Here is a 70,913-nt window from a genome sequence, read left to right as displayed (position 1 = left end):
ACCCAAAACCTCCCAAAAGCAGAAACCCTGACAAAAATGAAACTGGGTTTGTGTTGCCGTTGATTTTTTTTTTTCGCAGGAATGCGAAATCGCTTCCCACCCCGCTCCTGCCTCGAAATGAAACAAAAAAAAAATCTAAGATTGGGGGGGGGGGGGGGGGGCAAGCAACGCGGATGCACTGTTTGTATTTTTTGATCCACGTCTCGTTAATTATGCGCCTTTCGCATATTTAGTGACTGGGATTTTCAAACACAGGCGCTGTGATGATGCTCTGGCTTCCCAAAAATCTCCCTCCTGGGTGGCAGCGATAGGGACCACTGCCCCGTCCTCCTGGGCACCCCTTGTGCCCGGTCCCCAGCTGGCATCCCCGCCAGCCCTGGCTCAGCACCCTCAGCTCCTCCGCTCACCCTCCCCGGCGCGCTCCTTGCCTGCCTGCCTCTGCCATCCAGCCTCTCGCCCCCCAAAAAAGGCGGCGGAAAAGCCTCATGCCAGGCACGCGCGAGGGATGCGAGTGGCACCGGTGATGCGGGAGAGGGCACAGCATCCTGCCAGCACCGCGCCCCAGCTGCCACAGCCCAGCTGCAGTGACACCAGTGATGCTGCCCAGCATACGACACCTTCTCACCCTGGTGGGCTTCACCCAGGGAGTTTCATTTGGCTTTTTTTTGCTATTTTTAAGGACCTGAGCACACCCTGACCCCCTGATGCCACCATGAGATGCAGGGCACTGATGTCGCCCTTGCAAAAGCAGGGCCCACAGCAATTGTGCCTGGAGCTTGCCACCCACCGAAGGTCCTCTCCTGGCCACAGCGGGATTTCATCGCTCAGCATATGTGGAAAACTCACGTGAATGAAAATTGCCTTTACTGAGGGCTGAAGTCCTCTAAGAGAGGGGAAACTGAGGCACAGAGCGAAGCAGGGACTTTCTTACAGTGGAGGCAGCAAAGCTGGGACTGCAGCCCAGTGCTCCCCAGCAAACCTTCAGGCTCCCCAGCATCCCTGAGTTGGTACCCACTGCCCAGCACCCAGTGCTCCAGCCCCAGGGAGGACGGGGTCTCCCAGTGCCCTTAAGCTGGCACATCCCCATGGCACGGGGACAAGGGTGTCCTCCTGGGGACACAGCCTGTGAGCCTCCATCCTGCTACTGGGCCCTTATCCCTTGGCGTGCTGGGGGCTGTGGGGGACAGGGGGATGGGGATGGAGGGCAAAGGGGACAAAGATGGAGGGCGAGGGGTGCAAGGATGGAGGATGAGGGGGACAGGAATGGAAGATGACAGGGACAGGGCTGGAGAGTGAGGGGGCCAGGGATGGAGGATGACAGGGATAAGAAGGCAGGGCAAATGGGACAGGGATGGAGGATGAGGGAGACAGGGATGGAGGACGATGGGGAAGGGGATGGAAGGCAAGGCGGACAGGGATGGAGGGCAAGGGGAATGGGGATGGAGGTTGCAGGGGACAGGGATGGAAGGCGAGGGGATCAGGGACAGATGACAAGGGGACAGGGTGGAAAGCCCGCCTGCAAACAGTAGCGCAGCCTCCGGTCTCTGCCTGCCAGAACCGGTGCCAAAATCTTCTCCGCCATGCCGGGCACGAGGCTCCCGCAGCAGGGTCTGCGCTGCCTCCTCCCTGGCCGGGGAGCGAATCCAGGACCTCTGCCCGGCTCCAGGCGGAGGCACGGGGCTGGGAAAAAAGTCGGGATGGGACACAGGACGTGGAGATGATGCTGGGCAGCCTGACCCTGTGGCAGTGAGGGGGGGGTCACGCAGGTCCGTGGCCCCCGCGGGTGGCAGCGGGGCACTATGGGATAGCAGCTGGAGGGCTGCCAAGGCTGCATGAGCAGGAGACGCGTCCCAACAGCCTCCGGAGCGCAAACACGCTCCAAAATACCCAACTCAAACCCCCCCAGCCCGGCCGCTGCCATCCAAGTGCGTTACAGAGCTGGCACTCACTTGTCACCTCCTCCAGGCCGGGTGTGGGGCATCTTCTGGTGGAGGGGACCCCAATCCAGCCAGACGCTGCTCCAGGAGTCCCAGACCTTGGTGACATCCGTGATTTCAGGGAGGGGGCTGGATTTCTTCAGCTGCCGGGATGGAGGAACCTGTTGGGACCCAGCACTGGGAAGCCAGACGAGCTCCTCCAGATGCTGTGCCGGGAGACCTCCTGCCCCGGCAAGCTGGGGTCAGGCTGGCACAAACCCCTTATTTTTTTTAGAAACCAATTTGCTCCCCTTGGCCCTGATGGTGCCGGAAAGCAGAGCTGGAGCAGCTGGCATTTTCTGGGTGCCAACACTCCGAGAGCGTGCCCACTGTGCCTGGGGTTGGAGTAACCCACCATCATGCTCAGCCAGCTGCCACAGGCTGCCCCGGGGTCATGGGGCTCTGCCTGTGCCCAGCCAAGCCCAGGGGACTCGGCACCCCCTTGTCCCCTGCCTGGGGGGCCACGGGAATCCCCACCTTCCCGGCTGCAAAAGCCTTGAGTCCTGGGAAGGGGGTGCCCCGAGCAGCACGTAGCCCTCCACCGGCCCCTGTCGCCCATTAATTGAGGCTCTGTCTGTGTTAATTTTTAACCCCAGCTGTCTCCCACATGGCGGGCACTGGCCGCAGCGGCTCACGCTGGCCCCACTTCCCGGGGACGTGCTGCAGCCACTCGGCAGGGACCGGCCACCCCTTCCTGGAAAGGGCTGGGCGGTGGCCATGAGCCCCCGCTGCCCACGGCATTGCTGGCTGGTTCGTGCCCCTCGTGGGAGCCCAATCTGGGTCCCCAGGGGGCTCAGGGAGGGGGACGTGGGTGCAGGGGCAGGCTGCGGCGCTGGCCTTTGCAGCTGGGGGGGCACAGTCCAGGCTGTCCCTCCAGCTCCTCTGCAAACGGCAGCAGCCGCTGCCCGGGAATGTCCTGGCAGGAGGGACCTGGGCCTCAAAACAAACAGACGCCGCGCCGGCGGTTGGGAGAAGGGCAGGAAGCTGTTTTCCCTCTGCCCTCTCCCACTCTTGCACGGGCGAGAGCGGGGGGAGCATGGCATGGCGAGCCGCGGGGGCCGGCGAGCATACCCCTCCAGCCTGCGGCAGGGAGGCAAGGCAAGACACACACACACACAACCAAATCATCCTTTTCTGGGGGTTGAGGAGCTGCTCGCACCAGTGCCAAAGGACACTGCGGCCATCCGGGTGCCCTGGACAAACAGCCTTTGCTGGAAGAAGGGCGAGCGGGCACGATGGCTCTCTGCCGCGGAGCCAGGGGCCATGTGGGCTGCTGGGCGAGCAGGCGTAGCTGCAGGCCCGCCTACGTGCCAGGCGGCAGGAGAGCCACGAGGACACTCGAGCTGCAGTGTTTCCACCTCCGGGGACCCTGGCAGGCGTTGGGGTTTTTTTTTTTTTGAGCTGGGGATTCGCCTGGAATTCAGACGCCCACGTGGTCCAAAATAGCCTCGCTCCAACATCCGGAGCGCCCTGCAAAAGCCATCTGCCTGCGCAGGCAGGGCAGGCAGCCGCGGGGCTGGGGCATGTCGGCACGGCTCGGATCCTTTCCTGGTGGCTCTTGCTGCCTACGTCTGCTGCTGGGGGTTTACGGAAGCGTTGCCCAAATGCTGCCAACGAGAGAGGGACAGGCAAGTGCTGTGATGCACAGACAGGCAGGAGACTCTGGTCCTGGGTCACATTAACACCGGACCTTTCCTAGTGCCTGCAGATTTTTGGCTCACCCCAAGCTGCTGCTCAGCAGCCGGGTCTGGGAAGACACTAGTGGCATGAAAACACCTGTTCTCAGACCAGGGTGGTTGCCCTTCAGGTGGGAGCTAAAATGCAGAGCAAGCCAGACTCAGGGGGAGTCTGCTCTGCTCATGTCCTCCAGCATTTCGTCTCCTGGCCAGCCCCGTGTCACTGTCTGGAATCCAGCATCAGTCCTGTGGTGAGACAGGATCCTTCAGACCCAGCACCCAGGATGACAGGACACCTGCTCGACGTGGTCCCTCCTCTTAAGCCCCCACCACGGGGACTGCAGGGCCGGAGGGGCCTTTCCAAACCGCTTCTTCCTGCAGCAGCCGTCCACTCAAACAAGCAAACATCAATAGGTCAGGGCAGCCGTGATTTTAGAAGATGTGCAAGTTAAGTGATTTCCCCGGGAAATATCAAAAGTTACTTATGGCAAGAGCTAATCTGGACATGCTTGAGTCAGGAGCCGTGGAGAAACAACCGTGAAAATGGTGCTGGCCTCCTCCTTGCCAGTATGGCAGCCAGGACATCACCTTCTGCCAAGCACATCAACCTCCATTCTGCCTGCACCCCAGGTCTTGCCCATATACCTTTCCTGCAGGCAGCCTTAGCAGGCAGGGGGGATCTAGGTTCCTGAGGATGATGGTGAGTCTCTTCTGAGAACATTTGTGTTTTATTGAAGGCCATGGAGAAGCAATGGCCTGGAGCTTGTAACGTAAGACCTGGTTCACGGCAGCATCCCTCTGGACACGTTGGTGTACATGGGCGAGCAGCCAGCATGCCCACGGGCACAGGAGAAGGCGATGATCTCTGGGTTGCCTAAGCAGGGGACCATCCCCATTTTACAGAGAACCCTTTGCACCACGGCAGGGCCCAGTTTGGGGGAGCTGGCCCACCAGGAGCCGTGGGAGCAGAGCCCCTTGCCAGCGAGGACACCAACCTGGGGGGATGCTCTGGAGAAATGAATCTCTCGGGAGCCCCAGAAGCACGGTAACCTCAGAGCAGAGTTTAACCCTAAAGGTTATGAGGCTCCGCATGAAAACACCCATTGTCTGTTGCATCCCTACAGAGGCAGGTTGGGTCACCCTGCTGAGTGCCCAGGCTGGCACCCTGTTTGGCGGTGAGAAAGTCTGAGTGAGGGTGAGACGGTCTGGCAGACAAAGGATGCTCTGTCACCTCCCACGGTCATGAGACCTCTGAGAAAAGACACATAGTGCGTCCCTCCACTGTGAGATCCTGCCAGAATGCATTTCCCCCCATTTTGCATCCCCTCTTCCCAGCAATACTGCTGCAGCTGAGCCTTGACTGAGACACCGTTGACAGGGGAGCCAGGGATGCGAGCCATGCACACCCTTCCTTGCAGAAAGGACTCTCAAATGCCACCTTCGCCGCTTGGGTTGGTCTTCTTTGCCCAGGTCTACCGTCTTAGACCTGAGGAGCAATCATGCCCCGACTCTTACATTTTGGGGCAGTGCCCCAAACCAACTGCACTCCTCTCTGCTCCCATTTACTGCCCGTAAAAGACATCAGCAGCAACATGTGATCAATGCTATTGAAAGAAGCTGACAGATCTGACTCTATGGGTATAGGAAGCTGTCCCCCCTTGATCACCTAAACACCATCCATCATCCAGGCTGATGCCACCTCTGCGCTGATCTGCAGCCTATAGATGTCAAAAGGACCCGTTACATCCAGATGTCTCTTCCTCCAGAAAGGAGGCTTAGGGGCTGAGCAATAACTGATGTCTCTCACATCGCATCCTTAACCACCTGAGAAACCTCCAAGATATCTCTCCTTGCTTCATCTTCAAGGGACCCTTCAACATCAGAGTTCAACTACAAAGGCAGCACCAAATTCTTGGGCAAGCTGAGATGTGCAAGGGTGCCATCAAGGTCTTCTGGGAGACACCTTGTGCAGCCACCTGAAAAGCAGGAGCATTGGGGTGTGCTCACCTCCTGCTCCTGCTGTCGGAGAAGCCACCGCTTCACCAGGAAGCCCTCTGTGACCTGGCTGGGAACATGGGTCCTTACTGGGGACCGGCCAGCAGCTCCTCCCCACTGCCCTCACCTTGCTGCTCTCCTCCACTGAAGACTTCCCTGCGCTCACCCGCTTCCCACACTCAGGGAACACCTCTGCAGCTCCCCAGGGATGTCTGGCATCGAAAGCCCCGGAGGGTGGAGAAGAGCTAGGCCTAAAGCTCCCACTTGTAGTTCCATTTCTTCCAGGGCAAACACAACCCAAGAAATCATGGCAAAGAGCCAGCCTAGAGTTGGATGGGAACAGACCACCATCTACTTACCTAGGAAGACCAACTGGACTTGTCAAGAGGAAAGAAATTCATCTACATCTCACACATATGGTCTCATCCTAATGGATATGTATGAGCATAAGGGAAGAAGAATAACCTTCTGGTTAGGCTAAGGGCTTGGCAGTTGAGATTTTGCGATGCTATTCTCAGCGCTGTCCACACCTTGCTCCAAAGCCTTGGAAAACTCTTTATCCATCCTCAGGCCTCACGTTTCCATCTGGAAACGTGGCCAATACCTATTTTGTACTCAGCACAAAAGAGAGAGGAGGGACATTTGAGATGCGTCTCCATCCTCGGGTGACTCTTGTTTCGAGTTAAAGAGAGCGGGCGGGAGAGACAGGAAGAATGAAGAGCCACGAGGCTCCGCTGGGAAAGCCCCAGTGCTCCTTCAGGCTGCCTGGAAAACTCAAACCTCGGTGGAAAGAGGGAAAATGTCCTTTCCTAGCAGTCTGGGGCAGCACAACTCATCACCTCTGATAGCCCAGAGAGAGCTGGAGCTATCAGAGCATGTTTTCATCCTCATGACCCAGCCCCAGATGCTTCCTGGGCTCGATGTCTTCCAGAAGGGATGCACGGACGTGCACTGCCCGAGCCGGGGGCAACACCCAGGACCACCTGCCAGGCAGCCAGGCAGGAGGCAACAGGCTGGTGGTGGAAACCCATTGTTTGTCAGCAAACATGCACCTCGAAGCATGCTGTTGTCTGCTTGAGGAGGTTGGTGCTCACCACTGGGACCCGCAGCAGCTGGTGGCCTTGCCCGAGGTGTTCCAGGAGATGAGGTGCTCCAGGGGCTCCAGGTGCTCCAGGGGCCCGCGGCATGTGGCCAGGCTGGAGCTGGGAGATGCCACTGGCTTCCCAGAGGTGGACAAGGTGGCTTCCCACCACTTCCCCATTGCTGGGAGACATAGTGTCTAGCCGTGCCCATGCTGGGCAGCATCACCCACCTCCAGCCTAGCATGGGGGTCCCACCCCTGCCCTGGCACTCACAACTCCATGGTCGCCACAGATCTGCGGGTGGACCAAGGATGTCCCTCCTCATTCTGCCTCCTCCAGCCCCCTTGCTCCCCTGATCTGGTGCTGGCTGGGACCCCGTTCCCTGGATGGATGCCAGTACAGGCTCCCTCCTCCATCTCCTCCTCCTCCACCTCCTCCTCCTCCTCCCACAGGGCATTTCTGCAGGAGCCCCAGCCCTGCAAGGAGAACACAGAGCAGCCAGAGCAGCCGTAAATCCTTCCCTGCAGCCCAGGGCTCTGCCAAACTCTCCCTTCCATCCAAATTTATGGAAAAGCAGGTCCCTGCCAGCGAAGCACAGTACAATCGCGAGGTAGAACAGGCGGTGCTCGCCGGCTGCAGAAAGGACTCCTGCAGCCTCCTCCGCTGACAGCCCTTCTCTTTCTCTTCCTCAGGCTGTCACCCTCGGTGGCCTGGGGACACATGCCTGCACAGCCAAAGCACCTGCAGCACAGCTTGCCTCCCCCCATCCCGCCCCCCCCGGGGAACCCCAGCCCCCCAGGAGTGTCCCAAGCCACAGGTATGAGCACAGGGTCCCAAAGCAAGGACCCTCCACAGACGGGTACAGATGAGCCCAAACACTACCTTGTGCCACCCCCTTCGCCCCTGTGCCCCCCAGGGCTGGCAGGGGGGTGAGCCCAGACATAGGTGGGGGAGGATGAAGGGTTTGGGGAGGGAGGTGAGAGCCAGAAGCTGAGCATCACCGGGGATTTTATGATGGTAGCAAAGGTCAGCCATGTGCCAGCACCTTCCTCTGCTGTCATGGCAGAGGTAGAGCTGACAGTAGACCCGAGTATTTGCATTTCCTGATGGCTGTGTGCTGAAATTTGCAGTCTTAATGGTGCATTAATGCTGGCTCCTGCATTTCATTACTTCTGAGAGTGAGAAAAGGCACAGAACGAAAATAAAAATTCCCCTCAACTCGGCCAGGTGAGCCTGGCCACCGAGTGCCTGCTCCTGCCGGCCACCCATGCACACAGTTGCAAGCTGGCCCTGGCTGCAAGCCACAGGTCTGCAGAAATCCCATCGCAAAACGTTACCTCTTTTATTTATTTATCCTTAACCCTAAAATGCCCCTTCCCAGGTACGGTGGAGCCCAGAGCTCACGCGCCCCCCCACCCAGCCACCATCCCAGCTGGGCTCCCCTGGGATCCCCCTGCAAATGCAGAGATGCTTTGGAGAGGTGACTCCTCAGCCACCTTCCCATTTCACATCCTGCACTGAACAGGTCAGGGAATTCAATATGCTTTTTGCTCAAATCAAACTTGGCTGCTGCTGCTTTGCTGCAGCCTGGACACAAATTTCTGGGCCTGAGCTTAAGCATAAAGCACTTGGAAACCTCTCCCGCCTGAAAGCACGGGGAAGAGGGGCAGCCGAGGCTTGCGCAGGAGAGCAGGAGGGAGCAAGCACAAGTGCTGGAGGTGGCTGAAGGGAGGGATCAGGCAGGAGGGAACCTCCTGGATGCTCGGCATGGGCCAGAGCAAAGCTCGCCTGCTGGCCACACTCTCTGCAACATGCTTTTTGGGGTGAGTTTTGGAGTGTCCAGCACGCCAATGGCCAGCACCCTCTGTGTCCCTCAGGATGTTGCCTTCCGCCTGTGTCCAAGCCCGACCCAAGGGCACATCGATGAAGTCGAATAGCCCAGGGCACGCAGAGGAGCACCTGGGCAGCATCACATCTCCTGTGGCCTTCAGATCTGCAAATCTCTGTGTGTCTGCCCCCCTTCAACTTTGAGATCCGCCATCAGCAGGGTGTGGTACTTCTCCATCCTCTCACTTGTTTGAGACTCAAGAAGGTCTCAACCATCAACACCGGGCAAGGGTGGGAAAATCAGGCTGGCTGAATGTGACTCCACAAGCCCCAAAAAACCAACCCTATCCACAGGCTCTCCAGACCCTCCATAACCCTACCTGAAAGTGGCTGGCCAGAGCTGACCCCAGCACCTCCGTCTGAGCAGTCTCACACTGTCCCCCAAGCCATGGAGGACCATTCGTCACCCCCATGGCATCTGGGGTGCATCGATGGGTGGGGTTCCCTCCTGCATCCACCCCCACTGTCGGGTGACTTTCCCAATGCCCAGCCCGAAATTCCCACTTGCTCTCCCAAACCTAGTTTCCATCTGCACGGCCAGCCGGCAGCCCCCTCCTGCCCAGGCAGGCCTGCCCTGCCTTTCCTGGCCATAAAAACAACGGGGCAGTGGAAATATTTCGGAAACACCTTTTACAGTTCTCTAGACAGGGCTGCCATTAACCCCTGAAGGAGCTGGCTGCCATCAGGAAAAACAATTTCATTCCAGCCAAATTATTTCACAGGAAAAGGCTGATTTTGGTGCCATTTTTAACGTGGATGACTTCAGCATCTTTCCCTTGGACTTTGCCATCTTTTCCTGTTCTCACATAGAGCAACGACCCGGTGCTCTGGCATTATCTAGATCAAACATTTTCCTTTGCTCCACATTCAGCAATTTCAGTTACTCAGGACTTCTCTGTCAAACTGCACTGTTTTGCTGGATTGTGGTGCTGCTCTGTTGTGGCTCAGGTTCGGGAGCCCTGCTGAAACCCAGCCCCCGTAACCGCCCTCCGGCTATTTTCAAAGGCACCTACAGAGCATTAGGTCACAGCAACTAAAATAGCAGATTCCGGTCCAAATCGGGGTGATGAGCACATTTTGTCCAGCCCTTGCCCAGGTCCCAAGCGCCCGAGCTCCTTGTCCCCAGCCTCCCGGCCGGGAGCACTGTCACAGCTCAGAGCAGGGATGCCAGCCACCCCACGGGTGCCACTGCCATCCAACCATGGGGTAGTTCATGAAAGCTCTCACTTTCAAGAGCACTTCTGCCCTGCTTCAGACCTGCTTGAAAAGTCCAGCACCTGGTCAGAATGCGACCCTCCCCAGCCAGCCAGGGACCTCCACCGGAGTCCAGGCACAGCGGGACAGGAGGGACGCAAACCTCCACAGTGCGGCAAACAAGAGGGTTTGGGACTCAGACACCCCTGGGGAGGTCCTGGAGTCCTTGTACTCTGCACGAACCACAGAGACAATGTCTGAGAGGGGTGAAACCAGTAAGCTCAGCCCATCGCTGCTCGGGCGCCAGCGGCGCTGACCTCCGGCACGGTCCCAGCCCCCTCGGCTGCTCCTGGAGACGGCAGCACCAGGACGTGACATTCCCTTCGTTTTATCTTCACACATGGGCAGTTCTCAACAAGCGCTTCGCTCTGCCTGCAGCAAAGGCCAAACTCTTGCACCACCTGGCACGTAAGCCAGGACGGGGGCAAAGCCAGGCTGAGCGCGCACATGTCCCTCAAGCAGCCAGGAAAGGGGACACCCCATCCCCAGCACCCAGCTCAAGCCCACCAGCAAGGTCTCCAGCAAGGGACAAATGCTGCCCAGAGGTAGAAACCAGGTTCCTTCAAGCAATGCCCCGGCTGTGGGGTCAGATTTATCTGTCCCAGAGCAGCTGGGTCCTCATCCCTGGGGCAGTGCTTTGGTGCTGCTTTGGCCACTGCATGCTCCTGGGCCAGTCTGGGGATGGGCACGGGGACCATCCCAGCAAGGACCCCATCTACGTGTGGCACCAGCAGGTTGTACAAGCTGCCCCAAGCTCTCCAAGCATGAATGACTTCCTGGAAGGGGACCACCATGTGTCCTAGCTGATGTTCCATGGAGGTCTGGCTGCTGACACTCGCTCCAGTTCACGGATGATCCCAAATACCCATATCCAACATGGTCCTGAGGAGGACATCATCTCTGTCCCCTGTTCCCCCCCTGGCTGGACCATGCACCCATGCTCAAGCTGGTGTCCTAGGAGACTTTCCTCTAACTGCTCCCTCCTTCCTGAGGGCTCAGCATCCTCAACGGGTGCTTCAGAGGCAATCAAAATTGCTATTTTTTGCCTCTGGGAAAATTCAGCAGCAATTCAGACAAGAGCCTGGGATTCAGGCCATCTGCATTTGACATCAGTTACCACTGATGTCACACATGGCTTGACTGAGTCCTTGAATTATCCCGTGCCTCAGTTTCCCCCTTTATAAAACAGAGAGGCCATTCCTTTAGTTGTGCCTCTCTTTATCCTCCCTTTGCAAACCCTCTGGGACAGAGGCGCCTCTCGTCATGGGGACTGGCAGCATCCTGGCTGAAGAACTGAAACCTTCAGGCATCCCGCTGTAGAGGGGCAATCTGTCTGCACGTGAGAAATGCTCCTACCCTCATCTAGAGTGAGGGCTGGGCTTCTTTCATTCAATTACTTGGCAGTGTAATTTACTTTCCCCTTTTAAAAATGCACAGACTGTGGGTTTCCAGCAGCTGAGGGATTGCCTAAATGCCCTGATTTGGGAAAGGGGCTCAGCAAGGAGGCAAAGGATGGAGGGGTGTCCCCCAGGGCTTGGCTCTCCCAGGAAGGAGGAGAAAAGGTGCCAACAGCCAGACTGGGGCTGCAGGGGTCGCATGTCCCTGGAGGGACTGGTGGCCTTCGGAGAGGTGGGGTTATCCCCCAGCATCCCAGTTGCTCCTGGAACCAGGAGAGGGTTTACAAGGCACTGACTCGCTCCAGCCCTTCAAAAAAACAGTATTTCCCCTGGTGCATCTGTGCTTATATAAATGGCAGGGACAGATGATGTAAGGACAGTCTCTGTAGCCCTCACAAATGCTGCTTCCAGTTTCATTTCCCTCCATTTCCTCTCCAGTCTTGGCTGAAAACCATCTCCTCCCACCTTGCCCATGGCCCCTTCCAGTGCCCACAGCTTGTGGAGCCTGGACCCGCAGTCCCTCGGAGAGCCCCTGCAGCAAGGGCAGAGCAAGACTGAGGTCTGAGGGTGCTCACCCTGCTCAGCTTCCCAAGGGACACCAGACAGGCAAGGACCTCCATGTCCAAGAGAGCATCTCCCATCTCCTCCCCTGCACCTGTACAAGGCGAGGGGGAGATGCCAGGGCTCCTCATTACTGTCAGCAACCCCCATCAGGATTCCCAGGGGAGGGTGCCCAAATGAGCAGTGTGGACTTTGCACCCTGTAGCCACGCTCACTGCTAGTTCCAGGCTCAGGACCCCTGGCCCCACTTGTGTTGGACCTCAGGTCAGCTCCCCAAAATTTCCCCCTCCTCTGGAAAGGGCAAAGGTCTCAGCTCCGGCTGAGGCACAGGGAGGTTCAGTGTGTCCTGACTGGATGTGTCTGGGAAGATGGGAAACCATCTGCCCTCCCTGAAGCTAGGAGCAAAATGGGGAACCACCCCCTAAATGTGCTGAAGCCCAGATCTCACCTCCCATTGCTGATGGGCTGGGACCTGGAGCCCCCACAGGGAGGGATCAGCAGGCTTCTATGGCAAGAGGCTGCCCTGCAGCAAAGCCTTCCTCTCCCAGAAGCAGAGCTCCCAGGGCACCCATGGCTTGTCCCCACCATGGGGACATCCTGGCTGAGTGTGGGGGGAGGCAGAGGCAGAGCCCCCTGTCCCCCATGGAACAGGGATGGAGGAACTGGCAGAGTTGCCATGGAGATTTTCTCCCTAGCAGATGCTCTGGGCAGGTGCAAGAAGAGGCTCTGCCCCCCTTGCTGTGCGGCACAATGCCAGCCAGATCCTGCAGAAACAGGAAGCCTCTGCAACCGCCCGCCTGCCAGCCCAACGGCCACCACCACTGCCACCACTGCCACCAGCTTCCCGGCGAGCAGGTGGGGGCAGCCGGGCCCCCTGCCAGCATCAGTGCAGGGAAACTGAGTCACTTCCCAAAGCTACCCCAAGGTCCTGCCTTCACCACCCCTGGCCCCAGCCACGTGTGATGATGGCAAATCGGTGGTGCTCCAACCCACCCTTGGGACCCGCCAGCCCCCCTTGCTGCCTGCTTCAGCTGGCACCCATTGCGTTCTCGCTGGGAAGACCAGTTGCACACAGCACTTACCGAATACATGATATGATCTATAGGGGCCCTGCACGCTGCCGGGGTGCTGGCATGGTCCCGCATGGGCAGTCAGCCTGAGCCAGCCTCTCCAGAAGAGAGACACTCCTGGCCTTGGGGAGCAGCACGGGGCATCCCAGCAGGAGACGGGTGATGCCAGCCCAGGCTTGAGATCCGTTGGTGGGGACAGGTGCCCACAGCTCTGAATGCAGCCTGGGAGCCCCCAGCTTCCCACCTTTCCTGCTGCTCCCAACATTTCTCCCTCTCCCAGTCCCTCCAGCTACTTGCTGCTCCTTAAAACCATCCTCTGAAGTTCTCAGTGCCGTGGCATTAGATACTTAAAAAAAAATCCCCCTTCCTGCCTTTTTCACAAAGGATGCCTCAAAAAACGCATCACCGGTGCTCATAACATACAGTCAAAGAGGAGCTCCTCCAGCAGGACCTTTATTAGGAGCTTATTTCAAATCAGGCTCCAGCCAGCCTTGTTTTTCAACTGTTTGCGTTGCCAGTTGTAAAGCGGTTGAGGCGAGCAGTGGACGGGTTTCGAAAGCGTTACCCACACAATCAAAAGCTGCTCTATTAAGTCAGCGGCGAGCGTTTCCGTGGTAAGCAAAAGTCGCTGGTTTGTGTACCTAGCGCAAAGGCTGTGTTTCAAAACATGCCCGGGTCGCTCTCCCGCTTACGCCGAGAACTGAGGAGGAGATAATGGAGGCAGTGTTTGGACATATTTCGGCGCTATCACGGAAATAACGCAAGCCGGCAATCCTCCTGCAGCTGCACGATGGCCACGGCACCCTCCCAGCACTGCGGGCACTTGGAGGGGACCATCGGCCTGGCCATGCTGTGGGGCCCACTGGGATAAAGCCAGGAGAAGCCCCCAGCTCCATGGGTCCGTCTCCTTCCCGAAATCCCAAAGGCATTAAGGGCAGTGGGGGACTGCTGCGCCCATCCTGGCAGCTCAGGGATGGTAGACCTGTTGATGTTGCAGCCAGTTAACCGTGGGCAGTGGGTGGCACTTGCACCTTTAGGACAGGCTCTCAGGGTGGCAGGGCTGGGCAGGTGCAGAATCAGTCCCTCACAGATGCTAAGGGGACAGACTGCAGTGTCAGTGTCCTGGGGGGCACATGTGCACCTTCCTGGGTGTCTGCTGGCACAGGGAGCAAGTGTGGAGGGCAGCGGTGTGCAGGGTGTGGACCTGGCACAGCGTCACCCTGGGTGGAAGGGTGGGGTGCTGGGGTGGGATTGGGGGGAGGAGTGGGATGGTGCGGAATGGGAGTAGTGGTGTAGGGTGTTGGGTGTTGGTGTAGGGTGATGCTGCGGGATGGTGGTGAGGTGTAGGGCAGCAGTGCGGTGCCTGGCACAGCGGTGTCCACTGTGATGCCCAGTGCGGTGCAGTGCCCAGCACGGTGCAGTGGTTATGCCTGGTGTGATTACACCTGGTGCAGTGCAGCCTGGCACCGTGCCTGCCGTGGTGATGCCCAGTGCAGTGCCCGGTGCCATGGTGCCCAGGGTGGTGCCCAGGGCGGTGGTGCCCAGTGTGGCAGTGCCCAGTGCAGTGCGCAGTGTAGCAGTGCCCAGTGTGGTGCCTGGCACAGCACTGCCCAGCACGGTGCCCAGCACAGCACTGCCCAGTTTGGTGCTGGCGTGGTGTTGCCTGGCACTGTGCCTGGTTCAGTGCCTAGTTCAGTGCCTGGTGCTGCAGTACCCAGTTTGGTGCTGCCTGGGTGCTGCCCAGCACAGTACCCAGTTAGGTTTTGTGCCCAGCACAGTGCCTGGTTCAGTGCCCAGGTCAGTGCCTGGTGTGGCGCTGCCCAGTTCGGTGCTCGCACCGTTCTGCCTGATGCGGTGCCTCCTTCAGTGCCTGGGTTTGTTCCTGGCCCGATGCCCGATTCAGTGCCTGCTTCAGCAGCGCCAGGTTCGGTGCCTGATTCAGTGCCTGGCCTGGCACTGCCCGCTGTGGTGCCTGCTTCTTTGCCCAGTTTGATGCCCAGTTCGACGCCCAGTTTGGTGCCCGGTGCAGCAGTGCCCAGCCCAGTGCCCAGTTCTTAGCCTGGTCCGGTACCCGGTTCAGTGCCCGCCGCAGTGGTGCCCAGCGTGGTGCCCGGTCCGGTGCCCCGTCCGGTGCCCGGTTCGGCGCCCGGTCCGGTGCCCAGCTGACTGCCCGCTCCTTCGCCCGGGCCGTTGCCGGCGCGGCGCTGCCCTCCCTCGGCTGCCGGCCCGGCAGTGCGGCTCCGCGGCGCGGCGCGGTCCAGGCCGGCTCTTCGGGGCAGCGCGGCGCGGGCGGCGCGCCAGGCGGGGTGTGCGGTGCCACCGGCGGGGCTCCCCGGGCCGCCGCCGCCGCCGCCGCCTGACATTGGCTGGAAAGTGGAGCAGCGCGGCGGGGACGGTCGATGCGGATCGATCGCGGCGCGGGCGGCACCGCGGCACGGCACGGCACCCGGCACCCCGGTCCTCCCCCTCCCGGTCCGCCCCCCCGGTGTCCCCGGTCGGCATCGCCCCGGAGCCCGCGGGTGGCTCCCCCGGGGCGCGCCCGCCCGCGTCCTTCCCCCGGCGCCCCCGCGGAAGGGGCCGCGCTACGGCTGCGGGGGTCAGCGGGAAGCCGCCCCGCCGCCCGGGGGGGGGGGGATGCGCGGTCCCCCGGGACCGGGCAGGGGGGGAAGGCCGAGAGCCCGGCCCCGGGGATGCCCTGTCAGGCCCGGGAGGACCCGCTTGGGGGCTGGGGGGCGGGGGCACACGGGCCCCCGGGAGCCGGCAGTGAGTTTCGCTGTCCTGTCACCGTGTCCTCTGTGCCCAGCAGGACGCAGATGGGATCAGCCCGGTACCCCAAACCCAGCCTGGGCCGTTCCCCTGCCCTCCCAGGTCCTTCCTCCCGCAGAAGGCACCAGCTGGGACATTTTGCTTGGGGTCTCCCCCTCCCCCAATTCACGGAGCCGTTTCAGACACGGCGTCAGGATCCGGCCCTCCTGCTGGTCTCGTTCCACAACCCTGGGCCTCGCAGCTCCTCGCAGGTGTCTCCACCACCGAGCGCAAAGACCTCCACAACCAGCCACCAGCGCTGGGACGAGGACCAGAGCAGTTGTGCCCATGCAGACCCCCACGCTCGCCCCATCCCTGCCAGTTATGAGCATCTGCCGTCCCTGGAGCTGGCAAGGGCTTTGCTCCGGCTGCTGCTCTCAGGCTGCTGCACAGGGGACGTTGCCCAAAGTTTCCTTCCTGGCGGCAGGGAAACCTTTTTTAATATAGGAAACCAAAGAGGCTGGCTTGCAGTGCACATGCGCCGCGGCCAGCGCAGCCCAGCTCACCGCTTGCAGCCGCCCGGGAGGGATGGCTGTCTCTGCCCTTTATGTTTCCCAGCCAGTACCAGATTTTCAGGGCCGGGGACAGAGTGGCAGTGTAAAATGACAGCGTCGGACATTGCAGCAGCATCTTCCTGGCTGCCTTGGGGTGGGAGAATGTGCCGAAATCATGCAGTGGGGATGACGGCTGTCCCCCAGTGCTGGAGCAGGGAGAGCTACTTTTTCCGAGAGTGCCTTTAATTAATGGCAGAAGGAGCTGACGGGGCGGCTCGACAGCGCTTAGGAAGGGTTTTAGCCTGGGAGCTGGCAGTTCCCTGCGGACACCCCCTCCCCTCCGCAGACAACCCCTGGCCGCTGCCTGATCTGAAGTCACTGAGTGACAGCAGGACCAAAGTTTCACCAGGTTTTGCTCTTGTTTGGCAGTGATTTTAATAATAATGCTGAAGGATCCTCTTGCAGCAGGCACCCCGGGGGAGACCGATCATCCGCTGGACGGGGGCGGGAGGGGGGCATTTAAAATCAGGGAACTGAAAAGACTTGGTAAGAAAGAAAAAAGTCTGCTGAATAAAATGATAAATCATGCTCCTGGGTTTGGTCTCCTTCGCTTTTTGCCCCCGTGGCATTAGCAGGTGGGCTGGGGAGGAGGTCACACCATATCTATGGCACTTTGCATCAGGGAAGGCATAGGCCCATCTTTCCCTCTTTTATTTTTTTTCCCAAAACTAAAGTAAAAAAAAAAAAAATCGCTTTATTTGGCAACTCCTGCATGAATCAAGTTAGAATTTCACAGCTATTTAACACCTGGTTACAGCTTTTGCGGCAGAACCGATGATACTCCACGCTCCGTGCCCGCTTCGCATCACGGGATCTCGCCCCTTCCTGCAGGCGGGGACAAGCCTTATTTATTTCTCCTTTATTAGGCAGGGATTTAAGGCAGGAGGTGCTCTGCCTGACTTCGGTGAGGGGTTTCCCCTGCCTCTGCCCAGCGGGGTGAAGCCCCAGCTCTCTCCCCAGCTCGCACCCAGCACCACTGCTAACCCCGTCCAGCTGCCATTACGGTCGGGTGGGAATCGACTCAAGTCCTTAAACCCCAAGAGTTAATCAAAGTGCTTTGAATATGTAAATGCTGAGTATTGTTTATCATTGCCTAGAGCTGATACAGCAGTTTTCCTGCTCAAAGCCCCGTTCAGATGGTAGCTCATGAAAATTCACAACAGCCTCACAAATAGGTGATGGGTATTATTACCCCCCGTCTTCCAAATGAGCAAACGGAGGAAGAGCCAGCGAGTGATGTTCCCTGTGGCAGCAGGAATCAGCAACGGAGGCCGTTGTGGTGCTCAGGAGGAGGTCGTGGTCTACCCCACCAGGTGTAAATCAGCGCTCTCCCCTCCACCGCTTGCCTCATTTCCTCCAGCCGCACATTTGTCCCTCGCTGCCCAGCCTCCAGACGGCGTTTGGTAATGCAGCCAGTGATGGCTGGGTGTGACGTTCGCTTAAATATACACATTGCAGGCTCTGGGCAGATAAATCTGCAGAGGCAAAATGCAATTTTCCATGAGGCTCTTCTGCAAGGCCTCCAGCAACAAGCACTCTATAAATTAATAAAACAACGCACTTGACCAGGAACGTATAGTGTATGCGGGGGTCCAGAGGAGTGAGGGCAAGCACAAGGACCACATGCCCCATGGGGAGCCCGATGCCTGTGGAGGTGGACCACCAAGGTGGTCTTGGCAAGGCTCCCCGGGCACCTGCATCCTCGGCAGGCAGGGCAGGGGCAGGCAGCCCCAGGGCTGGCTCTCTGCTCTCGCCCTGGCAGTGGGCTGCCCAGGATGGGGGGGAAAGCATGGATCCCCCGTCACTCAGCTCCCCCCAGCAAGGCCATTGGTCCCTGCAGAGCGGACTGTGGGCCTGGAGACCTCGGCTCACTTCAAATCCATCCATTTCACCAGGGCTCACCCCACGGTGCTTCCCACCAAGTCCCCGTGGGTCAACCCATTGACACCAATGCCCAGAAGAGCTTTTGCCGGGTGCCTCTGCCGGGTGCCTCTGCGGCCGAGAAGATGCCCCAGTTTTGGGTTCCCCTCGTGCAGGGCACATGACCCTGGAGGTCCAGGGCAGCCTCCTGCATCATGAGCCGTGCCTGCAGCAGAGCTGCCAACCTCAGGGGAGGCTGGGGGACAGCTGGGAGCAGGACGTGTCTCAGCCAGCCAAATTTAATCCTCCTACGTTAGCAAGGCTTAAAATAGGCTCCCTGCAGCATCGATGAGGGTGGTGGAATTGGCCTACTCCAGCCCTCCCAAGTATTTTGGGGAAGCAGGGATGGCTGTATCGCAGAGAAGCACAGCTGGGAGAAACTGCGCCGTGCTGCTAGGGCGTCCTTTGCTGAAGCCATCCAGGGAATTAAACACACCTTGTGGCACCTTCACCCCTCCAGCCTTCCACCAACGCGGGCTCCTCCTCTCAGGGTGCCACCTCCTCCCTTCTCATTCCTCCGCAGCCCTCTCCCGCTGTCTCCTGTGGTCGGAGGGCTCCTGCCCAACTCATTTTTTCCTGTACCTCATTGAAACGATCCCTTTAGGTCAAGCCCAGCTCACAGTTCAGTTTCAGTCCACCCTCCATTGGCTGCTGTCCCCAGGAGATGCCGTCCTGAGAGTGGTTGCCCATGTCATGACCCTGCTCACAGCATTTTAGCAGCTCTTGGGGGTAGCTGCCCTGGGGGACCAGCTCCTCCATGGGCAGAAAGCCACGCAGGTGGCTTAAAGCAAGGCAGATGTGGTGACACGCTCAAGGAGCCGAGCTAGCAGCTCTGAAGACATGAAGGTATTACCAGATGGTCATCCTGTAGTGGGGCTCTCTCCATGTCCCAAGTGTGCTGGATGTCTTCTCAGTGCTGGATGTCTTCTCAACACAGTGTGCAAGCCCCCAGGACACTTCAGGGCCAGCATCAGCTTTTTACCACCATCCCACGGTGAGGAGCACCAGGACTTCTCTGGGCTTCTGGCTTTGCTTCCAAGGCAGCCAGAGAGGTGCTCCTTGAGCAGAGCTCTTGGGGTCAATAGCAAGCTGGCTGTGCTCCCTCACCAGAGCTCTTTCCTGTCCCCTTGAGAATGGATATTGGCACTCAGAGAGCAATGGAGGAGTCTATCATTGGCCATCACCTTCAATCAGAGAAACGAGTGGTGCTGAACAGGAGGGGAAGGATGGAGAGCTGGATGTATAGAAGATGTCAATCTATAGAAGAACAGATCCAGAGTAGCAACATGTTCTCCTCCCTGGACCATACATGTATCATCCCAGCAGGTACCTGATGGTCTGGAAGAGATCTCCCACTGCAGCCCTGCAGAGCTGGAGCTCTTGCAGCAGTGGCAGAGAAGACCTGCCTACGCTGCTCTATCTGCTTGGTGTCTCCAGTGTCGCTGCATGGATGCGGCTGGCTCTAAAAGAAAACAAAAACCCAATAAAAGCCCCTGATTGTGCATAAATGTATGGGGAGGAAGGATTTTATTACCGAGAAGTGGCAGCACATCCATTGTTTGAGCTGGCAGGGATGGCTAGCAGGCAGCCAGGCTGAGCACTGTGCCAAGAGGTGGCAGATCTGCTCTTCACCAACTGCGCAACCTCACTGGTGTCCGTTCACCTGTCCCTCCTCCAGCCCCCTGCCCCAGCCCTGAGGGGCTCACATGGCCCCACGCATGGACCATTTCTCATAGATCTGAAGGATGTTATCAGGCGATGAGGGAGAAAAAGGAGTCTGCAGGAGCTAGAAGAAGTTGGTGAGGGAAGCCAAGGGATGCAGGAGCTCCCTGGACCATGGAGCAAAGGAAAAGGGTGAGGGCTTCTCCCTAGCAGCAATAAATAAAAGGTGATCAGGGGCATTAGCGCATTGCTAAGGAGAACCTGTGATGGCAGATATTCACATTTGTATTCAGAAACCCCGCTGGGACAGGACAGTCGCTATCCCAGGATGATGACCAAATGTCCCAACAGGCCCCAGGAGGACTTTGTCTGGCCGTGGGTACCAGTGGTGGCCGCTCAGCTGGCAGCTGCCAGCACATGGGGAAAGCTTGGGCTGCTCAGAGGTGCTTTAAAATCCATTGGGTGCTGATGGTGCAGGAAAAAAAATGAGCATTTTGCTGGTATTTTAAAGGAGGGTGTGGGACACCCTCATTTGCGACCTTGCTAAATGCAAAATTGGAGGACGTCTGGGGCCCAGTTCAATCCAGAGGGAAAAGAGGGCTGCATGGTTTATGCCAGTCCAAATACATGAACTAGGTCTTGTCAAGTCCCAAGGAAATCATGTTCTGTCGGAGCTGATGTGAGGTTCATAGCAGGAAGACCGTTGCCAGGACGTACTTCTGCAAGACTTCCTCTCTCATGGCCCTTCGTTAGAGAATTAGGACGTAATGAGACGAATGCAGCGGAGAGGAAGCGAATGCCAGGGGAGCCACCACTGGGGGCGTTTCAGGGGCTCTGCCCTGGCCCCTTTTGCTCTCGTTAGGGAGGTGGAAAGAAACACAGGCAGACTCTGGCAGGCCACCCACGGCTCGGGGAAAGCGTGACAGCACAGATGCCTGGAGCAGCCCTGAGCCTCCGGGAGGATGCCCACCAAGGGGACAGCCAAGCTGCCCAACGGGCCAAGCCGTCCCCAGCTGGGGAGGGGCTGAGCCACGAGGCTGGTGGTGGGGAAGGTGGTTGATCGTGGAGCTGGGGGCACAGTGGGAGCAGGGACGCTCGGTCTCGTGGTCTCCACCCCAGCATGACGGAGGGTTGACCAAAGAGGTGATGGGCTTAGCACGTGGCATCGGGTGAGTGCCACTGGCTAGACCTGCATGGGACCATCTCCAGCCACAGCATGGGCAGGGGTCCAGCACCCATCCCACCCGTGGGCACCTGTGGGAGTGGTGGGCCTGAGCCCCAAAGAGGATGGACTGGAGCTCATGTGGGTGGATGGGCTGGAGCCCGTGTAGGGTGCTCAGAGCCCCCTGCCTGGGCCCAGAGCCGTCCTGCCACCCTGGCCGGCTGTAGGGGGGCTGCAGGATGTTGCTTTATCCAACCCCCCCTGGGGACAGCCTGGCCTTTGCCCTTCTGGGCTCCAGCCTGGATGCAGCCCCAGCTGCATGCCAACTCCAGCTCAAGCATGCTGGCAACCAGCTGGGGAAAAGGCTGGAATAGCCTCAGCGACTCTCCCTGGGGGGGCTCTGGCCCTGCCACCCCCCTTCTCCTGCGATCGGGGAGGCTGAATCCCCCCCATGACACTCGTCCAGCCCTGTCTCCATTGGTCCAGGCCCTGCTGGTCTTTACAAGACAAGCAAGGGGAAGCGCCTGCCCTCCAAACCCAGCTCTCCATGTCCTCCCCGGGCAGGGGCAGGATGGGCGGCAGGGACGCCTCTTGCAGTCCTTCGCTATTTTTAATTGCTCTTTCCCAGAAAGGCTGGTGTAGGCTTCGAAAGCTGCTTCCAGCTGGGAGTTTGGAAAGCTGGTTCCAGTTAGGCACCCGGCGCTTGCCGTGCTCTGAGCTGTTATTTTTAGAAGGGCTGAAGGCGATGGCCCCACTCCCCGGGCTGCCGCTTAGCTCCAGCCATGGCTCACGGTAGCCAGCACCTCACCGGACCCTCAGCTGGGGATGTCTCGGCGGCGTGATTTTATGACTGCCTTTCTTCTGGTGCTTTTTTGGCAGGGGGAACTTTCATCTCCCTGCGTCAAGCTGTGAAGCCAGGAAGACCAAAGGCGGAGGATGTGAGCAGTGGTCATCCCTGAAGGGCCGGGGTGTGGAGCAACGTCTTCTGGTTTTAATTAAAAACCATCCGCTGGCAAAGTTTGAAGGCGTGAGTGGTGCCTGGGCTAGGACAGGGCCAGCAGGGAACGGCTCCGGGGGAGCGACAGGCACCGAGGCTGCCAGCTGCCTGCAGCTCTGCCAGGACCTCCTGCCCCATGCCTGGGTCCTGCCCCATGCCTGGGCTCTGTCCTTGATCCTTCCTCTGCTCCCTCCTGCCTCATTCCCTCTCTCCAGGGGCACACCAGAGCCACTGCTCTGCCGTCCCCTGGTGACACCATCAATGGTCATGCCCCCATGGGGAGCCCTCCCTGTGCCCAGTCTCGCTGAGGTGCCCCTGGGATGCCCAGCTTGGGGGGTGGAGGGCTGGGTGTCCCCTCCCAGACCCCTGCCATGGTCCCCAGCCCTTTGCCACATGCCCTGTCCCCCCACTGTGACCCTCATCCCTCTTCCATGGGGCTCATCCCATCTTTGTGACCCCCCCCCAACACTCTACCATGAGGCTCATCCTGTCACCGTGACCCCCACTCCTCTTCTGTAGGGGTCACCCCTCTGCCACAACCCCCAGCCCTCCACCGTGGGGCTTACTCCCACCTCCCCAGAGCCACACTCACTTCACCCTGGCAGAGATTTTTATCCTCGCAGCATAGCCACCCCCCCAGAGACTGGCTCAGCGTCTCCTTGCAATAGCTGCCTCTAATCAGCTATATTATCTTCGCCCCCATTATTCACGCGCTCGCCGCTGCCGGCCCGCCCAGCCCTGCTGCCCCCTGCGCTGCCCGGGTGTGGGGGCTCATCCCGCCTTCCTCTGCCTCCCACAGCTGCCTCCTCCATCCTTCCTCCAGCCTGACCGTCCCCCCCGGCCGGCACCCGGCACCCCTGCTCGCCAAGCCACGGCCAGCCGGCTTTGCCCACGTTTCAGCTTCAGCCTCCCCCTAGGATTCCTAAATCTGATAACGGAGAGGGGGGGGTGTGCTGCTTTCAAAGGAGCAGGGCTGACCTTTGCCGCTGCAATGAGAGCCGCATGGAGGAAAAAATTGGCTGCGGCGAGAGAGAGGGAGCGAGAGAGCTGCTGTGGTTTTACAATCCCTAAATAACGCCGGGAGCTGAGCTGTAAACACATGGCGGTATTGCCTGAGCGTGTCCGTGCCCCCGCTGCTTGAAACCCGGCTTGGAAAATACTACAACCTTAAGGAAAAAAAAAAAAGAAAGGAAAACAGCTTTCTCACAAAAAAAAAAAAAAAAAAAAAAAGAGAAATCTCCTGAATTATTTAGCAAACTGTTCCAATACGACAGCTAATTCTGCCGGCAGACGCCGGTTGCCGGAGCCTGGCGTTGGGAGATGGCTATCGGCAAGGGCCGGCGCGGCGGGCGCTGGCGGCGGGAGCCGGGTGGTTGCAGCCCAGGGCAGCTCCCGCCGGCCGGGGGGACCCACCGGCGCTGCAGCAGTCAAGGGAAGAGCGGGGGTCCCTGCCTGATTTTCACCCTTGCTGCTACGTTTTTCACATCCCCTCTTGCTGCTGGCCGGCCAGGGCAGAGAACAGAGCCACCCCACCAGCAGAAGGGGAGATGTTCACAACACAGCCTCTGTCCTCCGCTCGTCCTCCCCTGCAATACACAGACCCAGAGAGGAAAACCCCGGTGGGGAGAGCTGCCGGGCAGTAAACCGTGCTTCTCCATCGCCTGCAAAGAGTCACAGCCCGAACGCTCCCTCCTCCAGCAGCCCCAGCCCCAGATGGGCAGCCCGAAAGGTCACATCTCCCCAGCCAAAGCCCCACTGCCAGCTCCCCTGTGGCATCCCAGCATCCAGGGAGGGCTGCCACCCTTTTCCCTCTCACCTGTTTCTTCCCAATTTTTTTTTTTTTCGGAAGCAACTAAAACTTTTCTTTGAAGAGCAACAGATGAGCGAGACCTTCCCAGTGCCTTTTATGATGTTAAATTTATTGCTTTGCTTCGCAATTGCCATTTTAATGATGAACACTCCCGCGGCTTTAATGTGTCTCAAGTGCTGGCATTAAAAAAAGAAGTGGGGGGGACACGTTGTCTCCGGTCTTCTGGAGGAGAACGAACTCCAGCCCATTTCCTGGTTGTTGCACAAAGTTTTGCCAAATAGATAATGTGTTATAATTTCGTGGCGGCGCGGTGCTCTGTTTGGTAAGGGAGGCCCTCTGCTGGCACCAGGCTGGCTGGGGAGCCCGGCCCCAAGAGCCAGCTGAGGAACAACCAAGGAGACACCAAGCCTGCAGAGACGCTCCAGCAAGTGGTACCTGGAGAGCCGAGCCTGAAGAGCCACCTCCAGTAAGCCATGCCTGGAGAGTCAAGTCTGGAAAGCCACCTCCAGCAAGCCGTCCCTGGAGAACCAAGTCTGGAGAGCAACCTCCAGCAAGTTGTGCCTGGAGAGCTGAGCCCACAGGGCCAAACCTGGAGAACTGTACCCTAGGAGCCAAGCCTGGAGAGCCACCTCCAGCAAGCCATGACTGTAGAGCAAAGCCTGGAGAGCCATACCCTGGGACACAAGCTTGGACAGCCATGTCCAGCAAGCCATGCCCAAGGAACCAAGCCTGGAGGGCTTGCGGAGCTGACCACAGGGAACTGAGCCCAAGGCAAGGAGCCTGGGAAATCAAGTCTGGAGAACTGAGCTCAGAGAGCCAAGTCTGGGGAGACATGGTCAGAGACCTGGACCTGGAGAGCCATGCCTGGATGCTGGGGAAAGTGACAGCAGCTTCGCCATGGGGTGGGCTGCAGCTGCGATGGCTCCCACCTTGTCCTAGATGGGGCTGGTGGCCATTCCCCCTCCACTGGGCTCAGAGCCCAGGGGTGACAACCCCCACACCGGGAGCCCCCACAGTCCCACTCGCCTCTCCACAAGGGCATCAGATCCCTGGCTGGGGTAACCTGCTCCCTGCCAGAGGACAAGGACAAGCCCAGGGCTGGTGATGGGCAGCACTGCCCAGCCACGGCATGGGGCCAGCTGTGCACACCCCACACCTGGGGATTTCAACTGAGGGCATGTACTTTTGTCAGCAGATGCTGCTTTATTTTTTTTTAATGGTGCCTGAAACTCGGCCTGGGTTATCAGGGAGATATTAAATTGCTGTTGGAAGCAACACTAGTGGGGCGGAAAAGCTGTGATGTGCTCTTACCTCTTCCCACAAGGTCGAGCCAGCCAGCCCCGGGGGACAACGCGCTTGCCGCGTCCTTCCTGTAACGAGGATCACATGTCAGAGCTGAACGAAGCCTTGAGAAAATTAAACCCGTGAGCTCACCGCTTTCCTGAGTGCAGGCGCCAGCCATCCCTGTGGTCCCCAGGCCTGGCCTACCAGTGGTGCCAGCACCGGGAGGGATGCCCACCTCCCTGGGGGATGGCAGCGGTCCGCACCGGTGTGCCTGCAGCTGGTGCAGGTGTGGGATGGAGGAGCTTTGAATCCCAGCATGGATCACTGGGGGATGGTGAAGGACCTTCCCATGGGAAGAAGCTGTCACCCCTGGCAGGACATGGCTGGCAAAGTACCCTGAAGGCCTTCAGCCAGATCTCCTTCTGGGACCCAAGTTCTTGCTTGATCAAAGGGACAGACAGATGGGTTCGATGCCAGTGGGACAGACACATGGGCAACTGCGTCTAGGTCTTGCCAGAGCCATTTCCTACACTTGGAGGTGGCCGGGCATGTGGATTGGGTTTCTTCCAGGGCAAGGTGAGTTCTGCTGCATCGTTGCTCTGTGACACACGGGATGGGAGATGGACAGAGTCAGCAAAAGACATGCAACACTGTCCCCAGCAAAGCCCACATGTGTGTGGGTCACTTGGAGAGTCCCCAGGGACCCTGAGCAAGGACCCCGAGCAAGGACCCCGAACAGCCCACACCTCTCGGTGATCTGGGACTGGAACCACAAGCAAAGCTGATTGGGGAAGCCAAGAGGGGCTGAGCTCAAGAGTGTGGGAGGTGGGGACAGCCGGGCATAAGCCAAGCTCGCAAGAGGACCAAGGAGAGGACCAAGAGAGAACCATTTGTGGGACATGCCCGGAAAAAGCCTCAGGGCCGAGCTGTACATGTTCCCAGGGCACACTCCACTCTCCCAGCTTTGCTCACGCTCTCCAGCTCAGGGGGAGCAGAAATGCAGCACAGCTCCCCTTTCTCCCTCTAGCCACTAGCTCCTTCATCACCCTCTTCCTCCTTGCACCAACCCAGCTCTGCCCCTTGGCTCTGCCCCATCCCAGCCATCTGGGAAGCACCAGGGCTTGTGTTTCATGGCCGCACTGGGCATCCCCCACAGGGAACAGGGCTTCAATGCACCCCTTGGCACAGCCCTGGGGCTGCAGCCGGCCCCTGGCGCGTCCCACCCCAGGTTCATCAGTGGCCAGGGACCTGGCAGGCAGTGCACACACCCCCCAAACCTCCTCTCCCTGCCACCACGGGGACCCGCATGTGCCCAGGCTCAGCATCCGCCTCCGAGCACCCCCCAGGGCCACGGGGACTACATCCAGCCCCCTGGCAGAGCCCTGCCTGGCTAGGGTCTCCAGCTCAGAAGCAGGCGGCTTGAGGGGCGGCAGCAGGCAGGCAGGAGGCATGCACGGGTGCTCCGGCAGCTGCCGCCAGCGCGGCTGGCGGATGCCCTTTGGCCAGGAGCAGCCAAGCTTTTTTTCCAGCCCTGCCCAGAAAAAAAAAAAACCACCAAGCCCCATAACAAGCTGGCTGTAGCGAAGCAGCGAGGAGGCGGCAGATAAGAGGCTGAAGCCCGCGCTGAGGCCTCACGGAGATGAAAGGCGATTGCGAGCAAGCCTCCCCATCCCCTGCGGACAAAAGAGCTCCTAAAATATTAACGAGGCCCCGTGCCGCCGGGTCCCCCGGCCCCCAGTGCCGGCAGGAGCAGGCGGTACCCGCGCTGCCGGCCAAGGCATCCCCGGGGGGATGGAGGCGCAGCGGGGAGCAGTGCAGGATGCTCATTAATTACCTTCCGCACTCGGCGCTGGCAAACCTGCCCCCCGCTTCCCTCACCACCCCAGGGAGCCACTGCCGCTCCGACCCGGGGCGGAGGAACTGCCGCCTTCCCACCAGCTCAGCATTTAAAGAGCACGTAGCAGGGGGCTGTGCTGGGGAAGGCAGCCCCTCGCTGCCATTTCAGCGCCCTTGGGTACGGCCTTGTCCTCCCAACACACCTCGGGGTGAGCTCAGGGGAAAGCTAGGGCAGCTCACTGAGGTATTTGCACACCAGCTCTGCAGCGGGGAAAGGAGCAGGGGCAGTACTTTCTGCTTTTTTTGTTTCTGCGTGTGGTTCACACAGACCCCAGGCTGGGGACAGGGTCCCTGGGGTGGGGAAGTGGGGTGTCCTATGGGAACAGCACAGTCCTGAGTGCCACCAACCCGCTTGGTGCTCACCTCACACCCGGGACATCTGCGTCACTCCCAGGGCTGTGCTCTCCTCCTGCCTGGTCCCTGGTGCCAGGGTCCCTCCTGTGCCAGTTAGCCCAGGGACCCTGCCCCACTGGCTGTGTCGGCTGCTCAAGCAGCTGAGCATGCCTCGGTCCCCACTGGTCCCTGTCCACTGAGCCTGCTGCCCCTTATCCCCAGCCCTGGCTTCATATCTCCTGCCTGGGGGGATGGATGCTTGCAGGGTGCCATGATCCTGGCAGCCAGACCCAGAACCCTGGGGACTCGAGGTGACCGGTGACCCAGCAGACAACCATCCCCCCTCCTGACTCCATGGCCCAGCTCAGGCAGAGCAAAGGCCTTTGGGCAAAGGATGTCAGGTTTCTGCCTGCAGGGAAGGGTGATGTTTCTGCTGCTCCAAATCTGCCGCTGGGTGCTGGAAGGGAGGAGGAGCAAGATAATAACAGCTCCCTTCGCTGGGTCCGGAAGCGGGTCCACACACAGCCGTCAGATTGGGGGATTTGCATAGCACAGATGGCAGCCTAGGAATTTCAAAGCATCCCCCGTGCCGCAGCAGCTGAATGGCTCAGCGGCCCCGTGCAGCTGCCGGAGGCGAGCTGAGCTGCCCTGGCGTCCAGGGCCGGGCCGCCAAGAGGAGGACGCACGGCAGGGCACAGCACAGCCCGGCACAGCATCTCCCCAGCGCACTCCAAGACCACTGCCCGTGGTCCAGGGTCAGCAGCAGGCAGCCACGGGGGGTAGCGATGGGGCTGCAGCAGCAGAGGGGGGAATGTGGGGGCTCTGGCACCTGCCAGCGAGGAGCCATGGGGAAGAGCTCTCGCAAGGACTAGAGGGCATGACATGTGAGAGACGGCAGGAGCTAAATTTACACCGCCGCGAAGCAAGCTGCCTCCAAGGAGACATGATCACAGGCTATAAATACCTGCAAGGAAACAACGGGGACAGAGGCAGTGAATTATTCACAGGCGCAAGATGGCAGGACACGAAGCAAGCCGTGCTGGGGAGGGAGGAGCCAGCACCCTGAGCTGGAGCCCAGCCTTGGGGCATTGGGGCAGCCAGGGCCAGGCCACCCCCTGTGCCAGGAGCTGGCAGCTCCTCGGCAGAGGTGTGAGGGCCCCGGGAGGATGCACCACCCCCAGCTGCCCTTCAGCCCAGCACTGCAGAGCCCCAAGGTGCCTCCTGCCAGCAGCGGCTGCAGCAGATGGCCAGCACGGGCCTGCCTGCACCACGTCCTTGGCACCAGGCTGCCAGGATGGCTTCTGGAGGGAGGGGGGTGGCCGGGCTGGGGGGTGATCCTGCCAGACAGGGGGTAGCGGGCAGGTCCAGCATCCCCTATCCTGGCCTTGGCTCTGCAAGAGAGGACTGCAATAAGGTGATGTCCCATGTCCCCTGCGCTGGGGACACCCCGCAGCCCTCCTGTATCGCTCAGCAGGTTTCCCAGGAGCTGCCGAGCAGCTGCTGGGTTCCCTCCCAGTCACAGCAGCAGGACAAGCCCTATGCCTCTCCAGGAGACACTCGTCGGGGGATTTGGGGCACTGCAGCATCCCAGAGCACGTCTAACCACCTGGGGGTGAAGCTTGCTTTTGCTAATAATAATAAAACTGATAATAATAGTAGCTTCCTAAATAAAAGGGTTTTCCGTGCCCTGCCCCGCTGACAGCCCGGAGCTGCAGGGAGGGGATGGGGGGACCCCGCGCCCTTGCGGCGGGGCCGACGGCGGCCGCAGCAGGGGCCGGGGAGCGGCTGCCGGCAGCGCTGCCTTCCCTGGGCCTTTGCTGCCATCCCCTGGCAGCCCGGCGGATCGGTGGCTTCGCTCCCCGCCCGGGGACAGCCCGATCCCCGGCGGCCGGGAGGGATGCGGGGGGTCTCGCTGCCCAGCCCTGCCCCCCTGCCGGGCGAAGGACGGGGCGGGGGGGGGGGGGGGGGGGAAGCACCCCCTTACCAGGGGGATATTGCCTATTTTTGGCCCTGCTGGGGAGTTATTTCCTATTTTCAGCTGTATTTTTTTCACCCACACCAAGCAACGCAATGGGCTCACGCGTGGGGCAGCCAGTGCCGAGCGGGGGCACGCTCCTGTCCCCCAGCCCCCTTCCCCTTGTCCTCACCTCCCCCTGGCTCCCAGCATCCACGTCCTTAGGAGTCCCCTTGCACCCAGCTTCACTCACAGCTGGAAAGCCCAAATCTGGCCTGACAAATCACACCCAAGTGATAAATGCTCCTTCCCTGCGTGGGTCAAGCTGCTTCCCCCCAGCCTGCCCCTTCCCACATCCTTGCTTCCCCAGCAGCGTGGCTGCAGGGGGAACTTTTGCCCCGCGACCCCCTGGCACTCAAGGGTTGCTTGCAGCCTCCCCAGGACCCTTGGTGAAGGTATGACAGCCACCCAGCGTGCCACATCCCTTCTCAGAGCAGCATCCCTGGCCTCCCTGCTGCAGGCAGCTGCCTGGGAATAGGTGCCCCCGGCATTTTGCCCCTGGGCAAAGCCCCAGGCAGCAAGGGTGTGACACTCCTGCCTGGCCAGGGACTTCTGCAACCCCAACCCCAGCCCGCCCAGCAGCACCAGCTCCATCTCAGGCCCCCAGCTCTTGCAGGCTGTAGGGAGATGGGCCCATGCTTGATCCTTCCTGGAGAAGCCCTCAAGCTTCCCATGGTACCCAGAAACAGGCATAGTTTCTCTTTGGAAGGAGTTTCTGGGTTGGGTTTCTTCCTTTGCATGAAGGCTCCATCTGGGCCATTTCGCTTCAGGGCAGATTTGGCTTGGGCTCCAAGAAAAGGGCATGAATTCAGCAGATCCCCTGTTTACATCAAGAGGTTCGAGGACTCCTAGTCTTGTTACCAGCTCCAGATCCTCTCCCAGCAAACAAAATTGCAACAAGAGTCCTACGCAGAGCTAGAACAAAACAAACAAACAAACAAAAAAAAAACAAAACAAAAAAAAACAAACCTAGAAAACACCAAGCAGTTTTTACAGTGGTTATACAAGCAGATTCACCCTCAGTAGCTGGACAGCCCTGAGAGGCTTCCAGCTCCTCACCACCCCGATCCTATACCAACCTATAGAGGGAAAATGGTCCCACGCCTCTTGCTGGATGCCCTTCCACAAGCGAAGACCAGGGATCCTCCGCAGCATCAGCTCGAGCCTTGCCAAGCTGTGGTAGGGAGGCAAGGGCCAGGCTCCCTCATCAGCAGGCTGGATCTCCCGGGGGCCATGCCCCTTTTTTAGGCTCCCATGAGCATCCCCGCAGTGCGGTCAAAGCAAGTATTCAGCACACTTGCCTTCCTAGGAAGGACTCGGGAGCAGCGTCCAAGCAGAGGTGGGAATTTTACCCTCGATGCCCAGCTCAGAGCTGGTCTTCAAGCCCACGGCAAAAGCAAAGTGGCACCTTCCCATGCCTGCCACTAGTGCTCCCACACCTTTCCCCCGCACACCTTGCACCCGGCAGGGCTCTGTCAGCTACAACCAGAGCGATGGCCTCAGGTTTGCATTTGCCACTCAGCCATCCCAGAGTGTTGCTGTTACCCAGCCAAGGGCTTGGCCGAGAGGACGTCTATGCTCAGACGCTGCTAACGCAGCCAAGGGCTTGGGCAAGGGCTGGGACAAACACAGCCCAACAAAGTCAGGTTTGCTAGGAGAAAAAGAGAAGAGACAGCAATAAAAAGGAGAAATGGGGCCAAGCAGCCTGAAGGATTAAGAATTTCATGCAGTTTGTAGCAAGGTAATGCAAGTCACCCTGGAGCAGGAGCACATCTACAGTATGAAAGGAACCTGTCAAAGCAGGAGAGCTTCAAGTCCCACAGCAAAGCCCCTTCAGCTGTGCACCAACAGGGCCTCACCAACACCACCCTGAGGCACGTCCTGTGCCATCTCCACGCAGGGCACGTGCCCTTAGCACAGGGCTCGAGGCCCTGCCGGCGGGAGGTGCTCCCAGGTCTGCCCCATCTGCTCCTCAATGGCGCTGAGCTGGGGCTGCATCAACTCCAGCCAAGACCACCTCTTCTCTGGAGGAGGTACTGACATGGGGAACTCTTACAAATAAGCCTCTGGACAAGGAGTACGGTTTTCCTGGTGGGTGCCTCACAGAGGCCAACACATCATTTGTGAGTTGAGTTACTTGACCAAGGCAAGATTTGACTTGAGGAAAGATTTTAGCATTTAAATACCGAACATCTATGCTTACCTGTTGTACGTCATCTCAGACCACAGCATTTGAACAGTTACCCCACAACGAACCCAATAAAATCTGCTTGGTAAAAGCCTATCCTCCCGTAAAGTGTCCAGTGTGGATCTGGAAAAGTTCCTACAGCTTTTTCATCAGAGTTTTCCAAGAAGGGATTACAAGTTGAAACACCGAGTACTTTATGTTGGTATTCAGGGTCACAATAGGAAAAAAACTTACACAGAGTTTTATACAAGTGATAAATCCACCAGAGTCAATCCCAGTCACTAACTCAGCAAAATCAACATGCAGCACATGCTGCTGACAGCTCACCAGGGCCGAGGTGCCACATCGGGCTGTGCACGCAACCTTTATCTCTGCAGCCAAGTTGCCACTTGTACCTGCTTAGTTACAGCAAACAGCCCGAGTACATCCAGGAGCAGGCTGTCACAACATCGTCCTACATCACCCAGCTCGTGCATCTTCACCAACTGCTCTGCTCAATTCCATTTGTTTTCCTGAAAACCTGAGCTGTTATCCTGCAAGGTGTCAGCCAACGGGGATAAAAAAAAAAAGGCAGCGATCAAGGAAGCCATGCACAGAGTTAACAGAAGGATAGTGGATTGGACATTTCAGAGCACCTCTCCTCCAGCTGAGCAGGAGGCAGGTCAACATAAGGAAGCCATGCAACAGCCAAGGCTAAGCCATCAGGTACAATGATGTTTTTCTGGAAGCTCTGGTGACACTGAGTTACTCATCTGCTCAACAAGACTCAAAACAGGATTGCTGAATTTCCTGGGGCTGCTCCCAAGCATGGAGCGAGGGATGTGCATGACACCCTGCAGAAATGCAGAATTACCGAATCCCAGGTTGAACTGGCAACACACAGACCCCACAAACAGCCACTGACAGTATCACTGCATCGATTCACAAAGCACTATATCAAGATTAAGGAAAAAAAAATCACACTCCCAAGCTGTATGAGAGTTTTAATAAAGCTTGCTAAAAGCTGGCTCAAGAACAGACACAAGGCAGGAAAATCAAATCTCCCAATAACAACTACTGGGGGTGCCCCAGTAGGTGAGCAAGGAGAGGATTTTGATACAAACCACCAGTTTTAAGGTGGTTAAGGGAAAAGGGGGTCAGAAACCTCTGCAATGGTAACTCCAGGTTCCCCTTCACTCCATCAGACCAAGAAATTAATGCTCCCCTCCCATCCCACACACTATCGTTGGCACTTTTTCCCATCTTGCTGCCAGCTGCAGTGGCCCAAGGCCAGCTTGTTCCTCTCCCCCAGCCTTATCAGCCCAGATGCCTCCTCCACCACTGAGACCAGGGAGCAAGACGCTGCCTGCTGTAGCTGGAGTTGTCTCCTGAGCCACCTCCAGCAGCTGGGGCTGGGTGAGGGCAGGACCACACCGTTTCAGCTGCACACAGGGACCACATAGGCAGATACGAGGGAAATTAGAGGTATGGTATTCATGGCTTCAGGACACCTATCATCTCATATCAGAGGAACTTGGAAAACACACTGGGAGGAAGAGTTTATGCTCCCCAGCAGCCAGTGCTCAGACAACAGGCAAAGCCCTGCAGCACGACACACAAACCATGCCCGCAGCCAGACCGCTGGCACCACAGCTTCGCACCCTGCCGCCTTCCCTCATTCCATGAGCTCGTCCAAGTTTAAGACTTTGGTCTCTGTAATGCGGTCCTGGTTACTCCACGCTCTCTTCCAAAGCTTTGTTTTCAGGGGTAGGTATTTCCCAACAACTCTGACACGATGCTTTACACGTTGATCTTGTAACAGCAACCTAAGAGTACACAGGTCCACAGCTCCCCTTGGTCTGTTGGGTCCTCTTATCAGTACCAACTTATGAAGGATATCACAGAATTCAGTATGTAAAAAACAAACAAAAAAAAAAAAAACCCAAAAAACACCAAGACTAGGTTGTCTTCTGGAAAAAAAAAAAAAAAAAGTCAAAGACCAGCAAGAAAAAAGCCCTACAAAATTTTCAGTCTTTGCAGACCATAAATTCACTCTTGTCAAAATGAAAAAGGTGATGAAGCAAAGCAGGCTCTCAGATCAGGGCAGGAGCACCATGGCACAGACTGCCCTCCATCAGGCTTTCGAAGCTGCTCCCTCTGTGTTTAGCTCCAGTTAAGAAAAAAATGCTTTTCCATCATGAGCACCATACGCCAAAGAGTTTTCTAGGGTAGAAAGTTTTAACAGCAATTCTCTTAGTTCATCTAACCAGCGATGCCATTCCAAGTCATTTAAGTTCCCTCTGTCTCACTGTTCCTGGCTGACCATCTACGAGAAGCCTGCAATCATCACCAGTACCACTGAATTATTTTGCACTGACAAGATCAAATACGGATAAACAATAAGACGTTACACAAACGTAAAGATCGGAGGACACATGCACAGAAGTCTATTCAAGATAACCAGAGAGGTTACAGAACCCACACCTCCCCTTAAGAAGCTCTTCAGGTGGAAGCAAGTGCAGGTCAAGCATCACAGCTGCCCATCCTGTTTCTGTCTTCTCACATAGGCCTTTAATTTTGGTCACTGTTGGATAAAGAATCAGGTCCAGCTAGACTTCCAGTGCTAATAAACAAGATTTCTCTTACATAGGAAGGCAGTGCAGAGCCTGAGACCTAACACAGTGACCAAACAAATTTGAGTTCCCAGCTTATTCAAAATGCCAAGTTGCATCTACACCCCATGACTTGGTCTTTCAATCCAATCCTTTGCAATTCCATCCTGAATCTGCTCTGCAGGCTCAGTGGACCCAGCGACTATCTACAAGAAGCTCCAGACCAGCAAGAGCTTCCATCAATGGGAGATGAACAACTTTTCCCCATAGATGGGGACAAGGAAGAAGTGTATACAGCTGAGCAACTCGACAAGATAAACTCATCAATAAATCTCTCACCGAGCAACTCGGAAACACAACAATAAAACAAAACCTGTGGATGTCAAACTGGAGCAAGAGTAAGCCACAAGGGTAAGTCACAAGTTGTGGGAGCCCCTGAACAGTCAGGATGGCTCTGGTTTCCTCCAATGCCACATGCCTTGTGCTCTTGCACCAGAGCTGATCCCAGCTTTACAGAACAGTGAGCCCACTGCAGCAAGGGCACAGGCATTAGCAGCAGCTTGCTATGAAATCAAAGCACCAACAAGCTTGTTACTAAATCACAGCTTCCAAGAAGGAAGAGGACAACGTTGGGCTTGGTGAGAGCATATGCATTCCTACATCAAGTAGACAGAAGACCAACAAGGCTACTCAGCATTGCCCACAAAGTACTGCCCATGTTCAGAGAGCAAGCCAGGCTTTGCAGGAAATTAAAAAAAACAAGATGAAGGTGACTGGAGACAGCTGAGCAGAGGACAGTGCAGAACTGGATCGTTGGTGAGAAGGGAGAGAGTAGCTACAAGAGGAAAGAAAATAAAATGAGCCAAAAAGTGGTATAAAAGGCACAACTAAAGCAAAAAAAAAAAGCAATCAAGCCACAGTAAGTTTAAGGGCATTATTTAATGGTGATCAAATTGCAACACATTACAACAGTACAGGTAGTGTTAGCATAGGTCTATTCACACACACTTCCAGGTGAGGGCAGGGCAGCGAGGCAATGGCTGCAGGAATCCCTCCCAAAGCCTCTGATCGCTGTTGCTCATGCAGGGGGTGGTCTCCGTGCATCCAGAAAGCTGGACAGCAGGGTTTTTTCCTGCTTTTAACCTTCCATCAGGTGCCCTCAACATACTTGTCCCTGTGCATTCCCTGTAGGAAACAGCTTCTGCCAAACCCCAAAGCAACTAAGATTTCCAACTTCAATCACAGACTTGCTCTAAGTCTACACAAAGGAGACAAGAAATGGAAGGAAACAATAACTGGGGTGGATGAAACTCTTTTCTAGCTATCTGTAGGAGACAGAGGTAGGCTTCCCTAACACTGAAGGGATGAGAGCAAAACTGCTCCAAGGTTATTTAAAGAGGACAGCCTTCCTTCTACTCCAATATACCATGGGGCTTTTGTTCTTGAGGAAGTGGCTTCGAAGCCCTGTCTGGGCAAGCAGGCATGCCTGGCGCCTAAGCCCAAGGGCTCCTCCGTCCGGAGTGAAAGTGCTGAGCATGTTCAGAGATGTTTTGTTATGTTATCCTGGTTCTTTAGAGCAAGGTGACATGAGTAAGTTTTAATTGCTTTGAACAGTAGTTTTCTTCTGCACCTCCCACGTAGCCAGGTCTTCTGCCATGTTCTCCCCTGCAAGAGCTGCTCAGGGCACAAGGAAATCCATCCTTAACTGGGCAAAGCACTTCCCATTACCCTTCTTTTAGGCTTCTGATCTTCTACTGTACATCAGAACTGGGAACGAGAACCACTCTAGCGCCATTTTGCTGCTGTGAATAGCAAGATGACCAAGACTGTCGGACAACGCAGCCAGGCATTTCTGTCAGCAGCTGCAGGTACCAAAAGCAAGGAAAGCCATGGCCTTTAGTGGCAAGGGACAGGTTACATTTTGCTTTACTGAGCACACTAGGGACACAAGATCATATCCAACTTAGTCTCACTGTTTTTACTACATCATTTGATGTGTGCAGATCAAACAGAAAAGTCTGTAGACACTCCAGTATGCACCTTACTTGAGAGCATTGGTGCAGCAAGGTAACACAAAAATACCACAAAAAAAATAAATCACTCTTGCATTGCCAAAAAGCTATTAAGGAAATGCAGCAGCACATGGTACTGAAGGACAAGCTAGATATTTCGAGCACAGTAACCAGGTCTCCAGTACCGCCCAGAATCAGCTCCATCCCAGCCTGTAGGTCCATGGATGTTGCACTCTAAGCCATGGTAACATTTAAGCTAACTGGCAACTCCTGCACACTGATGAGTGGCTACTCAGTATTGAGCTAGAAGAGTTTCTGAAATACATTGGATCACATTCTCTCATATGCAAGCACAGCACACGTACACAAACAGCCCCTGAAAACTCAAGTTACAGGCAATACACGCTGCAGTAGGTATACGCACTGTCAAATAATGCCAGCTGCTTGATAGAGGCAGTGGTCCTAGAAGATTTACATGCGGTACAGCTCACTGAACTTGGAGTTATTTGTCTTCTGGTGCACTCTGTTGCAGTGGACAGGCACAAATGAACACATGCAATGCAACCAGTCACAGTGTTTCAGCTTCACAGCGTTGCCAGAGCTGGAGGAATCTAAGCAGCCCAGCATTTATTTTTTTAATAAAACACATTTGCTTAGCACATGACACGAAAAAAGGGAAATTGCACGTACAGTCTACATCCATAGAAGTCCCAGCACAAAGAAAGCCATGCAAACTGAAGTAGTTAAAATACTAATTCAAGTAAAAAAAAAAAAAAAAAATCAGACAGGGACTGAAAAAGTTCATGACATGACAAGTTCAGAGTTCCTAGAAAGGCAACAACCAGAGGCCCTGGCTTCTTGTGCTGTTTTACATTAGAACATACACAATACACTGTTTCAAAAGAGCAAGTTTCTAGTCCCAAAAAAGGCTAAGCTAGATCAGGTTTTGAGTTAAATCCTAGAAAAAAAGGCTCCTTCATCTAGTTCACAGTACAACCCTCAACAACAAATGGTCAGCCCACACAAGGGACAGCATATGTACTCCCTACTTAAAGATCACCAGCCTTGCTTTTTACTATACCACAACTTTTGTCATGCCATCAAGAAAGTCTGATCTGTTTAAACACTGCTTTGCAAGTAAGATACAATCATCCCAACACAAGCAGATGTAATACAGTATCTAAGCTGAAGTTGCTACAACATTCAGGACTCTGTTTCAACTCATGTACGACCATGTTACTTTCCTGTCACCTAGCATATGCGACTTCTGCCCCACCAGAAAGGAAAATCATCCTCCTCAACTTCTACACTTGTTACTGCTCCCTTCTCTTTCTCTCCTGTACAGGCCCCTGATCTCCTCCAGTACCTGCCAGTGTCAAAAACCAGCCAAATCTGCCACAAAAACCATTTTTGGGTGGCTCACTTGTAAAGCAGTTGAGGGAACCCAAACAAGAGCTTGCTGCAAGGTCCGCAACCACTCCAACCCACCCCTCCTTGTACTTCTGAGGAAGCAAATACCTGCCGACCCCACGGCAGAAACAGGGGAGGACGACTCCACCACCGCTGATGTATGTTCTCTCCCTCGGCCACAGAGGGTCTAGCAGCAGCATCAGACTGCGTGTTAGAACAGTTTACTAAAAGGTAAGGCCAGACATGGTTAAAGGTTAACACAAAACCAAGATACACTAGCAGCCACCAGCTTACACTCTAGTTTTGACAATGCAGAAAGTTTTTACCCAGGGCCATGCTTCAGTGATAGGCCACGTACTGCTTTCTAAACCAATGGAGACACCAACGCTTTGTGGCGTAACACGAGTGCCAAGAGTTTAAGATGACCCAATAGCCAGCGCATATTCTTGCACACCGTGTTTCTCCCCCTCCCCAGTAGCCATCATCCCTACGTTGTCACTCAGCCAGGAAACATGGCCACATGCTCCATTTCTTTTCCAGTGAAGCTCTGCTCCACTGCTTTAGAGCTGCTTCATCCCCACACAGAAGCATCAGATTGCTAGAGTGGCAGTCTTCGTGCCTGCTGGAGATGCACACGTATGCCGGTTTCACCGACAGCTTGCTGCAGGACTCCAAGAAACACTGCTAACATTTACATCCAGGGGTGCATACACGAGGACATCGAGAGATGAGACAAGTGGAACAGATTTAGACCAAAAGCAGTGGACATTTATTCCTCATTTGTGCAAGAGTGTAAAGATGCATTTGAAAATGGATAGGACAGACCCCTGTGGCTGGAGAGCTGGAGGCTACAGCCTCTCCTTCATAGTCAATGGCTTTGTTTACAATTCTACTAAGAGGAGATAAACTTGCAGACTCACCTATTTCACACCAACGATGCTGGCAAATACACTTGTATACAAAAAAAAGTTTCAAACCACATTTTTCACTAGATTCAAGTGAAGACTTTGTTCAAAAAAAAAGACACATACAAGTACAATTTAAAACTGTATGAACATTTGCAAATGTTTAGTGCAAAGTAATTATGTAAAAGCTACATTTTATGAAAGTTTGTGCTGATGTGTTTGGTAGGTTGTTTTTTTTTTACCCTTTTACATCCATTATTTTAGTTACATAAGGTTTCACTTACCTACAGTACATATGCATTGTGTTAGGTCCCATGCAAGTGGGAATAATACCATTAGGCTTTGTAAAATGTCACTCATTCTCACTTAGTAAACTGCTTGTTTGGTTTAACAGTCAAGTTCCTGGCACACTACACATCCTGATTTCATGTAAGTGCTTAAGTTTATGTTTGTCTTGTTCAGGTGCATAGCCTTGTGTGATGCAAACCAAACTGCTTCATGACTTCCAAATGCAACCATTCGTGAATGCAAATGTTTTAGAGAAATCCACCATTAGTTTTAGCCTATAACAAACTGCTCTTTAAATTAAAAGCCTATTCACACAAAGTTATATGTAATGACTGTAGTAATCAGTTTATTACACAGATTAATCATTCTTGAACGTACAAGCTCCAGGGGAGCAGTTGGGTCTTTAAATATACACAAGTTTTCTGTCAAATGGATTTTTACCCTTACATCCAGAAAGACCTAAGCAGTTAAAAAACCTAAGAAAAACAAGAGCTATTAGCTATGTATTAACTGAGAAACCACATACAAACCAAAAAAGTATGAAGGAGGGAAGAGAGTTGAAACAAATCAACATCACTTGATGCACTAATAGCTCCAATCCATTTAAATGTTGACCGGTTAAACTTAGACCTTAAACACAGGATGTGGGTACAGTTTATCTCATTGGTCATAACATTTACCTAAGGTGTAGGTCCTTCAGAATAAAATGAATACAGAAACAGCTTCAAGTTCTTCACCTTGCTTTTCATAACTGTTATGAGTTTAAAAGGATTCCACTTAAAATCCTTCACAGATCAGCACTGCCCCTAGAAATATGAAATCCACCATAACTCTCCCATTCACATTTTATTACCCAATTTAAATCAACAAGGAATGCTTTTAGGCTCACAAAGTTATGACTGAAGAACCAGCTTTTCACACACACACTTCTCTGCTAGGAGTCAATGTTGGTACGGGGAAATACAGTATTTCTATTTTGTTGTTCCAAGTATGTACAACACGCAGCACTGCTGTATCAGGTAAACATGTGCACAGGGGAAGATGAGGCGTGGGCTCATAGAAAGCAGTCAAATGGAAATCAAAAGGACTTTCTCTTTCAGAGTTCCCCTATCTTTATTTGTAGAGGTTATCCAATAATTTCTTTAATTACATCGCATACTTCTGAGTCCATTCCCGAGCTATTCTGTTGTACCTGTATGTATAAAAAGAGGATTTACTTAACATAACATCCAAACAGTATTTTGACTCCAGCAGTCTAGTCTACACATGGCATGAACTTACATTCTCTCCAGTAGTATCATGAAATTGTAAAATTTAAGAGCAAACTGAAATATTAAGGAAACTAAGGAAACAAGAAAGCCCACAGTACTTCATGGAAAAGAAATAACTAGTCATATTTACAACAGGAATACGAGATCTTTGCGATTCAAGCCACAAAACAGAACTAGCACAGGTCTGCGGGGAAAGTATTTTCAGGAAGTCTTTACCTGCACCTCCTCCAGCCCTCAACTGCTGCATCCCTGGGAAAACTATTACTGCAGGTTTTAATTTTGGCATTCTGGAAAAAAATAGGTGATGTTTTCCTCCCACTCCATTCTTCTTCTTCTCTGCAAAAGTTAAGCCTAGTACCTACTAGGCTGCCAAACCCCAACAGGCTTGTTTCATGCTACACATTGGATTTGGCTACTTCGCTGACTATCAGGACACAATGATTTGTCCACCAGAATTTTTTTTTTTTTATTCTGAAAGCATAATATGTCCCTTTTCCCAAGCCACCTGTAGCTTTTGCACCCAAATACTCTTTATAGCCAGAGCCACTACTAGAGGAAGCTCAGGATACTTATGTAAAAGAAAGCAGTCATTGTGATTAACAGTACTGATAAAAGCTTATTTCTGACAACAGAAGGCAAGTTGTTCTTGTTCTACGGAATTTGTAGAAAAAGCATAAGGCGCTTCTAGGAAGAAGTTTCCTAGTTATATACATCGGCTAGGTTCTTGTGCTGGAATTTGGTCTGTAGACAGCGTTCTTTAGCTTAAAGAATCTGGCAATCCACTCATGAAGGCGAGAGCATTTGTTACTTCACTGTTCTGAGACTACTCAAGAAGCAAGTCCAGTTATGTTTAAGCACAAAATTTATTTCCCTATTTTTGGAAAAAATAGGAGAGAGTCCTGCATACATTAAGTGCAGTCAGTCACTGTTAGCTGCATCTCAAAATACACACTGCTACTCTTGCAGCTCATTAAAAACACGATGGATGAACTTCTCTAACACTGCTTCTCAAATATGCAGTAGAGTAAGCAAGTTTGTGGATCATTTTCCCTTCCTATCTTGTTCTCATCAGATGACCATGTAGCTTCAGAAATTAAGACTACTGATCAGATCTGGAAGGGAACAGTGAGGTAGAAAAGTCTTTACAACAGTCATTAAGCTGCTGCTTTTAAAGTGCTCATTAGTGCTGGAGTTCTCTCCCTTCTTGCTGTTTACTTCATAGAAGCTTGGAGTCCTCCCACCCCACCTCTATACCACTTGTTCTTCCCTTGTGTTGTCAAATGAAGATGAAACAGGGTATTTTTGTTATTTCTTTGCTTGTATGATTCCATCACCACTAGCTAGCATGGAAATATTCTGTCACTAGAGAAACTTGTTCTCCCTCTGCTGGTTATGTAGAATTAAAGCAGGCAGTGAAGGCTCTTAAAAGCTGGTCACATCTAACTCAAGAGCTCCATAGGAAACAGATTTGCATTGTTCACTTCACATTTTCATTAAATCAAGCAAACCTGTAATTAACAGCTACAACACTAACAAAAGACCATTGTATGGAATAAAAATGCAGTAATAAAACCACAGAAGTACAAGGCCTCTATATCCTTCACTTCTACTGGCATATATACCTTTTTCCTACAGCAGTGCAATGCTGTTAAGATAGCTGTACTACAGATCCTAGGAAAAAGCTCTAAAAAGACCACAGTTAAAGTGAAAAAGGCAAATCAAAAGTTCACACTCTTTTCCAAGAAGCAGGTCCTTTCAGTTCCCCTTTACTATTTAAGTGTGGATTCTGCTCTGTCAAGGATGTTACATGGTTTTTGGCTTCCATACTCACTTTTCTCTATCTGTTTTGTAGATCCGTGCAATCTCAGGCACTAAAGGATCATCTGGATTGGGATCACACAACAGAGAACAGATGGACAAAAGTACTAGGGAGAGAAAAAAAAGATACTGAATTAGAGTTGAAGTGCAGCTGAATACACCTGTAGAAGTCAGCCCACCCACTTTCTTCCCCTCTAGCCATTAGTATTAGCATCATTTTTTTAAAAATGCCAAGAAGCAGTAATCCCACATGCTTCAGCCATGTTACTTTGAACAAAAATCGTTACTATTTAACTACACAACTTTGCATGACCACAAGTTTTTAAATATCACCACCACAACTGGGAACCTCCTGGAACAGGTCTATCTGATAACAGCCTTAAATCACAAGGCAGAAGTGTTCCATCTGAAACCGTACCTGAAAGCTTTCTCAGAAAGCATCCCTGCTTTTGCACTTGAAGCACAGCTTTTCCCTAAACCAGACAACCTCATTGTTAATGACTTGCAAAAGCACTAACCGAAAGTCAAACGACAGACAGATCCAACTGAGATGAAGGAAGCATGAGCTGCTCACAGATACTTAAGTACTGTTTAAAAAATGCTAGTCTTGCAGAGAATTAAGAGGCTTTATCCAATTATTTTCTGAGCATAAGGTAGGCTGAGATGGATTAACTGTAGAATAGTATTCAAAATGAGTCAAGAAAGCACAGCTTACCACACTCTCATCAACTTTAAAATTTCAGTATAAATAAATACTGTATATATCCCAGAAGCCACATCCCACTCATATGATGCCGCTCAGCATAGCGTCAACCTTCATCCATAAAAGGAGTCAGGAGACTGCCTGCAAAGCTACAAATAGCACGTGCACATTCCTATGTTCACACCAAAGCAGAAGAGATGAGAAGGCACTAATTTATAAGCAAGGCATATTGGGACAACACTACATGAGGCATGTCAGGGATGTCTTGCCCCCCCTAAGAAATGCCAAACGTTCCTTTGTATTGCTTTCTCTCAGCCTGTTTTAATCAAACATTGCCACTCCATATGTCCCTTCACCAATAGCAGCAACAGCAGAGTTGTCACAGTGCACCCTCCAAGCAAGTTGGAGATGACAGCAGTTAGAAGGCACTAAACACAAATCTGTTCAAACTTCCATTGGTTGCTACTGTGCTGGGGAACAGGAGGCAGAGCTACCGTGCTGAAAGACATAAGCTGAAAAATAAAAGAGAACAGCACGCATTATACTATTCTGTTTGGGGGGTGGGGGGTGTGGTTTTTAAGACAGTTTAAAACAGAGATCACAAAACAAAGAACAGCTAGATACAGCCAGAGAAAAAGGGGAGAATAGGTCTGATATTCATAGAATCATTTAGGTTGGAAAAGACCCTTGAGACCATCGAGTCCAACTGCAAACCTAGCACTGCCAAGTCCACCACTAAAACATGTCCCTAAGCACTACAGCTACAGATCTTTTTAAAAACCTCCAGGGACAGTGACTCAACTACTTCCCTGGGCAGCCTGTTCTAGTGCTCAATAACACTTTCGGTGAAGACATTTTTCCTAATATCCAATCTAAACATCCCCAGGCGCAACTTGAGGCCATTTCCTCTTGTCCTATAACTTGTTACTTGGGAAGAGAGACCTACAACCTGCTTTCAGGCAGTCATAGAGAGCCATAAGGTCTCCCCTGAGCCTCCTTTTCTCCAGACTGAACAACCCCAGCTCCCTCAGCTGCTCCTCGTTAAGACTTGTGCTCTAGACCCTTCACCAGCTTCATCACCCTTCTTTGGACAAGCTCCAGCACCTCAGTGTCTTTGTTGTAAAGAGGGGCTGAAAAACTGAACACAGTATTTGAGGTGCGGCCTCACCAGCACGAAGTACAGAGGGACAATCACTTCCCTAGTCCTGCTGGCCACAGTATTTCTGATACAAGCCAGGATGCTGTTGGCCACCTTGGCCAATATTCCTGTAAACTGGAGAAGATTTTCACAGCAGGATAAAAGTGAAAGCTTCGCTAGGTCTTAACTGAGCTACTTGCTCAGTGATGAGAACACCAAGAACCCAGAAAGCCAGTTAGTTCAGTTTTCCTACATAGTTCTGTAGACCCTTCATTAATGAATTATCAATTTCAAAAGTTAAAAGCTTTTAGAACAAGTTTAGTAACAAACTGCTCCTGACTTAAGTGAATATATTTCTTGTTCTAGAATAAAGAACAACCTCTTCCTCCTTTTCCTGATTTTTTTACTGTACACTTGTGAAAGAGTTAAGTGCTTAATTATTCTCTACCATTGACTGACATTTGGACCATTTGTTCAACTATCTCAGAACACAGCTTCAGAGTGGGAAGGCTAATTTTGTGCTGGAGGCATGTAGAAGCCACTAGTCCTGAACTGCTGTCCCTTAGCAAGGGACACAGCACATTTAGTACCCTCTAACACTTTCCATCAGCTTCAGCACTGTTCCCCCCCCCCCCCCCCCCCCCATACACCAAGTAAAACTCACATTAGTGTTCAGCAATGAGAAACTCTCTGCCACCTTACACCCAGCTGCTGCTTGTCAGTTTAGCTTCACCACAGTCATTTCTCCAGCTATTTTCTTGTAGCTCATTTCTTTGTATTTGTCAGACTCCACTGCTCTGGTGACTGAAGTTTCTTCAGCTAGTAGGATGAGTAACACAGCTTCCCTTTAACAGAAGCCGCAGGAAATCCAAAGTTTTCTGGTCAGCTATTACAACTACTCCCTCAAGTTTTATCTTACCACAGTCCTTTAATAACCAAGGACTTTTTTTGAACAAGATGGCTCACCCTTCGTCAGCAGAACCAAGTTGCAAGTCCATCCAGTCCTCTCTGACTACCTTCCCCAACCACGATAATGCCCCTTTCCCCAACACCCATGGTACTGGGTGCGAGTTCCTCCTTGCGCACCTCATCAGCCTTGCAAAACCACCACCACCATCTGCTCTAAGCACCAGACCAAACGAAAGTGGTGTTCAGCTGTTGGTCAGCATAGACATCACGATAACCAGGGTGTTGCTTTGTGTCTTCCAGAGCAACAGCAGTCCAACAGACGCTGCCTACAAGCCAGCTTTGTCTAGCAAGATGCAAGTCTGCCTTGAACAGCACCTCCTTTGCTGAAAGGAAAGGGAGAGCTAACTCCTGTCCCAGTCTAGGAGTTTTAGTTCTTGGTTTACAGGCTATCAACATGAGCATATCATTGCTGCTTGCTGGCACCTTCTCATAAAGTTTAAGGAACCAAGTACAAGAGAAAAGAGGAAGTAATCCTTAAAAACATTAGTTACATAGTTACTCTGATGCATCAAAGAACTCCTCTAACTGGACCAACACTGTGGAAGGGAATCACCTTCTGCTGCAATAAGGTATTATTGCAATGAATTTCATAGCAAAGCTTTGACATTTACTAGTCAAATGACTACAAGATCAGTAGAAGACAACTAAGAGATCTCATCTCTTCACTCTTAAGTGTCAAAGCTGCCCAGTCTGTAGCAAAACATTAGGCAACTTAAAACACTGTCAGTTTAAAGCTCCCTGTCATTCAAAAATTGGTTTGCTTCAGCTTTGTTTTATTTCACCAACCATGCAGCCTATTTAACTCCAATACTTCAGCTGTGATCCCCATCTATCTACTGCAGAAAATGAAAACAACTTGTCCTTTAGTGGGCTTCCTACTGCTATGGACCAGCATGGACCAAGTACTTCACAATGACCAAGGAACTGAGAGAACCAAACTAATCAAGCAGAAAGACTGCTAACAAAGTGTTTCTAAAAAAGTAATGAGCTTAACTTCCCCATAGAGCAGTGATACAAATGCACTCTCATCAAGCAGAATGATCACTTAACACTTAATATTAAGAATGCTCCAGCAACATGCTCTTTGAGGCAAAATGAGGTCTACTAGCGTGACACAGCACAACTCTGATCCCAGTTTCCACTGCAAGACTTCCCTTTACAGAGTACATAACACTCCAAAATGACACTCTTCCTTAAGGAAGCTCCTCTGTGCAAACAATAATGCCATTTACAGCTTGTCAACAAGTTTAGCTACAGCTTATTGCTGCAAGATCAACCTCATCTTCTCAGGCTTCTGTGCTCTTACATCACTAAGAGTAGTCTGCCATTTCTGATGAGCAACTTAATCTTCCTGGTTCTACCACACCTGATTGAATGTGTGGGTAGACGCAAATTCAATATGTAAACTCCATGGCTGAGTTTCTTCTGCTGTGAAGCAGCTCAGTCATTCGTCAGGACAATTCATGAAGTCAGCTCTCCAAAGATCCTTCCAGCACTAGCCAAATGAGCAATAGGGAAAACAATTTAAACCATCATCTGTCTACTGGAACATCTATCGGCCCATACAAATCTAAGAGGCACATCAAAGCTCCTGGAACTCAGGAGGTAAATAGACTCCTAAAAGCCAAAAGCCCTTAGCTCCAGGTGGAGGGAATAAGCTCCACAGCCAGAAGACAGACATCTTCCCTAGAGTGTCAACAGGGGAAGGAAGTCAAAGGCGCCTAACAATTTATACACAGCAATTAGCTTCTGTTGATGTGAGGACTGACTTTATAACCAAGCACATCATGCAGCTATGACACACCCTTGTATGTCCAGAGCATGTAGCTGCAGCTGGAAGTGGTCTTCAGGAACCAGAAGCAGCTTTGTACAAGCCACAGTGTTTAACACACCTTTGCACACATTGTGTTGATGTTCAAGTCAATTGGGCTAAGTTGACTTCTACAGAAGCTTGACAGTCCAGGTCATCACTGAAAAACTCTATTTAAGCCTTGTTAGGGGATGACATAAGACCCAAAAAGCTACACCCTCTGGTTTCTTCAGATACCAGTACTAGAAAGGGGAGTAGTAGATCTGCCCTGTCACCCTGTACTGAGACAGTAATCCCAGTTAATCAAGAAGTGTAGATGCTTTTGCTGCAGATGCCTGAGACATGACCTGTAAGGCACAGAATTCCAAAGGATTGCCTAAAGGAGCTGATGATTATCTCTACTTTCTCAATGCAGAAGTCCTCTTCCAAATTCAAAATCATTTACTTCATTTGCAAAGCCTGAAGGGGTCTAATATCCATCACTTCCAGCTGTCCCCTTAATACAGGGTACTAGTCACTACAGATAGTGCTATTTAAGTCTAGCTGGATTTACAAACAAAACTTGCTTCAGTAAAGCACTCATCTATGGGACACTTCAGGATAAGGAGAAGTAACTGAGGAGCAATGGAATCTCCACAGGAATCACAACAGGGAGATAAAGAGCAAGCATCAGTTCTTCCAAGGTAATGAGTTACCCAGAAAGAACATCTTAACTGGGTCCGTTCTGATTCAACAGCTGTTTGGTGCAGTTACTGCTCTCTGAAGAGAGTCAATCTGGAGTTCATCTAGGAGTAAAGGGTTTTCTTGAGCACCAAGGGGCATAGGTCAAAAACAGATCATGAGTGAAAGCCTTAGCTCTCTCCTTGAAGGCCTCTGCTACCGTAACATTTATCTTAAAGGCAAAGAGCACATCACTTAATCAGCAGAGTGAGGGGAAAAGATAAGTTGCCTTTTAAAAAAAAAAGTTATTTCTGTAGGCTCAACAGGCCTCAGCAGACCCCAAGCCAGTCTTCTCCCACCAAAGGGAGGTCCATCTCTAAGCAAGCATAAAGACTGCACCAACAAAATTTTTGTTAAAGTACCAAGAAGGTGATGAGCCAGTTACGTTGTATGCCAGATTGTCTGGACAACAGGATGATACTCACTCAGCTCTCTGTCCTAGCTGAAGTCACACAGTAGTCTCAAGATCACCATATAATCAAAAAGCTTGTACACTGACATGGAGCAGTCTGATGAAACTGGTTAGTATCAGTTCTTGCACACCACAGCAGCATCACAAGTTCACAGTAATGGAAGCACCCCATCCTCCCTGCTCTGCCCCAGGTGAATGACAAATATTATGTCAGTAAGTTTTTTCTATGGAAAGCAATTTATCATCCTCCTGGAGACCAGGCCACAGGTCCTGACAGACAGTGCTGTGCTTTTTGATCCAGCTCATCCAGCCAAGTTTCTGAATATGAAAATGAATATGAAAGTAACGAAGTTTGTGTCAACTCAGGTTTAATTCAGCCCAGTACTCTGGGAATTATGGAACATCTCTGCTACCATAAATTTGAGCTTTGGACACATACTTCTGCTGAGGAATTCTTAATTCAGTTTTGGAGGCTTTATCCAGCTGTCCTACCTCTCACACCAGCTAGGGCCCCTCCTTTGCTAATCATCAGCCTGACAGCCCAAAGCTCCCACATCAGGGTCCACTACTCCTTAGATCACTATTCCTCAAAAATAGGAAGAAAGCTGACTCCTGGAAGGAGTATTCACCTATACAATCACTATGTTTGAGTTCCAGGCCTCAGACTTTTGAAACTTTTGAGGCATACAGTTGTCAGAAAGTTTAATTAGCCCTGACAAGCATTAAGCATAAAACACAACTGAAAACACTACTGGTCCAACAAGTTCAAGAGTTAACTACCAAATGACTGGCTCTGACTGTGAATGGGCAAGAAGCACCTGAGTAAATTAAAGGAACTCTGGGCTCTGATTGAGTTAAATCCTATTCCTTAACCACAGTCCCATTTCAAACTCTTCCAGCAATCTTACCTAGTCTCAGAAGCAGCATACCTTTAAATCTGAGCAGTTTAAACTTCTAACTTTAAAACAACTTCTAATTCCTGCTAAGTCAGTTCAACAATTTCTAGTGACAAGAGAAGAAAAGTTAAGTTTTGCCCAGTGTGTCACAGACTGGTTGAGGTTGGCAAGGATCTCTGGAGACCATCTCATCCAACCCCCCTGCTCAAGCAGGGCCACCTAGAACAGGTTGCCCAAGACCACATCCAGATGGCTTTTGAATATCTCCAGTGTGGGACGACTCTACAACCTCCCAAGGCAACCTGTGCCAGTGCTCAGCATCCTCACAGTTTTAAAAAAAAAAAAAAAAGTGCTTTCTGATGTTCAGAGGGACTCTCCTGTGTTTCAGTTTGTGCCCACTGACTCTTGTCCTGTCACTGGGCACCACTGAGAAGAGCCTGGCTCTGTCATCCCTGCACCCACCCTTGAAGTATTTATATACATTGTAAGATCCCCCTGAGCCTCCTCTTCTCCAGGCTGAGCAGTCCCAGCTCTCTCAGCCTGTCTTCATAACAGGAGATGCTCCAGTCCCTTCATCATGTTAATGACCCTTCACTGGACTCTCTCCAGCATGTCCACATCTCTTGTTCAGAGAGCCCAGCACTGGACACACTGCTCCAACTGTGGCTTCACCAGTGCTGAGCAGAGGGGAACGACCATCTCCCTTGACCTGCTGGCAACACTCCTCCTAGCCCAGCCTTCTCTGCGGCAAGGGCAACATCTGGGAAGTTACACAAGTAGCTACATTAAAGTTACAAAAGAGTTGGAAGTGCTAGACTGAAAGTTTCCCATGCAACCCTAGCTCGGCACATATGGAGACACTGATACATGCTAGGTGACAAAGTCATGCCCCCCCATCAGTCATGTGGGTAAACACCTCAACAGGCAAATTAAAAGCCAAGAGGATGATCAGAAACCAAATTCCCGATTTTGAAAACTGCACTGTGAAGATCAAGTTCATTTAGGTTACTGGGTGCTTGGGAATTCCCACCCAGTAAGTCTCAGTAAAGTGATTCCTGAACACCTGTCAGAGCAGCACCACAGAAAATTCACACTGCACTGGGTATGGAAGAGTTCGAACAGTGTGAGCTAAACTCTCGAGTGAATGAGACTGAAGTTACTCACTGTCATTCACCAGGCAGGGTCTTCCAACACACTTAATATAAGCTCCATGGGTCATTAGTTATAAAACACAGTGGGAAGAAGTGGGAGGGAACAGAGCAAGTTAGCCTGACCTTTACTGAAGAAGTATTTCAGTTTAGTATTAACTCTTGAACATCCACTTGCCATACTCAAGAGAAAGTGGGATTTTCCCCAAAAATGGCCGAGAACAGTTATAACCATGTTGAAACAGTTTATTCTCCTGTTTAAGGCATCAGGGATTCTTATTTATGCAGACTTTGAGATAACATTTTTAATTTAAGCCTACACATTCTGCTTAAGCTTTGGAGTTTAAATCAACCACCAAGGTGTGTTTAAGACTGTATTTTAAGATGATTTATTCTACAATATGTATTCTTTAAGGAACACTTACTTCAGAATTACTAATACAAGCAAGTTAGCTATTCTACTGAGACACTCAGTGTTGTTCTCCCAATTCTTCAGAACTTGTTTTAACAAGTCTAGGAGGGACAAACATTTAGAAAGACAGACCAAAAACCCAAGATGCTAGTCACCCCTACTATGGTAGCCAAGATCACTTTATCAGCTTGCTTGCAGAGGGAAAGAAACTTCCTTATTTATTTAGCAGTCTCAAAGAAAACTGCTCCAATAGCCCCCACACTCAGGTCTTTGCTATCTTACCCAGCAAAAAGGGCAGGCTCCCAAGCCAGATACTTCAAATGCCATCTGGAGCAGCCTACCATATCCTCCAGAGCGCGAGGAGCCAAGACCCCTACCTTTACCACTTAACTGGGATGATTAAGTAGCACTGACATGATTTTTCACAGTCTTTCCACCAAAGAAGTGGCACTATAGATTAAAAGGAAGTCACTGCATACCCCTTCACCTTTCCCACTGCAGGTCAGGATGAAAAACATGTTCATGTGCTACACATTAATTGCAACATAACATCTAGCCCATGTGAGCTGCTGACAGTGTTGCCTACCAGATGCCTCAGGAGGAAGAAGCTGTGTATCATAAGCGGTTTCCCAGAAGAACCGTTTCTAATCTTCCCTGATTTCCCTATCAGTAAAGAAAGTACACTTTTTTTTATAGCTGTGTTCTACTTATCCGCTTACAGATTTTAAATTCAAACCGTTTGCTCCCAATAGCATCCCCTTTTAAAGGGTGGCACAATTTAGGAAATACTCTAAGAAATCTACACTACAAATACTAAATTGCTGTTTTGGAAGGGATGTGAGCTTCATGCTGAATAACTTAAGTCTTGTTATTCACTTTTAATTACCTAACCCAACAGCTTTTCCTACTAGCAACACTTTCTTCTTTGATAAGGCTAATCAAAGAGTTACTAGAGAGCTGAAATAGCCCCAAAGTCTACAAAGACACAGTTCTAAATCAACTGAAAACAAGATTCCCACCCTAAATGATTGAAGTTGCCTTTGTAGAATTTATTTATACTAGTTCAAGACAGGAATGCTTCTTTTAAGTATCATCTCTTGCCTCTTACTAAGTTGAGGCCCGCTTTCTGACAAGACATCCTTATTATTTCTGAGGGAAGTATTCTGAATTCTCATGAAGCCACCCATAAGAATTTCTTTTGCTGCCTTTAATTCCTTCATGAAATGAACATCAAAGGAACTCAGACAAGATTGTTTTCTCACTGGTTACACCTGTATGTGTTTTGTGCTATACAAAGGAGAGTTTGTGCATTCATATGAACACTTCTGCAGTGAGTGAAAAGTGATCAGCAATATAAAGACACCTAACCTCAGGGAGCATACTTTAAGAGGGAGATAGGGTGATAAAAGGGGCTAAGTAACACAGAATGGCCACACTCATCCCATGGCTTACTCTACCTAAGCCACAAGGATACAGTTTGAAGAGGCTAAGAAAAAAAAGTTCAAGGCAGAGAAGAGGAGATAGAGATGTTAAGAGCATACTGCAACTGTATTTGGGTGGCAAAATTAATGTTAAGATATATTTTGTGAGTGATTAAAGCTGACAGACATTAACAGGCAATCCACTGATGCCCTTAACTAGCCTCTTAAATTCTTGCTCTGTCTTTTTCCAACTGTCCTAATTCCAGTCTATCCTCCAGTCCTTTCAAATATGCGATACAGTCATTTTAGGATTCTAAATCAAATGAAAGTAAGATACCATGCCACACTACACATCCTCCAGCTGCAGTATTCTAACCAGTTACATAGCAATTTAATCAAAACATAATAGATGTCAGTAGTACTAACTTAGTGCTTCCAACAGTAGCCAGTACTTGACTGAAAGCACTTGTAAGGAAAGCTGCGTCAACCTGACAATCGTTTTCCCTTGACTGACACCATTTCTTCAGTTTTTTCAACTCACAGTGAAGACTTTCAGCTTCGTGCACTAGCAGATTCACTTTTGTAAAGAGGTAAGTCAAGATACTGTTTTGCCTTTCCAACTGCAACAAATGCAGAAGCCTTCAGCTGGACAGAAAAGGTAGGAACTTCTGTGAGTTCAGTAAAAGGGAGACAGTTATGACGTGTAAGTAAGGAGTACTAGGAGTCATCCGTCTGAACCAAAAAGAAAGTGTCTGGGAACATCACGTGTAGTCGGAGGGAAGAATTACAGGCAACAGAATAGCCTCATGGAGCTGGGATATGTTGTAAAGATTACTGTACTTAAATGTGATATCTGCAGCATTTAATTACAAAAACAGTGTGAAGCTACAAAAACAGAATGGTCAGGACATGGTCCATGCACAGAAGAGACCAAAAATACTCTCAGTTGACATGGCTAGATCTACAAGCTGTAGATCTACATTTTCAATAGCCAGAAACATCGGTAAAATTCAATCCTGGGTCTTCTTTCAAGGTGTTTAAAACCTCCTATTTGCATTAAATAATATGAACACTGCTCTACCAGGCAAAGGACATATTCCAGTGCCCCACAAGCTAACACGTTTCACAGGGACCAAGATGTTTTTAGATAAAAAAAAATTAAGACAGTGCAAGCTTGCTGAGTTTAAAACATGTTTCAGTAGTCCATGTCATTGAAAGTTTTATTAAAAAAAACAACCAACACGCAGTTCTGATGTTCCCTGGAAAAAGGGACTTTTTTTTAAAGATAAGAAAATCAAATCAGGTTCAACATTTTTGAAGGCCACAGCTGTTCCCCTACATATTTTATTTGGTGTGCATCATGTACTAGGTTTAATTTTTTTTTTTAATTTACTTAAAGTGTTTAGACTCTGAGGTGAGGTGGCAAGACTATGTACTTAGTGTAGTAAGACTTATCTGATCCACTGGTAAAGTTGAACAGTCTCCCTATGGTCACAGGGAAATTGCATGTCCAGAGCATCCTGCGCTCATGAATTGGCTGCAAGGTAAATGTAGAGTCACAAGACTGAAGTAGTGACCACAGAAATGGTTGACAGCAGGAATGCAGCAGTTTTTACATTGTAAATCCAAATCAGTAATTCATTTCAGCAGAGTAAAATTAAATGACATTGGAGGTACCTTTTGAAATAGTTAGTGCTGGGGACCACTGTGATCGTAGAATATCAAGACAAATGCTGCCATTACTGTTAATATTTGGATGATAGATTCTTGTTGTAAATGCAACCTGCAGAAGAAGGAAAATTTCAGTGTAGGATCACAAATGTACATTACACCATATGGTAATGAATAGATTTATGGTACAAGCCACTCACCTTAGGTGGTTTGAAGGGATAATCTGTTGGGAAGTGAATTGTCAAGAAAAATACTCCACCTTGATAGGGACTGTCATTCTGTTAATGAAAAAGAATCATTGCAGTTTGAGGAGTTATTATGAGAAGGGTGGTCATAAAAAACTATGAACATCAATTCTCTCATACTTACTGGTCCCATTATTGTAGCTTGCCAATGGAACACTGAAAAAGAGAAAGATTTACTTCAGTTTGGAGAAGCTCAAGTAATGAACTACTTACTTCCAGACAAAGCAGCACAGAAAAGTCTATTTTAAAAACAAAGCCTTCTGAAAGGCTGCAGGGAAGCAAGCCAAAGAACTAAACAGAGACAGAGCGAAGTACTCAACGCTCCACATTCACTTGGTCTACACTTCGGGATTGCTGTGATACCACACACATGTTGTGCCCTGCAAAAAATCCCTCTACAATAAAAATCCAGACAGTTATGTTCACTCTTTCAGACCCAACAAATTTCTGAGTTCAACTTTGTTGGTTCCAATAAAGCACCGGAATCAAAGCCCAGTTTCCAATGACTGCACTGCCCTCTTAGAGCAAGCTACAGCAAAGGTGAAGTATGAACTCATACCTTTCTTAGGTAGGACTCTCCTACACAGATCCTTAAGTTAAATGGAGGGTAAACCTAAGCTTTGTATACACCGTATGTGAAGAGGTAACCTAGCCCAGCGTTACCTTGGCTGAATGTTTAAGCTTCGTCTCCACAGAGGCCTCAATTTCATTAAAGCAGCAGAAAGCAATACAAGTCTTAAGACAATGCAAGAATGACAGTCTGCTCAATACCTGGGACCAGGATGTGCTAGTACACACTTTAGGTTAAACAGACAAAAATTAAGTCTCACTCGTATGCATCTGTCCAAGAGAACATCTTAATCTGGTAATATAGAAGATTCATGAAGAATGTCTTTATGCTGCAGAACATAAGGAAAACAATCGAAGCTGTTAATCTGTATGAGGCACATTAGCAAGTTCTCGGCATTCCTGCGTTCTCCAAAGGCTCTAACACTAGCTTGTGCAAAGAGCACGACCTTAACAAATTATTTGTGAAACAGAAGTTTCTCTTTGTATGGATGTCAGCTGTATTGCATCTTCAGAACTGGAGAGCTATACAGAAGACTCCAGTCATTGCAAGGTAAGTCTTCAAGACACAAAAGTTGAAGCCACCTGCAGCTACGTACTTAACTTGCAACTGGTATCTACAGCTTTCAAGAGTACCTGTGCCAAAAGTAATTTTAGCCCAGAGTGGCACTACTTGTTCTAATCTAGCACGAGCAGTTTTTAATTACACGTGGTACAGGCATTACAACTGGGAATGATCTCATACAAGGAAGGGAAAAAAAAAAAGCAGAGTGGGAACAGCCCTGCCAAGGCAAGGTGAGGTGAGAAGAGTGTTTAGTTAGAGCAGCAGGTTTGTTAAAGGGTATTACAGCTGGTAACACAGCTAGCCTTTTGAGAAACTCTACACTGAGTGTAGAGTCAGGAAATCAAGACAGTGGCTCATGTGTTCATATGTAGCATTCACCCATTTTAAAAGATTCAGACAGCTTCACAGCAAGTCCGTACCACCTGTAGTGGGACAGCAAGAAACCTAGAACAAGAGGACGAAGAGGGTGGCAGAAACCCAGGAGTGAAGAGTGCAGCTAATCACAGAAAAACCACCAAGAATTTCACAGGCATCAGTAGATGCAGGTAAGATGCACTGTGACTGCACTGGAGCACACAAACAGCACTGGACATTAACCTGCATACCTCTGCACACTGAAAAGATAAGCTGATATAACCAACTATTGTCTTAAACCCCAGAATACACTAGAAAGAAAAATACTGTCACAGCAAACCTAACATTTTACAAGATAGAAGGGTAGTTTGGTTGGTTGGGTTTTTTTGTTGTTTGGGGTTTTTTTTTTTTGTTTGGTTTGGTTTTTTGTTTTGTTTTTTTCTCCTCAACTCCCACCCCAGACTCAAGGAAAGTGCTTCTTTAACCTAAGCTTTAAATTCTCACAACATCCAGGACAAGTTTGATGAACTAAAAGATGGATTTGTCACGCAGAGCTTATTTCAACTGATTCTTTACTTTGAAATCTGACATTCAAAGAGTTACTTACAAAGTAAGGGGGTTGCTGACTTTCAGTAGCTAAGCACAGGTACGTGTTTGGAAGTGAACTAAGCCACTGCATAACACTCTGGAAGTATATTGGCCTAATCCAGTCCCAAGCATATTTCCAAAACAAAGCCCAGAGGTGGGTGGAAGAGGGCTCAAACTACATTACCAGGAGAAAGAAAATCCAGTCCCTACAAGGCAGAAACAGCTCTTCACTTTCCAAACCTTATGAACTACAGGGACAAGAAGCTTGTAACTGCAGACAGTTTACATCGGCTGGACTAGCCACAAGATACCACTTTGCGAGCACAGCATGTCCCGAACTCCAAGAAATGTCACTGACAAGGCGACCGAGGCAGACCTAGAACACAGGTATCTCTGAGAAGGCATCTTTCTGTTGTTGCCACTGCTATCCACTTACATACACCCAACGTGTTGCACTCCATAGTGAAAGTCTTTCATCAAGAGGTCTTCCAGAAAGGTGGCACGGGCAGAAAAACTATTACTTTAAAGCTTTCTGTATTCAGTAGTAACTTTCCATTGTAAGTGTTCACCAACTTATATTACCACCTCCTCCACCAGACAATCTCCATCACCTTTGATAGTCTTTGGAAACTACGCAGTAGTTTATCGTGGCACAAATCACACTTGCTAATTTAAGGGAAGAAAAGCCTCAGACTGGCTCTACATCCTACAAGCTTCCTTGAAATACTATTTTGAAAGCAGAAATAAGTTGTGGAGTAACTAGAAGCAGCTTGATGCTACTGCTAAAAACCCTCAAAACCAAATGCAGCTTTCACTTCTTTGAAAGCACTGTTGAACAGTAACATCTCCACTAATTTCAGTATTCTCATTCTCAGGTTTCAAGTGGGTTTTTTTTTAATCTAGTCCTAGATTTCTATGGGAATGTGTAAGTTTCCCTACACTTCAGCACTTCTGAATAGCTCAGAAATTATTCAGAAAGATCTCGGCAGCTAATTTTTTCCTTTTAGAAAGGATACCTAAGCTTAGAGTTCTTAGCGCATAGATGGAGGGTTTCCCTGCTTAAGTATCCCCTACTCTCATGAGCCTGAATGCTTTGCTGAACAGCACACTTGTCAGAGACCACGTTGCACAGCAAGTTCAATGCATGCTGTTTAATGGGCATCCCAGTCAAAGCTTCCAAGTGTTTTTACGTAGCCTTTTCTACACAGCAGAGCTGCTACAAGAAAGAGTGTAAACACATTCCCTCACCCCAGGGGGAGATGCCAATGCATTTAATGCGAGCCCATGGTAAAGTTATAAAGCAAAAGGTGAATTTACAAGTGTTCTCGTCTCATTGCAAACATCCTACTGATCTTGCTCACCTAAGCTATGACCAAGACTTTAATGCTGCTATAAAAAAAAAAAAAGTTGTTCACCAGAAAGTGTAAAATCCTAGTTAATATGGAGAAGACCATACAGCTTGCAAAACCACTGCAGTTTAAAGGCCTCTCACAGAAAACCACCACAGAGTACAGGGCAGCAATTAAGTTGCCTTATTCACAGCTAATCAAACCAGACTGGGGAACATTACCTACAATGTTATATGTTAACATATGTTATGTCATATGTTAAGTCATACGATATATCTTGCCCTCCTCCCTAGGCAAAAATACATGCACAAGATGTCAGTAGATCTTCTTACTATATAACCATGTTAGACAAAAAATTCAGAGTAGGACTTTAAACAATAACTGCTTTTTTCCTGCTCTAACACAGCTCCTCAAGCTTCAAAAGGACAGAACAACTCCAAATCACACACCAGGTGAACAACCTTGCATAGGAAAGACAACCAGCTGATCTGTAGGCCAAAAAAGATCATCCTAGGCTATCCTTTATATGGAATCTGGCAGGGCCAACTGATTTGAGTACAGTTTTCAAACCTAACAGTACCGTGTGATTTAAGGATGCTCCACCTGCACTTCCTATCTCATATCTAAGCAGCTATGTCCAAATCAAGCAACAAGTTAGTCATGACAGCAGGATTTAGACATTCTGATTTTCCTCATTGAGAAAGTAGTATTCCAAATTGAGTGAAATCCTACCTAAAAATTAACAGCCAAACCTGTTTTTCAGTTCTTATACTCTGGTGTGCTCTATAATAAAATAGCACAAAACAGATTAAAGAACAAGCAATGTTTCCAGTGTTCCTATAACTCATTTGACCACAGTAACTATTAAACTTTAAAAAAAAATCTAACATTACTTCATGATTCAAGCTTTAATTTACCAACTAGTTTTCCTTCCACTCACATTTTAACCTTTTATCCCCAAGGACTACATGTAACCCTCTTAAAAAATGCAGTGTTAACTAACTCCTGTGTAAAATACAGTTAACCCTGACCTTGCTGCAATAGCATCTAGTATTACGAGTAGATTGTTTTACTTCTATAGGACCATGTGACTACACCATATACAGCGTAGGTATCAAAGAAATTCAGAAAGCTGTATGCAACTGTTTGCTGGTTTGGCCATGGAGCTACTGAAGTTTACTAACTTCATGCCCTATAAGAATGCCAGAACAGTTAACTCCAAAGGTGTAACTTAAGATGTCCTCAGTGCAGAGTTGCCCAATCAATAAAATGGGAGTAACACAGATCTCCAGCAATACACAAGGAAAGTATTAACAGATACAGAAGAGCAACAAATTTAAGATTAGTATGTGGAGTAGTATCTAGTATTCTAACCAAAAGAAACAGATGGGCTCTCCTCGCTAAGGAACTGGACATCCCATTTTAGAAGAAAAAGGAAAAAGTTAGAGACTGCAGGTGTTTCCTGATAGTAGCATACTTACTGTCATCACCAACAGGCCCTGCTGAACACTGTGCTGGAGGATCACGTGCCAGATCATTCAACTCCTAAAAAACAGGAACAGTTTATTTCATTTAATTTCAAAACCAATCATGTTATTGCTAAAAAAGCTGCTAGTGGCACTTCGGCTATCATGAACATAATGCTCACATCAGTGAGTTTCCTGAAACCACAAGAATGGCAACACCACAAAACTAATAGCCAGGACCCCAGAAAGCAAAATTGCACCTAAATTCCAGGCAACATTTGGCATATGCATCAGTTTCATCTCTAGGCTTCCATGATCTATCAAGTCACAGCAATCCTCATCAAGTCATAGTGTCTATCAGGTTTGCCTTCATTGATAATAAAACTTAAGAACTCCCAAACATTATCAAGGTATTATATACTCCACTATCTCCAGGTCACAGAGAGATACAATGGCTTCAATCCAGCAACTCTCAGTATTAGCTTTATTTTATCCCCTGTATCATAACAGCTCCCAGGTTGCTCCACCTATAGTGATGTAGTTTATCATCTCAAGCCTGCAGTAGCCTTTTTGCAGCATGCAAAACTTCAATAACCTGTGGTTGTTTCACCTCCAGATGTATACATCAGTGAATATAGGTGGTTAAATGGAATAAAACGCAAGGCCTTCTGTACCTAGAGAACTGCTAGCCCATGAATGGAAATCCTCACTTTCAAGTACCCATGTCAGTCAAATTTTCCTCTGAAGACATCCTGTTATGAGTGTCAATTGCTCCGGCTGAACAGGTTGAGTAATTCAGAGTAGTTCTGAACTATACCAAGTTTCAATTTGAAGGAAAATTTCAGCCCAGATCAGAAAGAGTCCACACATCGTCACCAGTAACTCACATTAGCAAATTGCTCAGGAAGTGGACATTCAGTGGGAAGCGCAAATAGAGTAAGACTTTGAAGTCAAACTTTGCTCTGTCTCAGCCACTGACCTGCTTTGCATGATGGGCCCAAACACATTAACTTTTTTCTGTGCTAGCTCAGTCTAGAAAGCTAAAAACAAACAGCAGACAACCATTATGAGGACAACTAAAACTAGCAATCAGGAAACACTCCCATGCTGTCCCCTGGCCAGCTGCACGTTCAGCTTTTCACTTCACAGTCTGCAAAGGTTACCAGCAACAGTCCACAGTGGAGTCTCAGATACCAGACTTATCTGAAGCTTTTGACAGACAAAACATATAAGGACAATGATCGAGACAAGCTGATTGCAGAAATGGAAAAAGCTTGTCACTTAATGGCCTTTTGTTATTTACAGGCAGTATTTAAGCTCTTGAATAGATGATCTCTGGGAGTTTCAGCTTCTACTTCCCATGAATTGGGAGGCCACCAATAACCAAACCCTCTTCTGTTACAGCAGAAGAAAGTTGCCTTACATCCAACAGGTAAATCTCAGGATTTTCCCCTCAGTATGAAGTCCCCTAGAAGTCTTGCAGTGGAGATACAAAGCTTCACATACTCTGACTACTGTAAAGCATACACAAGTTTTGTTTTGTTCTCAGCAGCTCCCAACTTCTGAACAGCCCAGCTGAAAGCCTCCTGACACCACAGACTACTGAAGCTTTCCCAGTGCTTCTACTGAGCTTCTTACAGTGCTGACCCAAGCAAACCTTCATCCCACACTTCACAGACTTGGATAGGAGTAGAAGTTGAGCATGCAGCACCTGCTGAAGAGCCTACTCCCTCCTGAAGGTGGAGAGCACCTCCAGATATCCTCTGGAGGAGGAAAGCCCTTCAGAATTGTCAGTTATGCATGTCAATTCAGAGTAGCCAACTTTAGCCAAGTCAGGATTCCCTCCATACGCCCTGGTTGGCACGTATCAGCTAGCATGAAGATCAGTAATGCACTCTCAGTCTCCACCAGCTGCACACCTCTCCACTTTAACTCCAGAACATTAAATATGTCCAGTATCATCCTGAGCAAGAGATGAATACTGCTCCACCCTAGCAAAGTGCATGTACTCTAAAAGTTTTCAGACAGCAACAGTCTGAAAAATACAGAGTAGCAAAGTGCACTGTGCTCTGCTTCAGCATCAGTAAGCCAAGAGACACCATGTGCCATGAGTGCAGCAAAGGAACATGCAGTCACTTACGCACAGCTCCACTGGCACCTGAAGGCCATACATTCTTTGTGGTCAGTCTAGCCATGGCTACAAAGAATGCAGTGAGTCTCCACATGCACAAATTCAGAAGTACAGGCATGAAAACTTAAGAAACAGCAATACACGTACTCTTTGTAAAGTTACATACCGTACAGTCCACTTCCAAATGCTACTGGACCCTAATCTTCTGGAAAAGACAATTTAATGCCACAGTACTCAAAACCCCAAACACATCTACTAAAAAAACCCAAACACATCTAAACTTCTCTTCCACTTCTCATCCCCTTCACTCCCATTTTATGCATAAATATGATGAAACAACACTAGACTTGGAAGGAGTACAATTGTAAGAATCCATGTTTTCCATGTAAGACCACAACCTACTATGGATTCTATTTAAGAACCTAGCATACACCTTCCCTACTATAAAAGTGAAATAGTTAAAGACGAGCTGCAGCTTGAGCACATAATTCTACCAGCTAGTAGAACACACAGCTGCAAAGCTGCCAACACTCACCCTACATTGCGCTGCTCAAAATCACTGCTCCACCAAATTGTATCAAACACCACACCTTCAGTGATATCACATGAGGTAAGTCTCACAACAGATGCAGTAGCAACAATGAAGTTCAGCTAGTAGCAGCCTTGTTTCTCATCAAACTACTATTTCTTTCTCTTCAATCTTCAGTTCCAGCTAGAAGGAATACTTCGGTTTTCTGAAGCGTGTATAGTATCTCACTGGAAAGAGATGACTTACAACAAACACTCATATCACTTGTCTCAGTGACGCAGCTCTCACGCACAGCAGCATTTCAGTTTCTACTCCATAAACCCACAGATTGAAACATCACAGATTAAAAGGCCCATGTAAAAAGCAATGCATAAGCTCCTTGCACTTGCAAGTTTAGCAACAACTCTCAATTCAAGCCCCTGCGACACAAAACCTCCCAGCTTTTGCAGAACAACAGCTTGGATAACAACGAGGAAGTTTAACCTCCACAAGACACCTCTGGAGCACAGCCACTAACTGCAGTAGACCACCAGTTGCCTCTGCACACTGGAGAGGCTAACATATTACCAAATTTCCTGGCAGGGCACAGATGATTGCTTTAACATGCCATTCTCTTCAAGCTGCCGGCATGCTAGTAAGACTTCCACTACTCACTTGGCAGAACTGCAGAGCCAAGTTTAAAAACAGAAGTGGTAGCTACCTGTGGCTGCATTTATTCAGGTACAAACAGAAAGGAGCATCCACTACTGCAGCACAGTGCCAAGCTTCTGCATCTAAGATGTTACTCTGCCTTTTGAAAACTCCTGTGCAGTTTCCAAGGTACTGCTAGCACAACAGACCTAGTGAGGTCTTTGTTTCCAGATGTTGCTGAGGAAGACTGAAAACCAGCTGGTTTATAACTCAGAACAAGAAACTCTGGAGTTCACATAAAACTGGAACTCTTAATACATGGAAGATTCAATTACAGTTTGGTATCATCTACAATCCAGCCATTACTGCACATATCAGACCCTAAGCACAAGGCTTGCTCCATTTCCCCACGATCTGGGAAAGCTTGTTGGTCAATGATCAAGCCTAATCTTGACAATGCTGATTTTAAACCAATGCCTGAAGAAAGCTGTAGCTGGTTACCATTTGAGACTGTTTCTGATCCTTAAGCAACATGCAGAAAAAGTTTCACTTTAGGAACTTAAAAGCTAAGAATCAGGCAGCCTTGAGTTTTTCAGCTCCCAGAAGGCTACCTCACCATGAACTGCCTTCAGCCAGAAAAACACCTTACAGAACCTAAAGTTTCTGCCCTCTCATCTACAGCAAAATACCACTGGGGTTGGGTCCATTGCCACAGTTCAAACCATTGACCTGGCCCATCTTACAGTTAAATGTATTAATTAGTTCCTCAGCAAAAATGAGGAAGTGGAAGCATGGTACAAAGCGAAGTTCAAGGTGTCTTGCCCAAAGGCCAAGTTGAATGAGACTACTACCATTACATTCATGAACTAGATACCCTAAAAGCTACAAAACTCGCACAAGAAACTACCATTTGGGCTCCAAAAGCAGATTTAATTGCGTTCATAAGTTCCCAACAAAACACACCCCTACCCAGGGGTTCCAGGAAAGCATTTTAAGGAAGATGGAGTGTGCTTATGCCACAGACCCCCTAGCTGTGCTTCCCAAGTCATGAAAGGCATCAGCTGCCAGCGAGGCCTTAGGGCACACAGGAAAGCCAGTGCCACAAGTCTCACTCAGACTCACACTCTCATCAGCTGCTACCCTCCTCATTACAGTTTATTTCCCAGCAGCTAGTACATACATTTAAAATGCATCTTGATCAAAGAGTTCACAAACTGCACAAGTTTTTAAAACACTATTGAACACAAGTGTTTTAAGTCTTACCTTAAAGTTTAACCCTGCACATGTTTCAAGTTATAATTAGTTTTAATTGTAAACTCCGAAGACATTTCTTAGAGAAGTTATATTTATTCCTGTAGACAACAATTCCCTCCCCAGTCTAACATGTTTCTGGTAAAAACTGCTCTGGCCAGAAGACAAGACTAGTTTTAAGGATTAAGTTAATGCTCATACAGCCTTTAGTAAGAATAACCAACATAACTGGCACCATCAAGAAGCCAACCAAGTGAGTAAAAAGCCAGCATCCTTTGGTAGTCAGTTCCAGCAATTTTAATAAACCTTGGTACACAGTAGAGTTCCCCAAATACACTCCAACACACTAGATGTAGGCCTCCAAACGGTCAAAGATTACCCAAAATCCTTTTAGCTTGGACTCCATGGTCTTTCCTCCCTACTCCGGTTTGAGCTGTTTTCAAACTGTAATTTACTCAGAGACTCATCATGAGCTTGATTATAAGCCTAATTTTCACTTACAGCAGCAACCTGACAGCAAAACAAGCTTTTAATCCGACTTTAGCAAGGTTATTTGCCTGAAACCCCAAACCCTTCTGTGACAGGCAGTCTAGGGCTGCGTTACAAAATTGTGATTTATCTAACCAAAAAGGAACTTTCAGCCATGAATCGTTAGCAGCTTTCAACAGAGCAGCGCCAAGCAATACGGAATGAGGGCCCAAGTCAAATCGATAGCACTCCGCCTTACCTCAGCAGCAGGACCACAGCGCAGACAAGCAGCTGCCAGCTACCTGCACAGGTCTGAGGCAGGCGTTGGGCAAGAGCCTGCTGCAGGTTCCGTGGGCCAGCAGGTTTTACCTTTACCTGTCACAGAAGGTACTGTGTAGCATGAGGCATGAGAGCCTGTATCCACCACGCATTTCACACAACTCTGCTCTCTACTTGCCAAGCAGTCTCTCTGTACAAGGTAGCACTCACACATACATACCAAGGTCAGATCACCGATTGCCTACAGCATCCATAGGTGCTCTCCTGGTCTACAGGACTTTTGCAATTCCAGAGTATCTGCCCTTCTAAGGCTACTACCCTATTAACAGAAGCATTTTAATCTTCAGAAGGATTTTAATCCTTTCCCTTTGGCAGAATCTGCTTTTTCAATCTTGAAATGGCTCAGATCCACTGACTTTGACTTCTTACAAGACTCTGCAAAAGTTAGAAGGCAAGCAGTTAAGTGAGTAGCATGAGAAAAGTCAAGCTGTATGAAATATAGTAATAACCAAGGTACATGTTATAAACAAGCTCTAATGTAACTGCCTTTTTTTTTTTTTAAAGCCTGAACAGCAAGAACACTAAAGCAATGTAGAACTTCCTCCTGGTGTGGAATCTGAGTATCAAAAAGCTAGCTAGCTAGCTAACAGAAGCTTAACCGGTATTCTCTGTACCAGCGACACACAAGATATTTCACACAGATGGGCTGCGCTGGCAACTCCACGAACATCGCAAGAGGCTGTAACGGAAGGACCACGTTGTTCCCACTGGCTGCTGTAAAGCAGAACTGGTAGTGCAGAAATAACACAAACTTTGCTCAGCCCAGGTAGCATGCACACTACTCTACTCTCGTAACAACGTTAACACTAACATTGTTCAATAAGGCAGTAAGTCTACTGCATGCTATCTGCAGGTAGTGTTCATTTTGGCAGAAGTGATTGATATTTAAGTATCTTGGGAGATCAATGAGCTCTGGACTACAGGCAAGCCCATCGCCTTCAGCAGCTGAACAGGGTTATCACTGGAATATAGTTTAGTTCTGCAAAGCAGTACTGCTTATAAAATACAGGCCCAGAAAACAGGTAACAAGCCACCACTCCCCTGCTATACAAAAGTGTTTTACTTCAGCAGGGCTGAAGTACAGCTCCCGATTTCCCCTTTCCCCTCACTGTAGGATCCATCAAGTAGTTCATATACAAAAGCCCATAAAAGACAATGAAGTAACCTTTTACTTGCTCTCCCATCCAAAGTAACTCCAAAAGGTGCCCTAGTTATTCAGTTATAGGTAACGTATCTGCTGAAGATAAACAACACAGATGGGGATGCAGCTGAATGCAAAGCACTTTGGCTTACATCTTAAAATGGAAGCTGTCCATTATGGCCCTCCAGTATCACTCCCATCCTACCTCTGGATATCTTCACATTGCATTTCTTATAAAATAAATCCATGATAAAAACATCACTGTTATAGATATAAAAATAACAATGAAATTGTTATGCTTCGTTGTTGTCCTCACACTTTATGGGGACTCTGGCTGGCATCATTTCTTACATCCCAAACATTTCTCACAAGAAGAGAGTTCAAGTTTCAGACCTGTGTCCCAGTAAGCACCTCAGCAAGAATGAGGAACACTGCTGCCTGAAAGACTGCGGCAAATAATACAAGCAGCAATCTGATAGCAGGTCTCAAGTCCAAGCTCTTTCAGAGCATCTGCTTAAAGAACAGCTGCTGCTGCTTCGTGCAGACACACTACCCCGGGATCGAGTCTCTGGACAACCCCAAGGCCAACTGTGCCGCTAGAGACACACTGGGACAGACCATGCAGGTTTTTGTGCTACCTCACACACCAGCAACAACACTACTTACCCAGCTGCAAACAACTTCTTGTTCTTCCCCTCTTCTAGCCCAGAGGAGTTCAACACGCAAGAGGCCATTTCAGGTAACACTGCTGACACTGTATCAAAGGTTTACTCTTGGGATTTTCTGCTTGTTTATGAAGTTCTCATCCCTACGTCATTCAAAGACACAAAATCTTTGGAGAAAACCTTGTACTCTGTGATTGAGCATAAAACCCAAACTGCCAAGTACAAGAGCCAGTGGCAAGATTGAGACCTGAACACTGATGTGTAAGACTGATGATACCCTCCAAAAATGCCTAAGTAGCAGCTTTCCTTTCCATCGCTTCTTTGTACTCGAGTCTATTGGGATTATTTCTACTTAATCCACATTCTGCAGGCTTTTGTTCTTGCCACAAGGTGCAACAGCAAAGGCTGGAAGCTTGCTCTTCCCCTCGTTATCCTGACAGAGATGGTCACTATGCATAAGATACCACTGCTTTTCCAGACACCAGAACAAAAACAAGACAACGATACGAACACTCTCCACAGCGTTTAAAATAGCTGGAGCGTAAACAACCAGTGATCATTACTTAAGTAGTTGAGCAAGACAACCACAGTAACTCAAATTAAGAATGCTCCTTTCTAGTCTGTAGCTTAACTCCCATCTAACTTTTAAAGCACCTGGACTGCTAGAAAAAGTGGTTTTATTTCCCTTCACATACTTTGTTTCTGTTGGAAGCATGGCCTACAGCCCTATCATCTCCCTTCTCCTCAACAGCCACTACTCTTACTCCACTGAAACACTTAGTACTTTGCAGAGCTCAATATAAACCACTGCTTGGGCAATGCTCTCACACTACGTCCCAGGGCTTTAAAGACTCTTGTAACCGTACACAGTCCCCATTATCCCTCAGGATTCTTTATCTTTGAAAAGCAGCATGAAGAATCAGTCCATGAGCACCCAGTGTTAACAAAGACTCAACACATTCAGCTTCTCTCCTGTTAAAAAATACAGACTAGAAACAGAAGTGCTCTGAGAGAGCATTGAACCCTGAACCTCAGCACACACTAAACTACAATAAAGCAGCTTTCCCAGCTTCCCGAGTTACCTGATAGAAGATATACCCTCCCCACAAAAGCTCTGCACCACCTCTGTCCCCCCTGTTCCCAGCAGTCACATTTCCCCTGTTCAGTGTTCACTGCTGTGCCTCCTAGGTCTGTTCTGATGGCATGCACACAACCCGCTCCCAAGAAGAAAGCATTCTTTCAAGACACCTGCAAGCCCACAAACATGCTGTGCAACAGCCTTCACATTGTACTGAGCATCACTAAAGTAAGTGGCAGAACACTGCAGACAAGCGATGCTCAGCTGGAGCACAACTTCCTTATGTAACCTGCTACCATACACTTATCTGGAAATTTCAATACACTAAAATTACACTCAAAATCTTTCCCTTTCAAGCTCTACCTATTCCGTGAGCATACACAAGCCTTCAAGCTCTCTTCAATTTTCTTCTCCACCTTAGCTTTAATTCGATCAGTACGACACACGAAGCTTCACAAAAACTTCGAGATAACCTACAATCAAAGCAAAGACATTAACACACAAGCCAAACCCGACACTACATATGTAACAAAACAGAGCTAGCAAACTGATCTTAAATATTAGGCAGCAGGTTCACAGCTGGTGCGAGACAAAAAAAATTAGATCCACATAGTAATCGAGACCAAAAACCCTATGGAAGGACTGGCTTCTGCACCTGAACCTTGCACGTGGACTCCAAACTGACAGCTACCTTCTAAGGGAAAAAGGATATAAATTGCCTGCCTGACTCACCAAAATAATAAAAGTGTACTTGGATATTCCCCTCTTAAATAGAAGGGGGGGGTTCCTGGTGAAAGATACCACGATGATCAAGCAAAGCACGGTTTTAAGACTACAGGAGATGCAGCACCAGTGTTTTTCTGAAAGGCTATAGGCCACCAAGTGCGGTGCTCCTCGTGTTCCGGGAGGAGAAGGTACCTCGCATGCCTCTCCCTACAAGTCTGCTAGATGACTCAGGTTGTAGAACAGCACTGGCTCCATTAAAACAATAAATCACGCTATTTTGACTAGTTAAACGTGACAAGTTTACTATACTTAGCGCTTCAGTATCCAATACCAAGGCCGCCGCTCCGCGAGGGAGGAGAGGAGCCTTCCACCAGGAGCTACGCCAAAACTTCAGCGCGGGCAGCGCCTCCCCGGAGCGGCGGCCTCGCTCCGGCGCGGGGCTCCTCGCTGCCCCCACGCGTGTCCGCTTCCACGCCCCGAGCCCTTCCCGAGGGCGAGGAGCACCCTCCCGAGCCGCAACAGCTGGCGGCGGCTGCTGCCCACCCCCGGGCCCGCGGCCCGGCCCGGCCCTGCCCCGGCGCCGGCGCCCCCTCGCGGCCCCCCAGGCCCGGCCGCCCGGGGCCACGTTGCTTCGGAGGGGCCCGGCCGCCGGGACCACCGCCGGCCCCGGCCTCGCCGCGGGGGTCGCAGCCACCGGGGACGGGGCACGGCCCCACCCAGCCCCGGTGAGGAGGGACCTCCCCGGGGGAACAAACAAAGCGCCCCGGCAGGCCGGGCCGGAGCCCCCGCGCCCGCTCCGGCAGCCGAGCCGCCGAGGGGAGCCGGGGAACTTCTCCTCCGCTCCCACCTCCCCGGGCCCGCCTGCCGCCTCTCCTGGCGGCGGGGCCGCCCGTCCCCTCAGCGCGGGCGGGGAGAAGGCGCCCGTAGCCCCCCAGCCGAGGCCGGCACCGGAGGGACCCCGCGCCGCCGCGGCAGGGCCCGGCCTTCCCTCCCCGCCAGGCCCGGGGCGGCGGCGGCGGCCTACCCGGCTTATGTAAGGCGAGCGCTCGGGCGGGCGCGGAGCGGGCGCGGTGCGGGCGGCGGGGCCCGGCCCGGCCCGGCCCTTACCTTGTGGATTCTCTTCAGCGCCATTGTGTGCGCGAGGCGGCGAGGAGGGGCGGGCGGGGAGGGGGGCAGCCCGCGGGGACTATTTTCCAAGGGGGGGGGAAGAGGAGGAGCGCGGAGGTGGCGGCGGCACGGGGGGGAGGGGAAGGGGGGAGGGGAAGGAGAGAGAGAAGGGGGAGGGAGGGAAGGAGGGAGGGGAGGGGGCCCCCCCAGAAGGCGGCGGCAGGGGCGGGGGGCCTGCGGGCGGGCCGGCCTGGCGCGCTGCTCCCCCGGCGGGGCCGCTGAGGCTGGAGCTGGCTGCCGCTGCCGCAGCTCCTACCGCATCCCTCCGCCGCGTCTTTATGCGCTGGCGCCTCCTTGCCTGCCTTCCGCGTATCACTCCGCCTGCGGCGCCCCTTATGCCCTGGTCCGCGCTCCGCCGCCGGATGGCGGGCGGGCGGCGGCGCGGGGCGGCAGCCGCGACCGGGGCCGAGACCGGGCCGGGCGCGAAGGGGGAGGGCCGGGCGGGAGAAAGGAGGAGCGGCGGGCGGCGGGGACTATTTGTCCTGCGGCCGCCGTGCAGAACTCTCCAGAAGGGGGAGGGGGAGAGCGCGGAAGGATACGGCGGTGGCTGCGTGACGCAATTTCTCGCGAGAGGACGGGACGGGAAGAAGTCCCGGCCGCGCCGCCGCCGTGGGCCGGTGAGGGCCTGAGGCGCCGGGGCCGGGCCGGCCTGAGGCCTTGGTCGGGGCGGCATCCCGCGCGCCGGCAGCCTCTTGGGGAGCCGCCATCGCCCCTGCCCTACTGCCAGCCCCAGGAGATGGTGGCCGGCCCCAGGAGCCCGGGCTGAGGCCGCTAGCGAGCCCGAGGCTCCTTCCTGGAGGAGGGCCGGGGCCCGTGGGATGCGGACCGGCGGGGTACCTTCCTTGGGGAGGCTGGGAGGGCGTCCGGGAGAGGCGAAGGCCCTCTGGGAGCACATTAAGTGGTACTAAGAGCGATGCTGGTGACACCTTGTACCTGGCGAGGGTGGCATGTGGCTCAGCATCCCTCCCATGGGGGTTGTGGCACAGGGCTGGTGCATGGTATGTCATTTTTAGTGCTTGGAGGACACATGGACAAAGTACACGTGGCTGCATAATAAAGGTTTGAGCCATTGATCAGACTTTTATTTATGTAGCAAAGTACCTCAAATACCAGGCTTACTGAGCATACCAAAACCACAGTGTTCAGTGAGGAACACAAGGCGAGCAACAAAGTGCAGGACTCGGGACCCTCCGTGTGCCCATTGGGCCAGCGGCGTCACAGAGAGAGGCGAAGGTTCTCCAGCAGCAGCAACATCCATAGCCCCGGGGCCAAGTGTGGAAGAAAAATTTATTTCCATCCAGCATTTCCATGAGGAACACTGATATGGACAAAAATAATAATTGTTCTCAGGTGACTGAGCAGCTTGTATCAGAAAAAAGGTCATCAAATAATCTTTCTGATGGCTACCAACGAGCTGAAGGGTTCTGCATATCTTCAGCAAACCTCTGAGCCCCGTCACCGTGACCTGTTTGTGTAGCTGCATGATCAAAGCATGAATGGGTAATCACCATAAACAGCCAGCTCAGAAACAAAAGGGCAACTTCCTTTCAGGTCTGAATCATCAGAAACTGAGCCAACGAGGCTGGGAACAGGACACGGCTTGGGACAGGGACTTTGTGCACACATTCAAACCAGGTACCTCTGCAGGGGAGTTCAGTCTAACAACCAAACTGCCCCCACATACACAAACCCATGGGATGTCTTGTACTAGTAAGACATTTTAAAATCTACATCAAATTGGAGTCTTTTCTGTTGGTCCTGGTTCTCTTCCCGTTGCTGCCTTTGGATCATGAATTGGGACTGAACGCTTGGCCCTCCATCTTCAGGCTTGTGGTGGCCGGTGCCCTGTGCACCCTTCCAAGTTGGCAGCCCTGCTACCGAGTCGGGTAAGAAAAATGCCAAGAGCATTTTTCATCAGGGTTGGAAGTCATAAGACTTTCCAAGAAGGCATCAGGTTTTGTTCCTTTACAGGCGCTCATAGGAAATCCTGGTTTCCTATGGATTTGTCTCTTGTGTAACTAACACTTTTAGTGAATTATACTACGATTTTCTGTTATTGCCTGTCTTCTCCTCACCTAGTACTGCAGCAGGGTTGTTTTCCACTGTTCTTGTCAATCCCACACCTCCTGTGCGTCTCTTGGCAGAGAGGGATGAAAGGCTTAAATAGGAGACTTTAGAAGTAAGTACAATACTCAACTCCAAGCAGCAAGAAGCAGCTCTGGGCTTGGAGCTCAGCTCCAGAACTTCCCCTGGGGTCAGACTGTACCTTTGCTAAAGCACCCTTCCGCCAGCCGGTCCCTGTAGCCAGGAGAGCTACCTGCAGGACTAATGTGCTCGCTGCTTTTGAACGGGCAAGGTTTGGAAACCCCACGGTACTTCTGATGTCATGCTGGCGATGACGCGCTCATGCTTGCCTCCTCCTTCTTCTTGCCTGCATAGCTGCTGCTCGCCGTGGTCAAGGTGGAGGTGAGGATCTCCAGCAGTGCTTGCCCTGGCCCCTCAGGAGCCTGGGGACTGCTGCCTCTCGGCAATGGTT

General features: G+C 51.0%; 1 protein-coding gene across 5 annotated transcripts; it reads right to left on the bottom strand.

The window, feature by feature from the left end:
• Positions 1–35,109: 35,109 nt before the first annotated feature.
• Positions 35,110–68,756, bottom strand: UBE2D2 (ubiquitin conjugating enzyme E2 D2). 5 transcript variants are annotated; one of them, XM_082324380.1, is made up of 8 exons: positions 63,761–64,646; positions 58,268–58,331; positions 54,194–54,262; positions 53,488–53,519; positions 53,319–53,396; positions 53,125–53,230; positions 41,832–41,925; positions 35,110–39,921 (listed from the first exon to the last, which is right to left on the bottom strand). In XM_082324380.1, the coding sequence occupies exons 3-8, from the start codon at positions 54,201–54,203 to the stop codon at positions 39,876–39,878; spliced, it is 366 nt and encodes a 121-aa protein (XP_082180506.1). In that variant the 5' UTR covers positions 54,204–54,262; positions 58,268–58,331; positions 63,761–64,646; the 3' UTR covers positions 35,110–39,875. The 5 variants fall into 5 exon arrangements, with proteins under 5 accessions (XP_082180506.1, XP_082180507.1, XP_082180509.1 ...); XM_082324381.1 differs by lacking the exon at positions 63,761–64,646 and adding an exon at positions 60,919–63,709; XM_082324382.1 differs by lacking the exons at positions 54,194–54,262; positions 63,761–64,646 and adding an exon at positions 60,919–63,551 and having other exon boundaries at positions 35,111–39,921.
• Positions 68,757–70,913: the final 2,157 nt, after the last annotated feature.

Source organism: Platalea leucorodia, assembly GCF_965183815.1.
Source record: "Platalea leucorodia genome assembly, chromosome: 11".
NCBI classification, from domain to species: Eukaryota; Metazoa; Chordata; class Aves; order Pelecaniformes; family Threskiornithidae; genus Platalea; species Platalea leucorodia.
This window is presented reverse-complemented; position numbering and strand designations above follow the sequence as displayed.

Bases quoted from the DNA above. Each gene is read 5' to 3' on its own strand.
- UBE2D2 (XM_082324379.1), bottom strand. From the start codon at position 68,341: ATGGCGCTGAAGAGAATCCACAAG. The intron at 53,520-58,267 runs GTAAGTATGCTA...TCTCTTTTTCAG, and splicing joins AGGGCCTGTTGGTGATGACA to TGTTCCATTGGCAAGCTACA. The intron at 41,926-53,124 runs GTACCTCCAATG...TTCTCTCCCTAG, and splicing joins AGCACTAACTATTTCAAAAG to TACTTTTGTCCATCTGTTCT.